A 72,089-nucleotide genomic window follows, 5' to 3' on the forward strand; every position below is an offset into this window, starting at 1 on the left:
AGGAAGCTTTTGCAACTGCAGAAGTCTGCAAAAGCTATAATCAAAGCCAGGAGTGGATTCCTTACACTTTTCTCCAGGTCTCTAGTTTGAATGGGTCACACCCTTAACATTTAAGCACACTTGCCAGTTCAGAGTTTTTACAATGAAAAAAAAAAAGCATATTAAAGATAAAAATGTTAAAATACATAAATTAAACAAATAAATAAATAAAATATCATACCCCTGCTTTGGTGCCGCTGCTGTTACTTATGGTTCGGCAAATCCAGGTATCATTTACATCAGTGTAATTTCACATAACTAGGAACTCTACATAGACAACAGAAAGATACAATGTAGTTACATGGTCTAGCAGAGGGGAGCGCAATCTTTTCCCCCTGCGCCCCCCTGCCGACTGTCCCCTCTCCCCCCCCATACCTTGGTTCCCGGCGTCTGGGCGTCATGATGCCACGTTGCAATAGCGACGCGTCTCCAGAAGACGGCTGAACCAAGGTAACTAAGGTTTGCAGAGGCCTTCGCCGCTTCCCCGGCATTTAATTTATGTGCCATCGGGAAGCGCGCGGGCCTCTGTAAATCCCGCACTTCCCGCAGATAATCACCCCCCAGTTTGCGCACCCCAGGTCTAGCAGCAGCATAGATATTTCAAACATTGTGGACACAACTCTGCTGGAATTAAATATTTACAAACTCCTGCTGTTACCAAACGTACCCCAGTCACGGGCAGAACCTTGCATGACAGCCTGGGAGGTGACAGTTGGGCAGCAGAGAGACGCAGAACATTAAACGTGGCAGCACAGAGGTGACCAGGAAGTCAATTACTTGTATTTTTTAGCCTAATTATTTTAATTACATTTAGTTAATTCTTGGCATATTAAACACGAGTCCTTCTTGAACTGCAGCTGTTACTGTGACTCGAACTGTTTAAACATTGGCAAAGTGTTTTTTCTTGATCCCTCACTCAAACGTTTTGGCCAATTTGATTAACGCTGAAAAGTTCATGTGCATTTAATTTCCGATTTCTTTCACTTCTGAAATTCAATCGAACTTGCAACATTTTTTTATTTATTTTTTAAGCCACAACGCTGCTATTTTAGCACTTTAAAAAGGCAAAATAGGAGATTTGTAACAATTTGTTCAATTCAGTAGAATTTTTGGCATCAAAAGCTCAATCACGTTTTTCTGGATTTTCCAAAGTTTTGAAACTTGCAGTAAATCGAATCTCAGCAGCTTCACACATCAGAGGGGGGTGTAGGAATATTACTGGAGACACAGCAGTACAAGGACAGTTCCAGGATTATAACACTGTCAGAGGAAATGATGTTACAATGCTGACACCGTCTGGACACTATTTGCGTTACTGATTCCCAGGGAGTATTTGCAATTACTTGAAACATTTTATGTCATTTTCTGGTTGTTTGTTCCATGTAATGAGGTCCAGAAAATACTTCAAATATATTTAAATATTTTACAAATTAAATCATAAAGTATGATGTTTCTAAACAAAAAATGAAACAGTTTTTGTTAAAGAATAATATGGTGCAGAAACAAAGGGAAGAATTTAGTAAGATTGTATTTCCAATGTAGACTTTAGATCCCAAATTAAACTTGAAGCTTTGTTTTGAGACAGTTTCAAAGACAAATAAATATACTGTAAATTGATGTTATTTCTTAGCTTGGTGAGTGTATTCTGCTGACAGCTGCCTGGGAAACACAAGACTTGTTAACAATAGATGAGTTCTCTATCAGCTCCTTGAGTGCTCTACCGCACTGTACCCCGGCGCCAGGGCCGGCCCTATGACGTACAGTGCATGTTATGCATTTTTGGTAATTTTTTAGGGGAGATCGCATTCAGAACGTACTCTTCTTCCATTCACATCCCCGCGGGGATATTGCGAAAATGTGGTCCCTCAGAAACGATCCCGACTCACCGGAGAGGTGTGGCCCTTAGGGTGTTCTGGACCACCAGCAACCAAGTGCCGGGCCAAGACTATTGTGCACCAGGCAGACACAAAATGTGGCGCCCCTACTCACGCCGCAAGTCACCTCAGAGTCGCCACCATCGCTGCAGGTCACCTTGCCGTCTTCTTTAAATGCCCTCAGTCTCCCCAAATGCAGGGGATCTCGCCATTTGTTTGTGTGTTAGCGAGAGGAGCATGGGAAGTGTAAAAATGTGCCCTGACTGCTGACGGCCAAGCTTGTCCTGTGTGTGTGTGCACACTCACAAGTGGAGGAGGCAGGGGTTGCTGAAGACGCGCTCCTCCATCTCCACTTCCCCGCCGAATTACATCTTAGCCTCTTGGACAAGCTGAACATGAACTGAGGAGGTCCAGGAGGCTGAGGATGATGCAGCTAAGAGGGGAAGTGGAGATGGAGGAGTGCACCTTCAGGAACACCGCCTCCTCCACTTGTGAGTGTGCACACACAGAAGACACTCCGCTTGGCTGTCAGCATCAGGACACATTTTTACCCTTCCCATGCACGTGTCCTGGCTGCTGACGGCCATGCTAAGTGTTCTGTGTGTCATGCTCTCTCCCATCTCCATCCAGGCCAGCGCACTCTTATACGAGTGGTGTCACCCCCACCTAGTAGTGTCCCGCAGTGCCTGGCCAGCCCGTCACTTAATCCCACACTGCAAGGGGCTAACACATCAAATGAGACGGAGCTGCCAGCATTGCCCATGACCCACATTATTGCCCTGAGAAGCAATTCAGAAATCCCATTGCAAGGCTCCCCACCACTTTGGGGTGTTACAGCTGCAGGAAAGGGGTGCAAGAAAGGGGATGAGGAGTAGGGGTGCAAGAGGAGCAGGAGGAGGGGTGCAGGAGGGGGATGTAGGAGAGGGGTGGTGTAGGAGGATAGGTGTAGAAGGGGGTGCAGAATGTTGCAAAACTGTAAAACTGAGAATGTTAGTTTATGTTAATAAAAGAACAAAATAAAAATGTTTGCACAATCTTTTTGCCTTTTGATGAATATATCAAACCATTCACTTGCACAACTTATTGAGGATTTAAGAATGAACCCCTGGAAACACAGCATGTATTAAAGAACATTTGAACAGTCAGTGCCTGAGGGACGTGACATGACACAGACAATTTGTTTTAGTTTAAAGATATAATGTTCCACATCTAGTCTCACCACATTCCAGTCTCACCACATTCCAGATCTCACCTGAGAACCTGAATGACCCTCCCCTAAAAACTTCAGACCTATTAGAAAATAGAGGCCTCTCCGGCATCAGGGGAAAAAAAGATCAGAAGTTTAGGCAAACGCTATGAAGCCTTATAAACAACCACTATTTTACTCTTACTCAGCACCTGAAATTATACAATGACTTCTATGAATACCCTTAGGATAGGACACATGAAGATCTTCTACATCTGAAGGAGTAACACGAATAATACAAGCACACCTGTGTATTATTATATTTACTGTGAAAGGTAAGCTATGTGACTTTCGACATGAGTTCAAATTGATTATGATGTATAAGCCACGGATTGTTTGTGTTATTTAGGATATGAGTGATTTCGGACCGTAAAATTGAAGTTTTTGGTATAGTAGTAATTGGTAGAAGATAGACGATAGGCTGAGACTCGTGGCAGTTTCTTGCAAAAAATAAATGATTTAGATTAGATTGTCAGTTCCTTGGGATAGGGATTTGTTTGTTTATATTTTACTCTATGCATAGATTCCTACCCTGCTAGTGCTTCAGTCTGTAACAATTGGTGTTATTGGGTCCGTGTTATATAAATTATGGGTAAGAATAGAGTGTATTTTAGGATTTTCTTACTACAATAAATAGTTTTAAATAGAGCTGGTGTTCTGATGCTGTGTGAGGGTTAGGGTATATTTTTTTAGGTCTGTGTATGTAAAACATGTCTATTTGGGGCTCTGTGTAAGAATTTGGTGTATTAAATAGGGACTGTGTTAACAAGTGTTGGCTAAGATGGGTTTTACTGAGAGTAAAGAAACATTTTAAGATCTGTGTTATTTAGAAGTTTTGAGTTGGAATAATATTATTTGGACTGACTAGACTGCACATTTTTTTATTGAGATATGGTACTGTATGTTATGTTATTTAAGGTTGGAGTATCTATGATTATTTACTGTATATGCCGGCCTGTGTTAGAGTAGTTTGTTCTGGGGTGAGGGTTGGCTGGTGTGTCTGTTCTGGAGTGAGGGTTTGCTGGTATGTCTGCTCTGGAGTGAGGGATGGCTGGTGTGTCTTTTCTGGGGTGAGGGTTGGCTGGTGTGTCTGTTCTGGGATGAGGGTTGGCTGGTGTGTCTTTTCTGGGATGAGGGTTGGCTGGTGTGTCTGTTCTAGAGTGAGGGTTGGCTGGTGTATCTGTTCTGGAATGAGGGTTGGCTGGTGTGTCTTTTCTGGGATGAGGGTTGGCTGGTGTGTCTGTTCTGGAGTGAGGGTTGGCTGGTGTATCTGTTCTGGAATGAGGGTTGGCTGGTGTGTCTGTTCTGGGGTGAGGGTTGGCTGGTGTGTCTTTTCTGGGATGAGGGTTGGCTGGTGTGTCTGTTCTGGAGTGAGGGTTGGCTGGTGTATCTGTTCTGGAATGAGGGTTGGCTGGTGTGTCTGTTCTGGGGTGAGTGTTGGCTGGTGTGTCTGTTCTGGGGTGAGGTTTGGCTGTTGTATTTATAACTCTGATTTGGGATGTCCAGCTGTAAAGCATTTTGGATTATTTAGTATTGAATGATAATTTTAGACTCCTTGGGATTTTCAGATCTTCTCCCATGTGTTTTCAGTGATGACATATTGTATAACAGATAAGGATGAGGATTTTCCAGAAAAGAGTTCATGAGATTTGGTATTGTGGTGGCTCAGGATGGCAAGAGGCAGAGGCCAAGACAAACCAGTTACAGCAAAGAAGGTATCATTCTTATTCAAATACGCTGTAGTGGCTATTCATTTCACCTTTCCATCAGGTTACCATTAACCCGAGGGGCAAGAGACGGGTTTCTGTGTCAACCCTATTTAACCCCAAGAATTTCTGTTTTTCTCTAGGTGGGTCAAGTCCATTCCTGAGATCATTCAGATAACAATAATATTCATAGTTCATTTGAACGAAGCATTCACTAAACATTGCTTCTGATTACTTAACAGTAACAGTTACTATTAGGCAAATCAGAAATCAGTCAGTGAGTTATACCCTAGTAAGTATTAAATGGGCAAAAGCTGAAAAACGTATTCATACGAGAAGGTATGGTCTATACTCCCTGTGTCAAACGCTTTCATTTTTCAAAGCCCCAGTTCTCCGAGAAGTGAATGGCAAACAGATGAAAACAAATTTTTCCTCTTGTTCTATTTGACTCTCTTGTTCTCCTCTCTCTTCCTCCTTTTTGGGATAATAATTAGTAAGGAGCTGCCAGTCCCATGTGCAGTAATGGGTAAAATCGTGATGATAAATTAATTAAGACAGCGCTCGGTATGAGGCCGCCACTCTTAGCCCGGTTCTAGACCACTCATATTGTCTTTGAAAAATGTAATATGTCAACTACAGAAAGACTGTAATAGGACAAACTTTTTCAGAATTCTTCAAACGCCAAAGTCTTACTCGAGTTAAGCATTACAATTACATTTTACCCCTAAAGCTGTAAGACCTTTTGTCGACTTCCTTGAAATATAGCTGCTTTCGTAGGGAGCTTAGCAACACTTGCAGGAACTTTTGTGAAGCTCGGAGATATTTGTTTATGTTAAACAAAGGGGATGGGAAAGAGAATGGGCAAAATATTGCACAAACATCTAGCCATTTTTTAAATGTATTAAAGCATTCACTCAAACACTTGCCAAACTAATTTGTAGCTTAAGACAGAAGAATAAAGCCGTTGTTTTTTTAGGGTTCAGGAGCTGCCGCTGCTTCTAGCTGCCAAAGAAAATCATGTTGAACATCTGAGGGAGCTCCTAGCATCTGAAAACTGTGACACCTTCCAGACAGGTGAGTACAGCAAGGCATTGGTGATCCAACAATCATTGAACCCATACCTCTTGCAGAGAGATACAGAAGTACTCACATTTTCGGTGTTGTCGCTATTAGCCCTTCTCATATGTCTACAAAATATTGCGCCCTAGTGCATCTCTGAGGTGAGCAATAGGAGAGCAAAAGCAATGAGAGAAGCCGAAATAAAAAGAACAGAGCACAAGATACTGTAGCAATGCATGTTATATTGAGAGTTCATGTGATACTACGTTATAACAGAGTAACCTTATGTAGTTTAACTGTGAGGAAATCTATGCTCATCACATTGTTTGTCACGGTGTGTCACTAGGTGCTTTCGGAGAGACGGCTCTTCACATGGCAGCTATGCATGATAACTTGGAGGCAGCAGAAATTCTGCTAATGGAAGCTCCCTACCTTGTCAATCTACCCATGACCTCCCACCTCTACCAAGGTCAGAAATGATTACGCATCTTTATTATTTTCCATCTTTTCTACCTTCTTCCTCTCTTCCTCCAGGACACTCTCTACACAGGCGGAAAAATCCGTTCCTCAAAATGACCACATCTCTGATAAAGACAGTGTTTTACACCAGCGGTGCGCAAACTGGGAGGCGCGACCCCCAGGGGGGGGCGCGAGACTGCCTGCGGGGGGCACGCGGTTTGCAGAAGCCCCGCGTGCTTCTTGAAGGCACTTAAATTAAGCTGCAGAGCCTCTGTAAACCTTTACTTACCTTGGCTGCACACGCGTCACCATGGTAACGTGGCGTCAAATGACACCGCGAGATCATGTGATATCACGTTGCTATGGCAACATGATGCCATGACGCTGGAGCCGAGGTAAGTAGGGGTGATGGGGGGGGGGGGGCTGCACGGGGGTGAGATGACCGCCGGCAGGTTACATTAAAATAACAGGGTTATACAGTCAATTCCTAGACATTTCATGGACAGATAGAGTTGGAAAATTGGGTACAGGGGATAAAGGGCTTGTGAGTTTCAGATTGAAATATAGCAGCTTTAACATCACCAAACATCAGCAAATGGCTCACACCCTTTGGCTGCCCTTCCGCTGTGCCAAAGGCTGTCCACCTTTGGGGCAACGCAGGTGTACACTGGGATGGATGAGATTCAATGCAGCTGTGAACAGAAAGTTCTTTGTGTCCTCTTGGCTCATTAAAGATTCCTGTGGGGGGGGGGGGATGACGTTCCACAAAGTACAAGCAAATGTTAACCCTTAGCACGCTGGTCCTGTGTAGAGGGGGGCAACTCTTGGGAGCCCCATCAGGCTGCCCGCCTTTGGAGTAACGCAGATATTAACACCATGTACGAATTGATAATTACGTGAAAGAATACAAATGAAGGAATTGTATAGAGTACTGTATCTTCATCATACTGTTACACTGTATTTCCTGAACACCAACATAAGTTATAGAGAGTTTACATTTTCTATGAGTGCTATGTAATATGCACTTGTCCATGAGTTATTGACTTGAATGTACTTTAAGGTGTCTTCCAGCACCAGATATGACCAGTTATCTCCATTCTTTTTTCATTATTAATCAGTGTCAGCACCCGTTACTTTCCATGCTCTATCTAAACCACTCCACCTTACCCCTCCTCCCTTTCTTTCCTTCCCCTCTTCTACCCTACTTCTTTCTTACAGGACAGACCGCTCTGCACATTGCAGCTGTCAATCAGAACATGAATCTAGTTCGAATGCTGATACAGAAAGGAGCTGATATCTTGTTACCTCGTGCCACTGGCAACTTCTTTACTCTCAAGCCCCCAAATCTATTCTACTTTGGTGAGATGGCGACGACAGTCCATTTCTCAGGAACACATTTCCTTTAGTAACTCATCATATATGTGTCTCAATCTCTCAGCCAACTTGTCTCGCGTCTCGTTGTGCACCACAGGCTGCCACCAATCTTTTTAGTATCAAGCTGTATACTGGTGATATCAAGATTTGTTAAATGAAAATGCAAATAAGCCCAACTATTTGTTACTTTTTAGCTTCCGTTTCCAGATGCTTGAAATCCACATGTTAGTAATTTGAGGACCTTGAAAGGACTTTACAAACTTGTGTGAAGTATGTGGATTAACGTAAGGTTTTTTCTGTGTTTGCTATTTCCTGCTGTTTCATTTTGTATATGTTTATCCATCATGTATTTTATTTATTCCTATTCTTAATTTCCCTTCAACATTTTTTTATATCTCTATTAGCATCAGCTGAATAACAGTTTTCCCTATATGAAAGGGGATCTATTAATTTAGCTCCGATTAGTATATTAGAATGGAATTGATTAATTTAATATTTTTTTTAACAGTAAACTAATATAATGTTCTGAATACTAATCTCCAATTTGTGCTCAATTTAAGGGTACAACTGGGAGATATATAGTGTTTCGACAACACATGAAGTGAATGATATTAAAACAAATAATACATCCATATTTAAGACATGTAGACACAAATAATATATAGTCAAACCCTAAAGTAGTTCACATAAATGTCCGGCTTCATTTGGAGAACTGTAGATACAGTACAATGAAGTCCTGGTGCTGTTTCCTCAGAGAGATATCCCCAGCTTTCTGTGTGTCCACTTCAACTAAAAATAGATGAGCACACAGAGACAACTCTCATACTGTATGCAGTTTATGCCACATGAATATAAAAGAATAAAGTAAAGAAGACATGCACTCACATTTGTGCTTATTACCAGAAACAGATAAAACCCGATCAGGTATACTCTGAGAAACCTCGTGGACCGCTGGTATCCAACCGCACCCGCTGTGCTGTGCGTCTGTGTCTCTCTCGGTTGCCTGCGCTCTCTCCTCCGATCTTTCGCATCTCAAATTCCAAGGTGGCCATTTTGGAAGTGACGTCATCTCAAAGGGGAGGCACTGAGATGCGGAAGATCGGAGGAGTGAGCGCAGGCACAGAGAGAGACGCCAAAACGTGGCACAGGGTGTGCAGCGAGATCCTAGAGGTTTCTTAGGGTATACCTGATCGGGTTGCATCTGTTTTTGGTAGTAAGCACAAATGTGAGTGCATTTGTTCTTTACTTTATCCTTTTATATTCATGTGGAATAAACTGTATACATTATGAGAGTTGTCTTGGGGTGCTCTTCTATTTTTAGTTAATATAACAGATAGTACTCTTTGCTTAATTTAATTATAATTAGTACAGTATGATATTGATTCTTTGTAAATGTACCTGAACCAGAGCTTATCTGTGGCCCATGACCTCTGTGGACCCTTAGAGCTTATCTGTAGCCCCCGACCTTGGGGGACCGCCCTGATTTCCAAGATATTTGAACTTTTTTTGTGCCAGTGTTTGACACACAAATATACTAATGTGGCCACGGGGTCACCAACAGGAACTTGCATAGTTATCTCCCCATGATGTTGCAACTTTTTATTGGCCACTGTAGCAAAGCGGACACCGGCAGCCATATTGTGTCTACCAGGCAAGTATTATTTGGAATCGTAGGGTCCATGGAGCACTTGCTGATTTAAAATGTAGCTTTTTATAGTGCATTATACACTAGTGTATAAAGTATCTAGTACTATTATCATAAGATGTTGGCAGTGAGAATAGTACCGAATCTGTGCCTAGTCACAAAGCCACCCATTACCTGAATCTATATAACCTTTTCCTTGACAATAATTTCTCTATCACCCCACTTATCTTACAAGTTCTCATTCTTCTTTTCCCCTCCCAACTGTCTCTCCCCAGGGGAACACATCCTGACCTTTGCTGTGTGTGTGGGGAACACTGATATTGTGAAGTTACTTGTAGAGCATGGAGCAGACCTGCGGGCTCGTGACTGTTGGGGTGAGAGTATATAAGGGAATGCTACCTACTGTGACCACAGAAAAGAGTCACAGTGCTTGAAAGGCTGATGCCACAGTTGTGTAATATTTTTTATGTTGCTTAAACACGTCTGAGTGTACAGCGTGTGGTACAAAGTTAGTAAGTATCCCAAATAAGACCTCTGCTTACATTGTTTTCTGTCCACTTTGTCTCTGCTCCCAGGCAACACCATCCTCCACATTCTGGTTCTGCAGCCCAACAAGACCATCTCCTGCCAAATGTTTGACCTCCTCCTGTCTCTTGACAATGATCAATTGTGGCCCCGCCTGGACCAGATTCCCAATAACCAGGGTCTCACACCATTAAAGATGTCTGCAGCAGAGGGGAATGTTACTGTAAGTTTTTAACCGTAAGAGAGTCAGGTCACAGAGTACAGAAGGGTATTTTGGATATGTATGAAGTTTCTGCGTTTCAAAGGTCCATGAGAAATGTCCAAAATAAATTGGCTTTTTAACCCTGATTAATATTTTGCATTGAGTAGTGAATATGTCGGTCTTTCAGAAATCTCTTTCAGGTTATATATGTGGCTCTCTGTATGTGGTCACACAGAATTGGGGTATATTGTTTTCCCACTAGTACAGCACACTATATGCTTCTTTAACCTATTTTAAAGATTCCAGATTCTGAATTTAAATTCTCTATAGAAATCACCCTTCAGATGTTAGTGCTTCAGATGATATGTGCTTCTGGAGAATACTCCAACGGCTCTGTATATTCCACTGCTACACACAAAAAACACCCACTCTACCTGGTGTTTTCACTCATCTTCAAAAAGTATAATTTTAATAGTATTGATGTATAGATCTCTGAGGACATGTTAAACGTTACTGAAAGCTTCTGCTTAGGTGTTATCAGAATCTGTACAGATGTGGAGAATTGAGGGCCACTTGCAAGTTTTGAATAATCTCGTTCAGATATTCCAGCACCTGCTGCAGAAAGGAGTGAGAACGGTGTCTTCGATGGGTCCCACCTCTTACACTTTCTATGATTTGACTGAGATCGACTCTTGGGGGTCTCCATGCTCTGTTCTCCACCTGCTCGTCTCCTCTAGCAAGGCAGAGGTACACTGGCAGTGGGGTAGTTGTTGTGCAATGGTTTGAAGCAGAACACCCATTTCTTTCTACTTTATCTCACTCTCTTGCAACCTATCATTCTCTATTACTTGTTGTTTCCTTTTCCCACTATTCTCTTTTCAATTTCTTACCACGTTTTCCATCTCTTTCCCTTCTTCACTCACTGCCTTTCCCACACTCTCTGCTCACTCTATTGTTTTGGTATCCCAGGCACGGCGGATCTTGGACCTCTCCCCAGTTAAAGAGTTGATCAATAAGAAGTGGCAGAGATTTGGACGCCCATATTTCTGGTTCTTGGCTGCTGTCTATGTGCTATACATGATCTGTGTGTCTCTGTGCTGTGCCAACCGACCTCTCAAACCCATAGAGAAAAACTCAACTAACCCCCGGGACATCACTCTGCTTGTGCAAAATACACTCCAGGTAGGAAAACTATTATTGTTAATACTACCAGTGTGTAGTATACAGATTAAAGGGGCTATAGAGTTAGCCATTCTTAAACAGAAATAATTGTTTTTAATTAAACTGTTTTCTTATTAATCTTTTTACAGGAATCATACAAAACTCCAATGGATGAGTTGAGATTAGTCGGGGAGCTGATCACTGTTATTGGAGCAATGGCTATTCTACTTCTGGAGGTAAATCCCAATGACTTCTCACCTAACTTTAATTATATCTGTAATTCTTGCAATGTACCACTTATACTGTAAGCTTTTCAGTGAAAATACTCTGTTCTCATTGTTTACCTTTTGATGCAGTTACCCATGTATCATATCATAACCTCCTTGGTGTATGTATGTGTGTATCATTTATTTATATAGCACTAACAATGTATGCAGCACTTTACAAAATTACAATACAAGGTAAATAAATAACAAACAATGCAGATAAGTGCAACAAAAGTCAAAGGGAGACCCTGTCCCAAAGAGCTTACACTCAAAGTGTTATGTTGGGAGGCTTACAGACACAGTATAAGTAAGAGTGCATTATTAGACGTGCCGACAGGAGAGGTCACTGTGCATAGGGAGCTCATAGCACACGCGTAAAACATTTAATGAGCTGATTCTTTAGGAGTTTAATTTTCAGTTAGGATTTGAATATTGAAAAGGGGAAGGCGTTTGATGAATATTGAGTGGAAAAGTGTTCTATAAGTAGGGAGAGATTAGTGAGAAAGGTTTAAGACGTAACGGGGAACGGCTATAGAGGTCAAAGGTGCAAAGATGAGACAACCTTGTGTTTAGCGTAAGAGACAAAGGAGTGTAACGAGAAATTAGAGTTAAGATATATTTCGGTGCGGAGGATTGAAGAGCCTTAACAGAAAGGAGAGTTTGGTAATTGGTACGATAATTAATAGGAAGCCAGCAGAGACAGTTCAGGTCAGCAGCAGACACACGCCTAGAAGATCAGGAGATGATTCATGCAGCTGTATTTTGAATGGAGTGTAAAGGAGAGAGGTGTGAGGCAGGGAGGCCAGATAAAATAATGTTATAGTAATCAATACGGGAGAGAACAAGGGCATGCACTAGTGTTTAGGTGATAGTGGAACATAGGAACAGGCCATACTTGAAAAAGAAAGGTAACTCTCAATGTATTACTTCCTGGTAAAACATTTGATAAATATCGTAGCAGTGTTGCAAAGGATGAAACTTCAATACTTAGTAACAGCGTTTATATGTGGGGAGAAGGAAAGGGAGGAGTTGTAATGGAGTATAAAGAGTTATTGACTGTAATGGAGGCCTGGTTTTGGAGGGAATATGAGAAGCTTTGTCATAGCCATATTAAGCTTGAGGCGACAAAGGGCTGTCTAGGTAGAGACTGCTGATAGGCCACTCTGTCATTAGTGACTGGACAGCAGGTGTAAGGTCAGGTGTAGATAAATATAGTTGTGTATCATTAGCATAGAGATGATAACAAACATCCTTTAGATTCACCTATGTATCACCTATGTATCACAAAGGGATGTAGATAAATTGCTGTTCTCATGTTCACAAAGCACATAAGCAGCGCAGCTGATGTCTGTATTATTTCTGTTCCATTCTTTAGATTCCAGTGTTAATGAGTGCTCATAACATTTCCTTCTTCAAGGATACAGTTTCTGGGGGACTCTTCCACCTCATCCTGTAAGTGTTCCTGCTCTAACTTCCTCCGAGTCCTCTATCGATAGTCTAACGCCACATTTATATTTTACTCCTGTGCTCTAAATCAAATATGCTCCCTCTATTACATAATAACTCGCTCTGTCCTGTCCCTGCAGTGTCTGCTTCTCCTGCCTGATCCTACTGACCCTGGCTCTGAGAGTAACTAACACAGATGGAGAGGTGATCCCCATGTCTATGGCTCTAGTACTTGGCTGGTGCTATGTCATGTATTTTGCTCGTGGTTTTCAAATGCTCGGACCGTTCACTGTCATGATATACAAGGTAAGTGGGAGTGGAATACAGAATGATAAATTGTTGGGAAAAGTCAATATATTTATAAAATTATATAAAAAATGCAAGTTTTATATCTAATCGGGTTCCTTCCTAAGAAATATTGAACATAGTTGTTAATTAACCTTAATGCCTTTCGCACTTCATTGAACAGACACCTATTGTTTAAAAGGTCACCACCGCCTGTTTTACTATTTCCAATAAACGTATTTGTATTAAAAAAAAACTGAAGAGGCGCATGCGCGATGGGAACGGTGTGGAGGCATAATACCAGAGCTCCGCCGATACCCGGTGCACTAAAGAGCACAAAAGCCTGAAGTAGATTAGCACAAAAAGCTAAACCTGACTCAAACAGTAGAAGATGACAACTTGGCTGCAGGAGAAGTGGCAAACTCTTGATCTCAAAGCTTATTTTGCGAGCGCTGATATGGCACGGGAGGGGGAAGAACATGTTGTGCGGAGCCGGCTCTGACACAGACTCCATAGAGGAGAAGTGCGATAATCCGGAATTACAGCCATTAATTAGGAAAGACATTACTAAACTTTTCAGGGATTTGAAATCTTTCTTCCATGGTGAGATGCAAAGCCTAAGGAAGGATATCAGTAGCACTGGAGAGCTCACTGATGATTTGGAGCAGAGGGCACAAAAAGACACTGACAAAGAGCTGTCCCATCTAAAGAAAACAATCGATGAGGTCGCAGAAAGGCAGGAAGATACCGAGAACCGGGACAGCCGAAAAAATATTAGAATACGATGTATTCCCGAGTCAGTTGTGGACACAGAGGAGATGGTGGGAAGATGGCCGATATCACTTTTGTCCAGAAAATGGAGGCAGATTTACTGTTGGACTGGTGCCATAGAGCGTTACGAGGGGAGCCACTTCCAAATAATCCTCCAAGGAGATGTGATCTTACGATTCTATTTTTTCAAAATAAAAGAAGAAATATGCCGAATCACAAGAACATCCCCTGTCTCCATGTTTGAAGGAGTGAAAATGCTAATTTTCCAAGCTATTTCCCCTGTCACACAGGGCCTGAGAAAGCATTGCAGCCAGTTACTAGTATCCTCAGGGAAAGGGGAATAAAATATAGGTGGGTTTTCCCCTTCAGCTTGTTAGTTATAAAAAATGGAGGGGCCCATACACTTAAGGATATCTCTGAGGGGATTCTGAAGAGCATTGGAATAAAAGATGCATTTACTCACCGAGTGCAGAGACGACCCTCCCTTGACAAAAACTGGAAGAAAGTGGGCAGCCCTGCGAGACGAGGAAGGGAAAGTGTCACTGATTGATTTTTTGGATAATTGGAGACATTCAATTAAAGACTTAAAGGGGCATGACCAGGAGGAGAATGTACAAAGTTTCGGCAGTTAAAAGGGCAATACCAGATGCTAGGTTTTTGTTTTGGTTTCGAAGGCTTTCAGACCTGAAAAGTACTCCGGTCCTGTCCTATTGGGCCCTATGGGACCATTAAGGAAAAACTTAATAAAAAGTGGCAGACATCTTGCTTGGCATTAAATCTCAAGAAGGAGGCGGGATCATCTGGTCCAAAATGGCAGAGCCGTGGCAGACAAACAGAGGCAAAGCAAGGAGTTGAAGGAGCTGGACCTGAGCTTACCGAAAACGTTGACTGGCACAATGGGAGTAGGATTCCGCAGACAAGATCGAGGCGTCGCAAGCAAGAGGAAGAATCACTGCTCCTGAAGTGACAGGCAGCACGTGAGAACTGGTGGGGGAGAGACAGGTAGACTCTTACCATAGGCAACCGGCTGTGGTTCGCGCATTCCACTGCCGAGATAGAGGGAAAGGTGGAGACAGAAAGAGAGAGGGGGGGGGGGGGGTAGGACTGCACAGACAATGGATTTCATCAGACAAAGGACTCTAAGGGTATATTTGGGAGGGACTTTACATACTAACGGGGGGTGACGTGGGGAGAGATAGCAATGGTCTGGGGCTGCTGAAGACATAGAGGGTTCAGGATATAGCAGGTAGGAGTAGAGAGGGGATCAATAAGCTGAAGCAGAGGGAGAAGAGGAGGGGACCCCACCAGAAGAGATAGATAATTAATATACTAGAGGGAACTAGGAGGGTAGGTCAGGGAACACTTAGGTAGCACCCCGCAAGTTGGAAGAACCTAGATTGAGAGAAGGGGCAAATGTAGGTCTAGGTAGGAGCTGCTTAGAAAGAGAGAAGGCTAGAAATTAACCAGATAGTTCAGAGCAGGTACTAGAGAGGAAAAAAGTGAAGGCTTGTTAGGGTCAGTTAAGTAGTTTAGTGTGTTATTGCTCGGTCACAATATAGTTTATAGGTAAGAGGTGTGCCAGAGTAAGGCGGAGAGGTAGCCACCCCGGCAGTCAGCATGTGCTGGAACCCCATGGATCTGGGTCTAACCAAGGTTGGGGGTAAAGTCCTGAGGGAGTATGGGTACGTCGGTAACCCATGGCTCTGGGTCCGTAGTTGGAGGGGCCCAGAGAAGACCTATAACCCAAGGGCAGATGAGCATAGGTCCGGCAGGACCGAAACAGGCTAAGTTTCTTTAGTTCATTTGCTGTATGTATTTTCTCCCATGTCTACCCTCTTGTGTGTCCCTTCCCCTATCCCACTTCCTGGGTAGGAGAGTGAAGAAGCTGATCCATGAATTGAGTTAAGACTCCAAAGGTGGAATCTTTGACGGCATCGGTGGGGCACTGGTATGGGGTAAGAAATTTACACCATAGACACAAATGGCGGTAAACTTTATTTCCCATAATGTAAAAGGTTTTAATAGTCCACATAAGATAAGAACTGCTTTCGCGCAGTATAAAAAAAGGAAAGCGGATGTCTTGATGTTACAGGAGACCCACTTTGGTAAATCAAGTTATCCCAAGTTCCTAGATAAACAGTTTAAAGACGTCCACTTGTCTTCAGCCAAAGAGAAAAAGTGAGGAGTTGCTATTTTGATACACAATAAGCCACCCTTTTCATTAGAAAAAGTTAAATGGAACAAAGAAGGGAGATTCTTAATAATAGTAGGCACTATTCAAGGTTGCTATTTAACATTGGCAAACATCTATGGCCCATGCGAAAACAACCCCCAATTTTTTAATACATTCTTTAGCATTCTGAATAACATTGCAGAGGGAAATATCATCCTAGCCGGGGACTTCAATAAGACAATAGACCCGATATTAGACAAATCATCGCCAGCAAAGAAGAGTAGGAATGGGGGCACTGTGGCGTTTCTCACAGGAATAAAAGATATACAGTTAGTAGATATATGGAGGGAGCAGCACCTGGGCGAGATGGGGTTTACATTTTATTCTCACCCTCAAAACAGTTATAGTGGAATTGATTACTTCTTCGTATCTAATAGACTGGTTCCAAAGATCGCCTTTTCTAGGATCCATGATATTTTATGATCGGATCATGCACCCATTGAGCTACTGTGAGCACAAATTAGGCTAGAGAGCCCAGGAGCAAACTGGAAGCTTAACAAATCAATTATCAAGATTCCAGAGATAATCCAAACCCTCAAAGAGGAGATAAAACAATTTTTCAGGATTAATAGTGGAAGTGTTGAATCACCCACCACACTGTGGGAGGCTCACAAGGCTACCCTTAGAGGTACAGTACCTTGATCAGCGGGCAGGAAAAAGAAGAGACGCAAAACTAAATCAACTAAAAACGAAGCTGCATGAGCTCTATATTCAATTGTATTGTATTGTATGTCTTTATTTATATAGCGCCATTAATGTACATAGCGCTTCACAGTAGTAATACATGTGGTAATCAATTCAATATAGCAAAAATGGTAGAGATGACACGTTGAAGGAGTTAAAGGACGTGAAAATTGAGCTCAACATGCTCCTTGCCTCCCAGGCTGAGATGGTCAAAGAGGAAATTTTATGAAAAAGCAAACAAGCCAGATACCTTACTAGCTAACAAAATCCGCAGCGGACAACCAAATTATAATATTCACGCCATTAGGAAACATACAGGAGACCAGACACCTAACCCTAAACTAATAGTGGAAGAGTTTAAAACATACTATGAAAAACTTTACAACGGGGACTTGGTGATACATAATGAAAACACGAGAGGGGTGCTTCAGAACTTCTTTGCAGAAGCATCCCTGCCTAGGTTGGATGGAGCGGAGAGGGAGTTTCTGCAACAGGATTTTACATTAGAAGAGTTGTTACAGTTACAGGTAAATAAAAATCTTAAGGCTTCTAAAGCGCAAGGGCTGGATGGGTTCTCCAACCTCTATTATAAGAAGTTTGGTCCGATCCTGGCACCCTACATGCTACGGATGTTCAACTCCGTCCTGGCAGGGGCTCCATTCCCGGAACAGATGCTCGAGGCATCAACTCGCTAATTAACAAACAGGGTAAATAGCCTACAATTTGCCAAAGTTATAGGACGATATAATTCATAAATTCAGATATCAAAAACTACTCAACATTTTTGGCCAACAGATTGAGCTCTATCTTTCCCAGGCTGAATCACCCGGATAAAGTTGGTTTTATTTGAGATAGACAAGCGGCCGACAACACGAGAAGAATCATAGTCATGATTGAATTTATAAATACCATCAACATCCCGGCAGTAGTGTTAATCTTAGATGCAGAAAAAGCCTTTGACATGACAGATTGGCCATATCCAGATGCCACACTTGGAGCCTTTGGTTTCGGGGGGAAAATTCTAAGGGCAATCAAAACATTATACACTAAGCCGGCAGCGAAGGTCATACACTAAGGCTTTCCCTCTCAGCTATTCTTGATCAAGAGTGGCACAAGACAGGGCTGCCCACTCTCGCTCTATGCATGGAGCCATTGGCCGCCCAAATTAGAAGCAACTCAGATATAAAAGGTATCCAAATACGATCGCAAACTCATAAAGTAGCATTATACGTGGACGATGTCATCTTGACATTGTTGCAGCCTCTCACTTCTCTACCCAACCCATTCAGCTAATTGGGCAGATTCAATAGAATATCTGGATTTAAAAATCAACCAAGCCAAATCAGAGGGCCTAAATCTAAACTTGCCAAGACTTAGAAAAACTAATAGCATTGAATTTCAATTGGCAGCCCAAGACAATTAAATATCTAGGGATAAATATCATGAAAAATTATAAGTCACTATACAGGGCCAACTTCCCCAAGCTCCTACAGACCTTGAGAAGGGAAATGGGAGAGTGGTCTTCATATAATATCTCCTGGATTGTCAGGATTTACTGCATTAAAATGAACCTATTGCCCCGTATTTTATACTTGTTCCAGACTCTTCCGATCCCAGTAGTTTAATCAGACATTTAGTACATTCAATCCCAGATATCAAAATGTATCTGGAAAAATAAGAAACCACGCATGAAGGCAAAAATTCTCCACAGATCTACTGCAGATGGGGGACTGGCGGTACCTTGTTTGTTCTCGTATTACAAAGCAGCTCAACTATGTCAAATTGTGCGATGGCACACAGACCCTGAATTACAGAGATGGGTGGCACAAGAGAGCGAACTATGCGCACCTCTGGAACTCCGTCACCTGATTTGGTACCTCAAAATTAGGCTCAAAACCATAACCAAACCGCTCTCCTCAATGCTCAGCTCACTTGCAGTCTGGGAGGCCACTAAGTTTAGATGCTTTCTGACTTCTAGGCACTCCCTGATTACTCCTCTTTATAGAAACCCAGATTTTGCTCCAGGCCTGGATAGTAGAAACTTTGGGATTTGGAAACAACATGGAGTAGGGAGATTAAAGGATCTGGAGGGTAGAATCACCACTAAAACATTTGATCAGATTAAGTCAGAAAAGGACATCCCGAACACAGAATATTTTAGGTACCTCCACATCAAGGCATTCTACACCAACTCACACACGATATGTCCACCGCTGACAAATTTTGAAATGCTCTGTGTGTTGGGTAGTGACATACGGCGACTAACATCTAAGATGTACGGAGAGATGATCAGTTCAGGAAGGGACTACTCCCAGAAATTAAGTTTTGTGGACCAGTGGGTGTCAGATTTGAACACAACGCTAGAGGAAGAGTGGAGTGAAATATTTAGAGCGGCGGCCTAAAGCTCCATATGTACAAACATTAAAGAAGAATGCATATAAAGTACTAATGAGGTGGTACCTCACCCCAGTAAAACTGTCTAAATTTGTCCCGGGTTATTCCCCATTGTGCCCTAAACAATGCAAAAAGCCAGCAGACCTGTTACACATGCTGTGGTCCTGCCCTCAAATAGTCCCACTGTGGGAGCAAATATGCAATTGGCTACAGAGGATTTTGGGCCTTGAAATACCGATGAACCCCTGGCTCTGTTAAACAAACCTGAACAAGAACTAGCCAGAGTGGAAAACAAATTAGTTGCTCATTTTGCAACAGCTATGACGTGCGAGATCGCAGCAGTGTGGAAACAAAATACAATCCCATCTATCGACAAAATTCCGAACAGAATTTGGTTTGTCTGCCAGATGGAAAAGTTAACAAGTCTGGTTAACGACCCTAGCACAAATTTCCAAAAGGTCTGGCTGCCATGGCAGACCCAAACAAATATCCAGGGGGTTAGCAACTAATAGAATTAGGTGCATTCTCCTTTGATCAATCAATATTATTTAAAATCAGAGACAGAACATAAAACACAGACAGAGCTCAGTTTTTAGCACATCCAGTGAAACTCATACACGGTACAGTGCCTAAATATATATGTATAAATATCTAGTAAATGGTCTTTTAGTTTAACATTTTTGGCCAAAATTGTTGTAAGCCCCTGAGCCAACTGCATGGCAGACCACAATTCAGGGGTCCCTAACACTAATATAAATTCTTAATAACCTGTGTAGTAACAGGAAGAATGATTTATAGTAAATCTGTCAATATTAGTTGCAAAGTTCTAAGCCTGATTGAAGCTTTTATTAACCTGTACCAGGAAAAGCACTCTGTATTAGAGTTGTCACAACCAAACTGCAAGCAAGCAAGTTCCCCTGAGTGGAAGATGCTATGGAGTGAGCCCTTAACCATTTAAATGTGGGAGGGGGTGAGCTACAATTAGGTAGGAGGTTTTACAATCAATCAATCAATATTAGATAGAATAGTAGCGGGTGGTCCCTTCTAGGGTACATGTAGGGACAGAGGAGGGACCCAGGGATGCGCCGCGGGACCTCTGAGAAATGGCTGGACGGTCAAAAGCTTATCCGTGGTTGAAGAACAGGAAGATTCGCATCTCGCCATGCCCCCCCCCTCCCTCCTCCACCCTCCCTGTTTAAATGTGTTATATGTGTGTCATGTTATGAGGCTTGTTTCAGACAGCTATGTGAGGGTGCTCATGTGATAAACTGTACAAATGTCTGTGATGCCTTGTATACAAAGGAAAAAAAACAATAACATTTGAAGTTGAAACAAAAAAAAAATGAAAACATTAATTTAAAATAGTAGTAAAGTATATAATGGTCACACAATAGGTTAAACCTTGCAATGTCTTTGTTGTTCAGATGATGTTTGGGGATCTCCTGCGCTTCTTCTGGCTCATGATGGTTGTCATTGTTGGATTTGGAACAGGTAGGAAGAAACCCGTTCTGTAAAGGAGCGATACAGCATGTTAACCGTCCCAGAAAAATCCAGTGTATGTATAATTTTATTTATATAGCGCCAGCAATGTATGCAGCACTTTAAATAACATTACAGGTAAGTAAATGACAAACAATGGGGTTACAACAGGTAAATTACAGCATAAGGCAAAGTTTGACACAGAGTTTTAGTGAGGTCAGTTTATGCCATCTCAGACCTAGCAATGTTACAGCAATTGACCCTAAGAAAATGGAAAAAATAATGCTAGACAGATGAAGAATTTTATACATCCATTTATAATAATGTATGTGAGTCATTTAGTTTCTTCCCTATCCCAGCCTATTGAAAATACCCACATAAATTGACTCACAAATGGATGAAACAAGTGTAAACAATGCTGCACATCTGGATGGGAAGGGATTAATTATATTACTTACTCTGTGACCCCAACAGTTAAACCCAGTATTTATCTACTTATTTTTTTCTACCCTATGTATACACAAATCATTTGCTCTTTCTCCCTCTCCCTAATAGCATTTTATGTGGTATTCCAAACAGAAGATCCCAAGAAGATGGGGATATTTTACAGTTACCCCATTGCTCTCTACAGCACATATCAACTGTTCATCAATGTCATCAACTCCCCAGCAAACTACAGTGTAGACCTTCCTTTCATGTTCAGTATCCTCTATTTCCCCTTCACACTGATAGCGAACCTCTTGATGCTGAACCTGCTTATTGCCATGATGGGGGACACCCACTGGAGGGTGTCTCAGGAGCGGGACGAGCTGTGGAGAGCTCAGGTCAGTGAAGTTAAATGATCCATTATCCCTTTCTCAGTGACTCGATCGGTAGGTTCCTGCAACCTGAAAATGTGTTATTGGTTTAGTTCTACACACACTTTTGAGACGTCACATGTCTACTTTGGATACACTATCACAACAAAGTAGAAAGATAAGAGGAAAGCTAATAAATGAAAGTAGTATAGTAAGAAGTGATACTCTGCAAGGGATCGTCATTTAGAGAGATGTCTGGATCGCGATAAATTAGCTTAGTATTAAAATGAATTTAATGTTGGGCTGACATACTGTACCCGATGATAAGGAACAGGATACTGAAGTCTGCCATAATGACAACTCACAAGACAAATGTCATGATTCCATTATGTCGAGACCAAAAGAGGAATGTTCTATATTTGTGTATTTGTGTTACTCTCTTTCGTGTGTGTAAACACACTCATGCTTAATCTGTGAACTGGATATACAGTATCAAGTCAGAAAAAAATGGAAATTGGTAAAAGGATTCTAGGAGATAAATATAAAAAGTGAGGGCTCTGTATATACTACCAAACTATTCATTGAGATTGCCTGGTTCCTATTTTCTTGCCCTTTCCAGCTTGTTGCCATTACAGTAATGCTTGAGAGCAAGCTCCCCCGATTCTTCTGGCCCCGGCTAGGTGTCTGGGGGTCAAAGTATGGGCTTGGCAACCGCTGGTATTTGTGGTAAGTACGTCCCTAATGTTGTTTGGACTGCTAAATCTGTGTTGTGTGCCTTTTCATATCGTTTTTCTTATTACACGGGCATGTTAGTGGGGCAGCAGAAACTGTGTAGTTGTATCATTCTGCTGCTTTTACTACTTTGCTCTCTGATGAGAATCCTTATGAGTGGACGAACATGTCTTGGAGATCTTAATATAGGTGTGTATATTGTGCAATTTCCTTGGTCAGTTTGTTGTGTCCGTCTTTTTTTTTTTATCTAGTCCCTCTTCCTCCCTGTTACCATTGCTTCGTGATTAATTATTTATTTAGAGTTGTCAGTGAACAATTAGAAAACTTCTACACAATTCGTACCCCTTCCAAAAGTTTGCAATATAAAATCAATTTATGAAATGCAAACCGGCAGATTGCATCATCTCTTTCTTCTACATTTCTTTTTGTCTCTCCATACGATATTTAAGATGAGATTTATGACCTGCAGTGATATCCTATCCCTCATGTTCTTGATGCCATTTTATGACTTGATGTCTGTCTCTTTTAGTGTGGAAAAAAACGATGCTGCCCAGAAGGTGATGGCAATGTCCCCACAGAAGCATCTGTTCCAAGATTTTCAGAGGATGTCTGAAGATGAGAAGCATAAAATAACAGTCTCACCTCCCAATGGCAGCATGGGAGCTCTGGAACCTCCAGCCCAGAGGAGATCAATGCGGGGTTGGCAGATTGTCCGTAGGGCCACCATAGACCAGCTCCAGGGGACAACCATGCTGCCCCGAGAGATAGTGCAGGAAGTCTACTATATATAATCCACTACATTGTGTTACCACATAATGCTCTCGTTTGTGCCGAGCACAACTCACCACACCACGCATCTGTTGAAGTTTGTAAATATGTACTGGTCCCGATACACTTGGAATGGCCACCAGCTTCTTTGTAAAGGACATCAACTGCAATTATTCATTTGTAAAATATTCTAATGCCTTTTAATTTTCCTCTCTGGCCTAGTTAAAGTGTCAATTAGGATGTTTTCAGTGTGTTTTTAGCGCTTTTTACTTGCTCACAGATCATTGGAAGGTGCATGCAGGTCCCCCACTAATGATATGGCATTTTGTGAGTGACTGCAAAACATTATTTTTTTTAATTCTGATTAAAAACAAAATAAGAAAAAGAACTGTGAAATGTTTGGCTAGAGTTGAAATTTCAAGGAGCTGAAAGTACTGTACTGTAAGACCAATCACTAGATCCACAAAGCTCTATTAAATCAGGGCTCATAACGACCTAAAAGAGGAACAGACATTATTTTGAGGTTAACGTATATTTTCAAAGCTAATTGTTTGCAAAACCAACGTCCGGAATACATTTGATTTCCATAGACCTATGTATGTTTAGCACAAAAGTTACACACATTTGTGCTAAACATACATATTAATAAATCCGAAGCACATAAGTGTTAACTGAAGGTTACACACGTGCACAATGAGAAATTTGTCACGCATGCCCCTTATAAAAACAGGTCGCACATGCGCGTTCACTATACATAAATCTCATGTGCGCTACTTAATTATAAACAATTAAGCCTTTCCAAAAAGTATAAATGTCCATTAGCCAAAGCACACAGCTACGATGAGGGAGCAATATGGTCTCTGAGAGAAGGTTCTATGCATCAGGATGACCAGGTTCATAGATAAGGAGCTGGAACTCTTAATAAATGGGATGGTCATAGATTATTTCCCTAAACCGTTTAGTGAGCTGTGCTATGATGCAGGAGCAGCAGAGAAAAAATGGCATCTGGAAGTACAACCTATATGCCTTTTCCGAGATAATGAAAAAGGTGGGCTGACACTGAGAGGAAGCTCAAGAAGAAGCGGTCAGATCATGCTAAGGAAGTAAGCAAGACCAGAGGTGGCACACAGCGCCTGGTACCATACGAGGAGAGGATGATGGAAGTAATTTCCCCATCCCAGGGGGTTACAATTCCATTCCTCAGGGTTACTTAAAACCTGCATAAGAAGGAAGCTGGTAAGTGCTGTAAAGGAATACAGAGTAATAACTGCATGTTCGCACTGTCATACTAATGCACTCCACATTTGTTTCACATAATACTCCATTACACTATCCCAGGGGTGGGCAACTTCAGTCCTCAAGGGCCACCAACAGGTCAGGTTTTGGGGATATCTCTGCTTCAGTACAGGTGGCTCGCTGATTGACCCCCTGTGCTGAAGTATGGATATTCTGAAAACCTGACCTGTTGGTGGCCCTTGAGGACTGGAGTTGGCCGCCCCTGTACTATCCTGTACCTGAACTGGGTCATTTCGTAGTTTTTTTTCTTTTGTAGTACAGTTGAAGCTTTATCATTTGTTACTTGTTTCTTAAAAACACACAGGCCATGAGCGTGAAGTAACACTCCTGTATATAAAAGATATGAAGCTATCAGCACATTTGTGATTTTAAGAAAACCATTTAGAACAAGAAACAAAAAGGGACTATACATTTTATTCACCCCACCCCCACGATATATACACTAGAATTGATTATATATTTGTCTCTGCTAATCTTTTGGATCGTGTCGCCCACACAAATATAGGCCCTCTAACATGGTCTGATCACGCTCCAGTCCAGCGATGCTAAAAAACCCTTTTACCAGGCCTAGGTGTTTCAGTGGCGTCTAAATGGGTCACTCTTGAACCAGACAGGGATTGAAGAACAGATGGGAAATATTCTGGTAGATTATTTCAAATTAAATAAAGGATAAGTCGAAAGTCCGTCCATTCTCTGGGAGGCCCATAAAGCCTCTATTAGGGGTCAATTTATTTCAATAGCCTCCTTTAGGAAAAAGGCAAAAAAGCTCAAACAGGGTAAACTTATACAGTATCTAAAATATCTGAACTAGAACAGGAAATAAATCACGCCCTTGCAGGAAAATATACAAGTTGCTTTGCCAAACCAGAGAGGAACTACATAAATTAAGATGGGAAGTCACAGAGAAAGCATTAAAATGGACCAGTCAGACATATTATGATAAAGGCAATAAAGCACATTAGCTTCTCGCTAGCAAACTAAGAGATGTTAAAACTAAATCGCAAGTTTCAGCAATAAGAAGGGGTAACGGGGAAATCACATACAGTACAACCCTTTTCAAATCGTTGAGGAATTCTCTAAAATATTATAATAATATGTATAAACTCGACTCATAAGACCCAAACTTTAATAAAACATCCATCGAACAAATAGATAGCAATCTACAGGCATGCGAACTCCCAAAGCTATCAGCAGAAAAATCGGCAGGTCTTAACGCTAAAATAAATATTACAGAATTAAAAGAGGCTATTAAAGGTCTGAAAGAATGAAAAGCCCCAGGTCCAGATGGTTTTTCAAATGTATATTATAACGAATATTGAGGAATTTTAGCACCATTTCTTTTGGATATGTTTAATAGTTTTCTATCAGGTTCCCAGATCCCCTCGCAAATGTCAATAGCAAATTTAGTTGTAATACCTAATGAAGGAAAAGACCCAATGAGCTGCGCAAGTTATAGGCCAATCTCATTTCTCACTACAGATCTAAAAATATACAGCAACATTCTGGTGAGTAGATTAAACACAATTTTGCCCTGTCTAATCCACAATGACCAGGTAGGTTATATAAGTAAGCATCAAGCCTCAGACAACACGCGTAAGATTATTAATATAACTGATTATGTTCAGTTCTCTAAACCCAAAGTGATGCTATTGAGCTTAGACGCCGAAAAAGCATTTGATAGAATTAAGTGGGATTTTTTAGTTAGAACTATGCTGGGATTTGGCTTCTCTGGACCATTTTTAAAAGGGGTCCAAGCCTTATATGACACTCCTACAGCCACCATGAAAATGCCATGGGGGGGGGGGAGCTAAATCAAATTAAGATCAGTAATGGGACAAGGCAGGGTTGCCCACTCTCTCCTCTACTTTTTGCGCTGACAATCAATCCGCTTGCAATCAAAATCAGGGAAAACTCTAATATTCAAGGTATCAAGATCAGCTAGGAAAATGTTAAATTATCTCTATTTGCTGACGATATTATTTTGACAATCTCCAAACCTCTGATGTCCCTTCCCAACCTACAAGATGAGCTCTAGGTTTGGTCTGTGCTCAGGTTATAAAATTAATTCGGCCAAGTCAGAGGCCCTAAATTAAACTATCAGATATTGAAGTAAAATTAATCAAATTAAATTTCAATTATCACTGGAACAATGTAAAATTGAAATACCCAGGGATTTTCTTACAAAAAACGATCATCCGCTTTATAAATATAATTATCCAGAGCTTTTCACTAGACTAAAACAGGATCTTTTACTCTGGAATGGTCACCAAATTTCCTGGATAGGCCGTATCATATCAGTTAAGATGAATATCCTCCCGAAGCTGCTCTACTGTTTCCAGACATTACTAGTTGATATTCAGATAAAATATTTGAGGTACCTGCAGAATAAAATTATGCAGTTTATATGGGGTAACAAACGACCAAGAGTACCGAGATCAGTCATGCTCCCACCCAGGGAAAGAGGAGGTCTGGCAGTCCCTTATATAAGGAAATATTATCTAGCCTCCAACTTGAAACAGATAGATGTTTGGCACTCTAAAGAAAATCAGTATCGGTGGGTAGATCTAGAGAATATATTTAATAGCTCTGCAGCCCTCCCGGCCCTTATGTGGAATATTAGGTCAATAAAGAGTTCCAACCCGGATCTTTTCGATTCGGCAGTAATAAAATTGTCTTTTAAAATTTGGCATAAGGTTAAAAACTACTACCAATTATCTTCATCCCCTTCGAGATGTACCCCTATTTTTGATAACCCTGATTTTGGACTGGGGTGGTTTTCTAGCATGTATGATGAATGGAAGGTCAGGGAGGTCAGAGATATGCTTCTAAATGGCAAAATATAATTTTTCAGGATTTCTGTCAGAGGTGCTCTTTCACGGGAGCTGGGGTATTCATATTTTTACAGGTCTCCCATTATCTTAGGCAATAGTCAATGGGTGGGTCCTTCCCAGAATGCACTGTATTTGAACAATTATGTAGAAAAAGAAGCTATCAGAGGGGTCTTATCTCAACACTATACCAAGTACTTATTTCTTGGGAATATAAGGCCCCCTACACACACCTCTATATGGCAAATGGGCCCAGGATATTCAGGTAGAGATTCCTTGGGAAGACTGGCAAGCTATATGGGTCAATGCAACGAACACATCACTATACATAGCAAAAACAGAGCTCCTTATACTTCCTCCCAAACCTGGCCCTACTACCCCCTTCCACATTACTGTTGGAAATACGATCATTCACCCTGTAGCCCAAGCATGCTGCCTGGGGTCACACTCTATTCATCTCTCACATTCTCCTCCCACATTCAAAACGTTTCTTAAACTTGTTGCTTTTTACTCTGCAATATTACAAAGATACGCCCTTTCCTCTGTTACTCGACTGCTAAAACTCTGACTCAGGTCCTCATTCTCTCCCGTCTCGATTACTGCAACCTCCTGCTGTCCGGCCTTCCTGCCTCTCACCTGTCTCCCCAATAATCTATCCTAAACGCTGCTGCCAGAATCACTCTACTCTTTCCTAAATCTGTCTCCGCGTCCCCCCTCCTGAAATCCCTCTCCTGGCTTCCGATCAAATCCCACATCTCACACTCAATTCTCCTCACTTTTAAAGCTTTACACTCTTCTGCCCCTCCTTACATCTCAGCCCTAATTTCTCATTATGCACCATCCCGACTCTTGCGTTCTTCTCAAGGATGTCTTCTTTCTACCCCCTTTGTATCTAAAGCTCTCTCCCGTCTTAAACCTTTCTCACTGACTGCCCCGCACCTCTGGAATGCCCTTCCCCTCAATACCCTAGTAGCACCCTCTCTATCCACCTTTAAGACCCACCATAAGGCCTGGGACATAGTAGGATGAGCCTTGCTGAGCCGTGCATCTGTCATCAGCTCGGCTTTAGCAGCCGCTTCCGCATGGGTGCGGAGGCGCAGGTATTTGAGAGAGACAGGCAAATTTCAAATTTGCCACTCAGGGAAGCGGAGGAGCGGTCACGTGACCGCTCACATCCAATGGGAGCGAGGAACTAGTCCCGCCTCCCGCCCCGTCTCCGATCCGCCCTCCGGCCTGCCTCCGCCCGCCCCAAAAGCGCGCTCACTGCCTCGCCTGCCAGGACAGAAAAAGCTCCATTTTGAGCAGGCGAGGCAGAGCAGGAGCGGTGATCAGCACGGCCCGAGGCACCATGCCCGAGGCCTAAGACACATTTGCTTAAAGAAGCATATGAATAGCACTGTGGATAATCCTGGACACAATACATAAAGCTTGGCCCCCTGCAGATGCACTTACCAGAATTCCCTCCTACTGTCTCTATACGTTCCCCTACCTACCAATTAGATTGTAAGCTCCTCGGAGCAGGGGCTCCTCTTCCTTAATGTTACTTTTATGTCTGAAGCACTTATTCCCATGACCTGTTATTTATATGATTACCACAAGTGTATTACTACTGTGAAGTGCTATGTACATTTATGGCGCTATATAAATAAAGACATACAATACAACACTATGCATAAAAGGGGACGATAGACAGCACTCTGATAGTGTTAAATATATGCAATTGCAGGGTGCACGGAACAAAAGGGGACCCTTATTCCCCTATATAGTACTAACAAATCTACGTAAGTACCAGCACTCACTGTCTAATAGCTAAATGATGAAAACAGTTGTAATGCAGAATAAACATTTAATAATAAAATGAACCAGAAATAAATCAAATGTGTTTGCAGAAACCAGTATCATAAATGGGCATGTCACAAAGTGAGGGGTGTGGGGGGGGGGAAAGTAAAAGGGGAAAAAACATGAAACACAAGGAATATACACAAAAAACGGAGAACGGAAAGTATGCTAGGGGGGCGACGTTTCGAGGGACTACCTCTTCATCTGGCCCATTCCCCCTGGTCCAAAAGGACCGAGAGGTACTTAACTAAAAGCCTCCCTTCCCCTATACCTGGTCAAATCAGACACCCCTGAAAATAGATAGCAAACATATAGTGTAGGCTAAATACAGCTAAACAGCTAATAGCAGGGCAGCAAGAATCCACTAATGGTACAGTAAAAGCTGAACACAGCTTGCAACAAAGCAGCTTGCAAATGAGTACCAGGAGTCCATTAGTGGATTCTTGCTGCCCTGCTATTAGCTGGTTCATTTTATTATTAAATGTTTATTCTGCATTACAACTGTTTTCATCATTTAGCTATTAGACAGTGAGTGCTGGTACTTACGTAGATTTGTTAGTACAACACTATGCATAATCTCAAAAGTGAATATTTACAAGGTTATGTTCAGGTGGTACTTTGTTGAGGCAGATCTACCCCGAGTCCACAAATCTTTGTTCGAGGGGCTGTGGTGGTATCGGAGATATGGCCAATATTTGGTGGGTTTGCCCTAAAATACAGAGATCCTGGGGAAGAGGCGTTTGGATCCCTTTTCAGGACGTGGAGGATCCCCTCTGTAGAAGGACTTTGAAATCACTGGAGATGGACATGGGAGCAGCACTGACAAAAATAGCAAAGGAGGTCGGGGGCGGCAGAATTGCAGGGCTAATTTCCTCTCCCTGCTACCGGGTTGAGAGTTTCTCAGTTGGGGGAGGTCCCTAAGAAGAAGCCGGGTTAATTCCGTCCCTTACATCACCTGTCATACCCAGAAGGGTTGTCAGTGAATGATGGGATTAACAAAGAATTTTTTAGTGTGCAGTATGCATCTTTTGGCAGGCCCGGGATCTGGTAAGGGAGACAGCACTGGGGGAGAGGATGGTGAAGGCTGAAATAAAGTCGACTCTCTGCTTCCACCTGTTGGGGTTCAGGCTTGGGGAGGAACTCTTTGTAGATCTATGCCTCCCAATGGGGTGTTTTGATCTCATGTTTATACTTTTGAGACGTTCAGCTCCTTCTTGGATTGACCCTTTGGAGATGTAGGCAGATTTTGGGGTATCCTGCACTATTTGGATGACATTCTATTCATAGGAAGGCATGGGTCTGGCTCCCACCAGGTGTGGGAGGTTATTGTTGGAATTTCAGAAACTCATTGCACGGATTGAGGTTCTTTTGGCTAAGAACAAGACAGAGGGCCCAGCAGTATACAGCTTTCTGGGGATTGAAATTGATGAGGTGAAGATGGAGTACTGTTTCCCACCCAGGTTGCTGGTGGAGCCAAGGTCTTTATTGGGCTCAAGAAAGCCACGCTGAGATGGTTCCAGTCCCTGATGGGCAATCTCAAGTTCGAACCAGAATCCTACCGATGGGAAGGGTGTTTGGGAGGTGACTGGCACTTACAATGTAAGGGGTGAAATCGCAACACCACTTAGGGTGTTAAAGGAGGTAAAGGGGGACGTGCAACTGTGGGACACCTTCCTAGGGTGGTACAATGGGTCTGTTCTGACTTTGCAAGGAGTGGTGGTGAGCGGGCAGGTAGAACTATTTACAGATGTAGTGGGAACTTAATGTTCTTGGAGCTCTTTTCGCTGGTAGTGGCGATGAAACTACGGGATTCAGAGCTGGCCAACAGGGGAGGTAATTTTTCTGATGGACAACACGGGTGTGGTGTAAGCCGTGAACAGGTTATCAGCGCCTTCTCAAATGGCGGTCGGCTTCTCTGGTTGCTGGTACGTAAGTGCCTGAATCATAATACTGTATATGGTTCAAGATGAAGCACGTGCCAGGTTTGGTTAACAAGATAGCGGATGCCCTTTCTCATTTTCAGTTCACGGCATTCTGGGAGCTACAACGGGAGAACCATGCCTGCAGCAGCTGTGGCAGGAAGCAGTGCGAGAGTGCCCTTAAGTGACCGTGGCACTGTGCGAGTCGACGCTGCTACATTTTGCCACAACTCAAATTGAGATTTCGGGCTGCAGTCGCGTGATGTCAGCGTCACATGAGCTGGTTCAGCCAATGAGGGCGAACCAGCTCTGTGATGCGTTCACCCCCCCTCCCCCCACCCCTCCCAATCTCCTGCAGCTAGCGCACACATAGCTAGGGCTGCAGGAGTGTGCGCACAGTAGCGTGCGCCCGTGCCACAACCATGAGCTCGGCCTAAAGGGGTAGCGCTACCTTCAACACTACCTTGGATATAGCGGGTACCCAATTGTGTTCATCCATATCAGGGTTCTTGCCTAGAAGGGGGGTAAGGGTGCTTATCCCTCTATCTTCAGCCCTGGAGAGGATTATATTGTGTTGGGTGTTATGCTAAGACTGTTTTATATATGGTATGCAATGTGTATTGTACCCATGGTTATGTTCTGATGGGTCAAGTAACATGTTTATTTACACTACTGCTTGCGAGTGGTTATTCCTTGGTTATAAGTTCCTGTGAGGAGTTACCCTGCCTCTGGCTGGGTCGTCGAAGGTGGAGGTGCTGCGCACCACACCCCAAGCTCCCTATATCTGGAGACTCAGGCTCCATATATACCAACAGATGAGCACCTAGACCAGGGGTGGGCAACTCCAGTCCTCACAGACCACAAACAGGTCTGGTATTCAGGATATCCCTGCTTCAGAACAGGTGGCTCAGTCATAATATCCAAAATCCATGCTTCTTGCCGAAATCCGCCCCACTAATCCGCCCGCTTAACAAATCCGCACTAAACCGTAGAATCCACGCAAATGTCCCAACCTGATCGCCGAAAAAATCCGCTAAAAAATACCGGAACCCGTCCACCATACCAACTATGCCTAAATGCGCTACCCCTCCTAATACCAACCCAAAAATCCGCAGAGCACAAAAAAAATGCCCAATCCGCAGTGGTTTGCAAAAATCCACAAGATGATTCCCCTTTTTCTACCTTCTGTGGTCCACCTCTGCTGCTGCTTCTCCGCTCGGCGATCCCTCCAGCTGAAGTCCCCGCCTCACCGCCGAGCGAGAGCCAGCATCCACTCAGGACCGCACTTCATCCTGCAGTTCCCTCATCCACGCTTCACCATCTCCGACCGCAGCCACCATCCTCTCTGTTGGGCCCTCCAACCGTATCTTTCTTCCTCCTCACCGTGCAACCGTCTCTCAGACTCAAGCTACTAGGAAAATCTGACTGCTCCTGTAGATCCTAGAAGAAAGCTGAAGCTAGGATGCCTTCCCTTGCCCTAGGGACCCCTTCCTAAACCCCTGGCCTGACATCACAGCACATTAAGGGGAGGGGTCCCCCAGCCTTATGTCATGCCGCCCCTTTCTTATTTATATCAGTATTTTTTTTTTTCTAAAAAACAAAAGCAAATTATATTTAAAATAAAAAATGTGTGCAATATTGTATTTCTTAAATCATATAAATGTCACAAACCATGATCTTGGAGCATGGGAAGAGATCGCAACCGCAGACCCTTTTTATGATCATGGAACCATAACGAAACCGAGCTTGGATTTCTTGGTGCACACTACTCAAAATGCTCATCATGGGATTAGACAGCAGGCAGGTGCACGCACATACGTACACACACACTCACAATCTCTTGTAGCAATAAAAAAAGTGAATGGTTTATTCACTAAAGTCTACGGCCTGGAAAAAAAAAACTGCACCAGATTTATCAAAACCCTATTCCTTTCCAATAAACGTAATCTTCTGCATGATCTGCGCCACACTTTTGCAGTCGGAGACTTTAGTAAGTAGACCCAAGAGATAACAATAAGGAGAAAAGATGTTGCGGTGGTAGGAGTATAAATTGAGACATTATAATAGAAGAGGTGAGAACACGGGGTTATTTACTAATGTTCCCTAGCTGCAAAACTGGGGCTAAACCATTGCGAACAAAACGGTAACAGATTTATCAAAGGAAAGACTTATTCATTTCAGTATTACTTTTAATCATAAACTGATGCTGGTTTTTTTAACCGGTTTGTCCAACTTTTGCAGACATGAGACTTTAGACTCTTAAGTGTAAAGCTAAATACATTTTTATTCCTAACAATATAGTGGCTGAATACATAAAAATGCCCCCATATTCCTGAGCATATATTTTTTTCCAGAGATTGTGTTAAAGGGAACGCCCAGCAGATCACATGATGAATTTCCAAATGGTGTGTGTTGGGAGGTATTACATTAAGGTTCTCTTGGAAAATAAATTGTACCCTTATATTAACAGGAAGTGGGCATGTGTCAAATATATGCACCCAAAACTGGTAAGAACAGTCTATTTACAGTACATGCTTTTATAGGTCCTGACTCATGACATTGTGGATATGTTTATCATGTATAAACCAATAACTAGATTTTTAAAGAAAGGGTATATGATTTTAAAAAATACACCCGATGGGTAGTTGGAATTGGATGTGGATTAACCAAACAAAATGTAGATATATAAACACTCATTACTGTAATACATAAATATATAATTTTTCATTATAACAATGATTTCTTGACTGTTTAGCCACATATATTGCCTTCCTCTGGATCAATAAGTAAGTATAGATATAGGATAAAGTATCTGTTGTCTAAATTTAGCATAGGTTGAACTTGATGGACGTACGTCTTTTTTCAACCTCATCTACTATGTAACTATGTAACATGGTGGCCCCACAAAACAAAATCTAATTTTCAAAATTTTATTGACAAAAATATGAACATTTCTAAAAACCATGGGATTAACACATGCAACTCTTCACAACAATCGGACATTGTATTGTTCTTTGTCTGATTTAAAACCTACTCTTTATAAGTCATGAAAAACAAACAATATAATTTCTCACGTCGGTTTCAATTCCAATAACAAAATAGCTTTAACTGGTCCATTGTTGGGAAAGTAGAAGGTTATGCCACATGGTTATAAACTTTAATTTAACTGGTTGAGCTGCAATGTCATTTAGAACTGTACACAGTGAATATCTCTCTTTATTTCTCCCGTTGTAAGCAAATGTTTACAGATCTAAATCACCATGTTGGTCCCATACAAAACTGCAGGATTCTATACTTTTGATAGAATCCAAAAGATATAAAAAATAAACTTTTATGACACCAAAGCCTCAAAGAGTCAAACATGATGGATCACCTCCTCCATTTCCTCAGTCCTGTTTCTCGGTTCTCTTCCATGTAGTTGCTCTATGGTTGTTGACCTGAGAATCTGCCAGCCACGACCATTAGTTGTCCTTCGTGTGCATTCCCCGGTCTGTGAAGATTCAAGGGCTGTCCTTTGTGTTGAAATATATATCTCTGGTAGCTCAAGATTTTCCTTGTGTGTAATATTTAGTAAGGAAGCAGTGTCCATCCTCAAATCTCTTGGTTGTGTTTGTGGATTCTGTGAGGACTCATTTGTTTCCATGTCTGTGGTCTTGTTGGAGTTTTTTAGTTGTGGTCTATACATGCAAGTCTGTGAGGATGGTAGGTCTTCTTTGGGAGTTATTTTTTGTAGTTCTTCGTGTTCCTCTGAAGACTTGATACACTCTCTGTTCCCTGAATTACAAGATGTGGCAGATTGAGTCACTGAAGTCAGGTTGTGTATCTTTTCAGGGATTGCCATTCCACTTATGTGAACAAGAGGCGATATATATATTTCTGGGGGCCTCAGATATGTCAACTGTGTTAAGTTGCTCAGTGGCTGTGTGTGTGCATTATGTGCTGAGCTTTGATCTGGAGTGGATAGGTTCCCAGAGAGGCTTCGCTTTAGCCTCATAGAGGGATCAAAGGGCCCTTCTTCATACGACTTTCTCAACTTCTGTGTCTGCTTCTCCACATTGTCTCCTTCTGGCCCGTGGAATGCCTCAATATAACGCCGTATCTTCTGCTGAGAGAGATCCTTCCGGGCCACCACACTACAATGCACCCAGATATTATAAACACAAATATACCACAATGCCATTTTTATTTTAAAATAATCTATTTATTTTTTACATGCATCTTTGTTACGAAACTTTGACACAATGGGCCTTATTCTATGAAGTGCAATAGCGTCAATTTGGTACTATGGCCACATTGACATTAATGGTTCTCTTGGTGTGGTAGCATCAGATTAGCAACATCACATTTAATATTATAGACCACTATGTTGTTTGAGTCACTTTTTCACCCATTCCTTGTATGGTATAATTTGGGGGCTCTTGTGCACTGTTTCTTCAAGTTAAGTGTGATTTGTTTCTATTCATTTCTTTCTTATATGTCTTACTTCTCCATAGCTTATTTTATCAACATAGTGATATATTCATGTTGGAGAGATGGAGAAATGGATCAAAAGGAAGCGATCCAATGTACAAGCACAGTAATTGAAAAAAGTGGACATTTATTGGTCCATAATGCAAACAAAAAGGGGGGGGGGTGTAGTGTTGCTAAGCAACACCAAGTAAGTGACAGTCCAAGTGAAAAGTAGTGAGGGGTGTATTGGGGGCAGACGGCATCTTAGCAGCAGGACTGGCTTATTATTTTTTTTCTATCTTATACACTTCAGCTCGCTTTTATTACATTAACCAGTCCTGCTGCTAAGTCCCCGTCCATTCCCAATACCCTCCTCACTACCTTTCACTTGGACTGTCACCCCCGATTTTTAGATATAACCTGTGTGGTTCTTAATGGTAATGTCGGAATTTTTGCCTGCATTATGGACCAATAAAATACAAAAAAAAAATCAATTGTTGGGGTGGTACATTGGATCACTCCAGTGATTTACGTTTCACTTATACCGCTCTCCTTTTACCGTGCCCCACAAACGCCACTTTTTTGGCATATCACGGTGTGTGCCCAGACATATATTTAACATGAATATATGGCTTTCACTATCCTTGTGTGCTATTTGATTGTTTTAACATATGTTTGAGTTCAAGCTGTGGTTAAACTCACCGAAGATACCAGTGTCCTCCCAGTCCATATTCTGTCCCACAGACACCTGATCGAGGCCAGAGGCATTGTGGAAGCTTCCGCTCTAGCATCACAGTGGTAGCTGCAACCTGGATAGTGAAGATGAGAAACTTTTAAGCAAGGATTGATATTGGATGGGGAAATGGTTGATTAATATATTACACGTTCTTCTTCTGAATGTCCATCCACTGTGACTTCTGAATGTATCTTATACTGTGTCACTTATTTTTGTTGCCTGAATTAGGTTGTACAACATTGTATTGCAGGTTGACAGTGACAGGAATAGTATAAACATACAGCCTGTAATGTAACTCATACTACAGGCAGACATAGTGACAGGAGAAGTATAAACAAACAACCTGTAATGTCACTCCTACTACAGGCAGACATAGTGACAGGAGAAGTCTAAACATACAGCCTGTAATGTCACTCCTACTACAGTGAAATAGTTACATAGTTACATAGTAGATGAGGTTGAAAAAAGACATATATCCATCAAGTTCAACCTATGCTAAATTTAGACAACAGATACTTTATCCTATATCTATACTTACTTATTGATCCAGAAGAACAATACAGATACAGTGACAGGAGAAGTATATACATACAGCCTGTAATGTCTATAGACATATAGAGACATAAAAAACAAATGTCAAAATTATGGAATTGTTTGTCAAACTCTTCTGACAGGGAGTCACGTTGACAGAAATAAGGGGATTTGGCAAAATTTACAGAGAGGAATAGCTACCCAGAGAAACATATAGGGACTACATGTAGTTCATATTTCAAACTGCAGGGTGGCCTAATGACAAAGACAATAGAGAATATATCCAATACCTGAGCCCTCCAGAGCTCATCTCGCTCTTGTGCTACCCTCCAATGGGTGTCTCCCATCATGGCAATCAGTAGGTTCAGCATCAGAAGGTTAGCAATGATGGTGAAGGTGAAATAGATGATGTTGAACATGTAGGGAAGATCCACATCATAGTTCGTGGGAGAGTTGATCACATTTAGAAATAGTTCAAAGGTGCTCAACAGGGACATGGGGTAGTTGTAAAAGTGCCCCAACTGGGAATGGTCCTCGGTCTGGAATATGGTATAAAATGCTGTAGGAAGGGATTAGCAGACAGTAGAGAAAGTAAGAGAATAAGAGAGATAAGGTGTTACTATCTATGTATCATCTCATGACAAAAGCATTATCTTATGGTTTTCAACTAAAAGGGGCATTATGTGGAAATCTCGAAATTGTGGACCTACAAGGAGTTACAGTTATCCTAACAAGCTCAGTATGTGTTTCCAACACTGAAGCAAATGGTTTCAAAGCTTCTGAAAAAAATATGTTCTTTGTAACATGAAGCCAAAAGAAATATTGGGACCACATGGATATGAACAAATGACAGCACAAAATCCATGCAGATATATTGAGACCAATGATAAGGAAAGATCCAGCGCTCCACGGATTTTGCAAAAAAGTTCACTTTTATTGCGCCATACACAACGACCGTTTCAACCTTAGTAGGTCTTTCTCAAGTGAAAAGGCCTTTTCACTTGAGAAAGACTTACTAAGGTCGAAATGGTCATTGTGTATGGCGCAATAAATTTGAACTTTTTTGCAAAATCCGCGGAGCGCTGGATCTTTCCTGATCATTGTTCATGCTTGGATAATCACTACAGGTATCCCTTTTGAACCAGCAGCGCCGGTAATACCGTTTGTATATTTATTTAATGGTGTGCAGCATATCACTATTTCTTTGACTACTGATATATTGAGACCAGTATGTATTGTAGAGCCTACACTTGTGAATCTTTGGGACCAGAGCATATTACGGTAGTGTACACATTAGGACAGCTGTACCTGTCCTTCTATACGCCTCCACTGTGCTAGTTGAGGATGAGTATCCATGACCTACCTGTAGCAAACCCAAATATGACCACAGCCATCAGCCAGCAGAATCGCAGCAGATCCCCAAAAATCATCTGGAGAGGAAAAGCTATAGTTTAGGAACTATAAGAGGAGTGGGGTAAGTGGCGTAAGCATTGGTGTTTAGAGTAAACTGAAGAACCATTGTTATATATGCACAATTCATTTTAAATCCATGTGCTTATTGCATAAAAAATTAGATTGTAAGCCCTTAAAACAAGGTCTCGCTAGATTACTTCACATTATATTTTTCTTCCTTCTAACTTCTAACATCCTATTCATATTCTCCTCCTTTTTTTTCCCTACAGTAAAATCAAGAAAAAAGTCCAGAGAGAATAAAGGAGTTGTAACCCAGTACAACTATTAAGAAACAAATATATACTAAAGACAAATCAAAGATTTAAAAAAAAAAAAAAAATTATATCATCACTGTGTTAATTTACAGTTATCCTAACTTTATAGCAAAGTACTATGATTACCAAAGTCAGGAATATCTGTTCTAACCAAGTTTAATCTTTTATTTCCAGCTGTTTGTAAAACTGTGAATATAGCTGGAAGTACATGAATGATTATTTCAGCCATGTGGTTTTAGAAGGCTATAATTAAAATATCAAAAAGTAACCAACTGTCAATCAGCCTTCAAGCAATGGATTCTGATGGCTGTGTTTTGGAATTGCGTTCAACTGTGAACTCCGCATATTTCACCCCAACGCTAGACTCCTCCTCACTTTGTGAATCATGATGGTGAAGGGACCGAGCATCTGGAATCCTCGTGCAAAATACATGACATAGCACCAGCCAAGAACTAGAGCCATAGACATGGGGACAACTTCTCCATCTGTGTTAGTGACTCGCAAAGCCAGGGTCAGCAGGATCAGGCAGGAGAAGCAGACACTGCAGGGACAGAACAGGTTACACAGTGGTTCATCCATGTGGACTTGCAATTATTTTGTTTATTTGCAAGCTGGAGACATTAACAGGCAATTGAGACATAACATTGCACTTGGTTTTAATTTATTGAAAAATAAATAAGATGCTGTCGTGATTGGCAGCCTTTTAATAATTAAGCTACGTAGGATCTTTGATGGGGTAAAAGGATGTAAACGTTTTCGTCCCAAATATGTAACAAATTAGTCCCTCTTTTGAATTAGGAAATTAAAAATGGTTACTGATATTACTAAACTGATTGACAAAAATATGTTATGAAGAATCTAGAAATACCAAAGAACTCATTAAAAATGATTGCAGGTTTAATGCAGAATTAACAGGTTAAGTAGTTATATGGTGGTACTCGATTTTGTTATCTTTGATATTTATTCTTCTCGTTTTTCTTACATGATGATGGCGAAAGGTCCTCCTTGTACAGCTCGAGTAAGGAATCTCACATTTCTTATATGCAGCATGTCAGGAATCTAGGAGGAGAGATCGGAGAGGAATTCATTGGTGGAGGAACCACATTGTAGCAGGATAATCAGTAGTGAAGAAGTGTCAAATATTTGCTAGAGAACACCAGCCAGGCCGGTTGTGCTTTTGGTCATCAGAGCACCAGAGCCCAGTTAGTCATTAAAATGGGTGTGGCAACCAGAAGTAAAAAAGGCTGAAGATCCCCTTTATAATCAGGTGTACATTTCCTAGCTATTAAACATTTAGATCTCCTCTTACTAATTGGTGCAAGTTTGGAGGTCCAAAAAAAAAACAAACAAACAAAGTCTTCGACTGGAATTCCCCTTAAATGTAAATGTAAAAGTCCAAAAGTATTACAGTCTGCATGTAAATCACTCAGTTACACACAGACTAGATTATTACTGTCGCCTTTACCCCGATTAGTCACTTTTGTGTTGTTTTTTAACCTTCTCCCTTTGTAATTAATGTTGTTGTATCTGGTTTGTGACAGTGAGCTGATATTACAGTAGGCTGCTGACATGATACTGAGCGTTCCTAATAGAATGCTCCCGGTGAGAACATTAGTTGTACAGACTTCTGTGCTAATGTGTTGCAACAATCCCAGACATATACTAGAGAGGGGCAAACCTGAATAAATGAAATAAGAACCTACCAGAACCTTCTGTTCCAAACCCCTTAAGATTTTAAAACTAAAACACCAGGACAGGTGTCAATTACTACTGTAGAGTTCAAAATATTTATTTATATAATTTACTACTGTAGATTTCCATATTTTTCGTAAATTATTTTACGTTTTTCAGTTATATTATATTTGTTTCCATATTAATTTATGATTTATTGTAAGCATTTTTAATGTTTTATTATGCTATTTTAGAATGTTACTGTTTATTTTAACATTTCAAAAATGTGTTCAAAATCCAAAAACTAAACAAAATAAATCTAAATTTTGTGAAAACCCAGAACCAAAAGCTAGAACATGTCAACCCTCAATATTTACCTTAAGGAGAAAAATAATGATTGCCCCTATAACACTAATTATTTCTCCTGCCAGACGGACGTGATCCACAAACGTGAGATATGATTCCTGGAAAGAAAGATCAAGAGAAAGGTAAAGATCAAGAGAAAGGTCAGCAAAATGAAAGACACCCATGGCAGCAGCATTTTTCAGAGTCTCACCATAAACATATGGTATAGCCACTTCTTTTTTGTAACTTATTTTTTTATTTAGATTTTGAGGAAAAAAAACATAGGGAAAGGGATACAGAAAGAGGAAAAAAAGGGCGGGGGAGTGGTTACCACCACTTAACCATTGGGTCCAAAAATACCAAATTACATAACAGCAGCCACACCATACATCTTAGCTCCACATATTACAGGGACATGTTAGTGGTATAGCCACTTCTATGGTGTGTTTAGGAATCTCACATAAGACAAAAAATTCTTCTTCCACATAAAATTCACATTGCATTGTATCCCCATGTGGTCTTCATATAAAACATGAATAGCAGTTTTAATTCTGCTGACTATATTGGAACAATACATTGGATAGATTTGGAATATATAATAATTGTACAAGGTTTCTCTAGAAATCACATACTGGTTAACACTCCCTTAACTATTAGGAATAACATTGTGTAACACCTCCATTTGGAATGTTTCTAAACCTCCCACTGTACGTTTCCTATATATCAATATAAATACACAATATACATGTCCTAGTATACATCATGATCATGCATTTACTGTTCCCCCTTTGCTCTTCATGTCGATCTCACACACAGAATAACCAGCTCTTTGGACTGTACAGGAATTACACACAGTTTAGCGCTCACCTGTAGGGATTTCTGCACAGATATGGTGATGTCACGGGGGTTAGTGGACTGATTTGTCCTCGGTTTAAGAGGTCGGTTGGCACAGCACAGAGACACACAGATCATGTACAGCACATAGACAGCAGCCAGGAACCAGAAATATGGGCGTCCAAACCTCTGCCACTTCTTATTCACCAGCTCTTTAACTGGGGAGAGGTCCAAGATCCGCCGTGCCTGGGACGCACGAGAAACAGAGAGTTTTACTTATCAATGGTTGCAAAGAGCTTTTGCATGTTATTTAGTATTTATAAAAGGTGTACATGCAGTGTTACATTGTAAAGCAGAAATAATTTTATTATATCCACATGTCTAATGTATTCACATTAAATGTAGCTAGTTGTATTTAAATATCTTCCCCTCACAAATAAACATTATATTTATAAAGATTATTAAAATGAGTCAAGGCATACTTCTACTTGGCACATATGGTATAAGGTTCTGCTTTTAGTATGCATACCCCTGTAAGAGATCCTTTCATTGTAACTTGCTAAACAAGTTGGAGGCATCATACTGTGTACCTCTCTCTTTTCCGCTGAGACCACCAAATGCAGCACAGATTGGAGGTCTCCCCATGTGTCAATCTCTGTAAGGTCATAAAGATAGGAGCTAACAGGGCCAAATGTCCACTGGATCTGTCTTCTCTTCTGTACCAAGTGATGAAACATCTGGGACAGGAGGGAAGTAATAATAGTGAAGGCAAATCAATAAGATATCTAGGGAAAGAGAGACAGAGAAGGACAGAGAAAGCGCCAGACAGCAGTAGTATAGAGTCAACGAGAAAAGAAAACTGAAAGAGAGAAGAGCAGAAAAATATTCCAAAGGAAAGAAGGATACAGATCTAAGAAACAGTTTAATGGAAAGCAACATTACGAGATATAAAGGCTTATATTTATTAAGTAAGCAATGTTATTCCAGAAGAGACACCTTCTGGCGCGGTCTTATGCAATAGCACAAAATGGGCCACAATCTGCTAAAGGACAAATATAAAGCATGATGGAATGGTAGAGGGAAATAGAGGACTCTCTGTCACTCAGCACATTACTCTTCATTAAAAATAGCTTTTCTTTCACTTATATCCTTCATAAAAAAAACAAGTCCCCCAGTTTCCATAGTGTGCCCTGTTAAAATGTAACTAGCAAATGCCTCTGCTTACTCCAAAAACGGTCATGTAGGTCATCTGTAATTTCCAAAAGTACAGTACAATCCATCATCAGCAACATTTCCTTTCCTCTGTCTTCTAAAGTTCCACTATATCCTATACTTTGGTGGCAATGGCTTCAGCTACCATACATACCACAGTGTTCCCCTCCACAGCCGCCATCTTGAATGGGGTAAGACCAAAATGATTGCAGGTATCCTCCAGTCCAGGTCCCACTTTATCCTTGTGGAAGGATAGGATAAGGTCATACATCTGACAGGCAGACATCTTGTTTGGCTGTAAGGCCAGGATATGAAGGACTGTGTTTCCTGTGAGAGAAAAGAAATAGATATAATTTGGATCCTGCTCCAGTTGGTGGTGAGGTGTGTTCTCAGGGGACACATACAGGAGAGAGATCAGTGAGATTATCTTGCTGTATAAGTGAACAAGCAGTGCAGGCACTCTCTCCGTATATATATATATATATATCTATATATATATATATCTATATATATATAGATATATATATATATATGATTTCTTTATAATGCTATATAGCAGGATGTCTGAACGGTGCATTTTATTCATTATAAAAATCAGCTTGAAGCCTAAATTAATATGGCTGCTAAGCCCCTTTCCCTGTGGTGACATTAGTAGACAAAGATAGGGTTGCCGGGTGGCTTGTCCTAGAATACTGTACACAATGGTTAAAGGTGCGATGCACGCAAGAATCGCTGGTGGGAAGTATGTTATTTATAAAGGACCTGACTGTTACGTAATTGTTTCTAAATTACACTCCAAGTATTCACCAATTTGCACCAATTTATATTCTATTTTGCAAAAAATCTTGGGAGGGAGCACACTTCCGAGGATTTTTTTAGGAAATACAATATGAAATAGTGCAAATTGGTGCATGCTTTGAGTGAAATTTAGAACAAATGACGTAATGGTCAAATCCTTTATAAATAACTGATCTGCAGTCATACTGTACATAGCGATCAATACTAATCTTAATGCTCCTCCCATAAATTCCAAGATTGTTGCACCCCTATTCACCCTTTCCCTCTCCCCCTTATCCTCTCCCTTCGTCCTCTCACCCCCTCTCTCCACCCACCTCTCTTCATCCCCTCTCCACCCACCTCTCTTCATCCCCTCTCCACCCACCTCTCTTCATCCCCTCTCCACCCACCTCTCTTCATCCCCTCTCCACCCACCTCTCTTCATCCCCTCTCCACCCACCTCTCTTCATCCCCTCTCCACCCACCTCTCTTCATCCCCTCTCCACCCACCTCTCTTCATCCCCTCTCCACCCACCTCTCTTCATCCCCTCTCCACCCACCTCTCTTCATCCCCTCTCCACCCACCTCTCTTCATCCCCTCTCCACCCACCTCTCTTCATCCCCTCTCCACCCACCTCTCTTCATCCCCTCTCCACCCACCTCTCTTCATCCCCTCTCCACCCACCTCTCTTCATCCCCTCTCCACCCACCTCTCTTCATCCCCTCTCCACCCACCTCTCTTCATCCCCTCTCCACCCACCTCTTCATCCCCTCTCCACCCACCTCTCTTCATCCCCTCTCCACCCACCTCTCATCATCCCCTCTCCACCCACCTCTCTTCATCCCCTCTTCACCCACCTCTCATCATCCCCTCTCTCCACCCACCTCTCTTCATCCCCTCTCTACCCACCTCTCTTCATCCTCTCTCCACCCACCTCTCTTCATCCCCTCTCCACCCACCTCTCTTCATCCTCTCTCCATCCTCTCTCCACCCACCTTTCTTCATCCTTTCTCCACCCACCTCTCTTCATCCTCTCTCCATCCACCTCTCTTCATCCTCTCTCCACCCACCTCCCTTCATCCTCGCTCACCCCCCCTCCCTTCATCCTCTCTCACCCCCCCTCCCTTCATCCTCTCTCAACCCCCCTCCCTTCATCCTCTCACACCCCCCCCCCCTTATCCTAGCTTTGACTGATACAGAGTTTGAAGCAGGGGAGCCTGGTTCATTTCCCTGTGTAAGCTCCTTGAGGCCTTGAGCAAGTCACTTTATCTCCCTGTGCCTCAGGCACCAAAAACATAGATTGTAAGCACTACGCGGCAGGAACTGTGTCTGCAAAAAGTCTCTGTAAAGTGCTACATAAAATAGTAGCGCTATAGAAGAACAAACAATGAATATATATGTGTGTGTCAAAAGGAGTGCTACTGAGCGTGGTCAAATATATACAACAAAAGACAGAAAAGCCCAATGCTACATCCAATGTGACAAAAATACACAGGGAAATACTTATATATTCTCTTGAATAAGGGTACTTTAGTTAAACCCTTTGGTCAAAGCGTTATAAGCCTGCAAGTATCAACATTTTTTTTTCATGTTCTTGTGTAGTACAGGTCCATTGTGGTCATTCTCCCTCCAGCAGAGGTAAATGAGATTTTAACAGGTAGTGTTAGGACCTGCATACTGGGCATACCTTGATGTGGCTGCAGGCTTATAACGCTTTGGCCAAAGGGTTTAACTAAATGACCCTTAGTCAAGAGAATATATAAGTATTTCACTGTGTATTTTTGTCACATTGGATGTAGCATTGGGCTTTTCTGTCTTTTGTTTTATTTAAATCTTCTGCAGCACAGGTAGAACGTATTTACAGAGTATGGAATATGGGCTTCACAGGTAAAATATATTACTGGAGAAGTTCTCTTACCTTGCGTGTCCCTGGACTCAGGATCTGCTCCATGTTGCAATAGTAACTTAACCAGTTCTGCGTTCCCCACACAGGCAGCAAAGGAAAGAATGTGCTCCCCTACAGGAAGAGAAATACAAGGGAGAGAAACAGATGGGTGAAGGAGAGGACGGAAATATAGGGACAAAGTTGGCAGATGGCAGGGGACAAAGAGATATAGAATCATTATTATAAGGAGAGGGGGAAAAAAGAAGACATTTGGGAGACAGTAGAAGATTCATTAAACAGCAATAGTGCCTATCATGGCGCTATCACACTGAAACTGGGATAGCACATCCCGCAGCCCTATTTAATGATAATATGTAATGCATATTTCATGAACAACCAACAGAGTCTGTGTATCAAATTCCTGAAATAATCGTGATATACATTTTTACATTTATTTTTTTATATTCCGTACAACTGCATTAAAATGTGAGAAACATACTCAACACGTTGTTTTTTTTTTTTTGTTTTTTTTTACATCTCTAAGATATTTTAGAGAGAAATGTATGCACCCTCAGACAGAGTATTTGAAGCTATGAAAGGGAAAGAAAATGACACCGTATCTGCAACTGTAATGTGTGCGACAGCAAGAAACAAGAGCTTGTAGTATTTAACATTCATGTATGGACATACTGTATGGGTACATCATGTGAACAATGGTCAGATTACATTACAAATCCATCTAATTCATACTCACTGAAACCTACAGGGGAAAAAAAACAACAACAATTGTCGTCATTATGGTCATTTTCTATTAAATTGCGTAATATATATATATATATATATCCCTTGCTGCAGTGGGTTCGCTGTATGCTGGGCGATAATGGGGGAAGACAGGGTTGCAGACCTGCCTAAGACATGCAAATGAACATGCAGTAATATTTACAGTTGCTATATATCTGTCCTGACCACTGCAATATATAAACAAAGACAATTTGACAATTGATGAGAACCACCTAGCCCACTTTCCTATTGGTTGCACAGCGTCAGATCACATTACATCGTTTGCCTTCTCTCTTATACAGCCTTGTGTCTATCCCATGCAGCTTTGAATTCCTGCACCACCTCTGTAACCTATCCTGAATAACAAATTCCTTCCTCACATTTATCCGGGTCTTCCACTCCCCCGCACGGCCTAGTCTTCTAGTGCCGTGAAATATGATTCACACCTGCACCTTATTGACACCCTTGCCAGTGTAGCCCCCTGTAAACAGCACAGGCTATACCCATCTTCCTTCTGCTGTGGTATGTCCTGTTAAGATCAGGCACCAGTAATCATCCTGGGTTTTCCCCCTTAATAGCCCTATCCTGAATGATAGACGCAGGCCTGGACTCTGCTGCAGGCGTGAGCACGAGGGGAGGTCCTGTTGACATCACGAGGGGCGGGGCTAGCTCTATTTTTAGCAGCCAACTCCGGTGAGTAGTAAGTTCTTCGTTCGAGAGTAGTCAGAGTCTGGAGTTGCCGGTTAGTTATGCCAGGAGTATGCAGTGCCGCTAACGGGCCATGAGTCAAGAAATCCTGCGGATCGGTCCAAGGATTTGGAGGGGCCTACAGTTTCCCCTGCGCAGAGTGTAGGCAAAAACAGAGTGGAAAGAATCAGCGTCCTTTAGTAGAGCTGATAGAGTTATAGACTTGGTGGACCAATGCCCTCACCCCACTGCCAGGGGTGATGGGGAGAATCCAAGACCCACCGCGAGGCTAACCTCAGGGGTGGGCCATGGGGTATTGAAGCCCTAGCTCAGACCATCCTGCCAGAAGAGTGACTTGGAGGGAAGGAGAGGAGGAATTATCTGGGCGAAGGCGAGCGGCGTATAACCCGTCCTGGCTATTGTGTTGCGGCTGTTGGAAGCCCTTATCGTTGGGATATTGTTGCTTTGTCAAATAAAGAGACTATTCTTCATCCGTAAAGACTGTGTGTGACTTGGAAAGTATTACCCTGGGACCCAAGGGGTTCTTCTATACCGGTCCTGTCCCATATTCCTGGGAGTATAGAAGATGGAGGCGCTGCACCACTAAGAGATCATGGAGGCTACCACCCAGAAGCCAGGTCCTGGATCCCCCACAACATCGCGGGAAGCTCAGGCCCTCCTGTTCCTCACAGGTACGCACCACACCGCATGTAATCTGCCCTCATGCACCCTAGACACCACCGTAGAGTCTGGGGGAGGGGGGAAGCAGGGTTACACTAGATTGAAAGGTCTCTCTCACATCCCCCTGTCCCTTCTCTCGTCCAAGCTGGGCATGTTGATGTCCTTTAGCATTCTATCCTTAGTTTATTATAAGTGCCCAAATATCCCCTAATGAAAGCAATACTGCATATCTTTTATATTTCATGCTGTTTGCTACTATACATTTTGACCAGGAATGTACAGACCTATTAAAACATGTTTATAAATATCCTTTTATGGCGGAATGCCAGACTGCACTTTAAGGAATGTGTGAAAACAATAAATTGACTGACAGCTACAATATGTATTGTTTGCATTCTGTGGTATGTACTTTCTTTAAACATTCATCAAAGTATATTAAAAAAAAAAAAAGAAGAACTGCGTTCAACCCACCACAGGGAAACCGCCGCGACACTAAAACACAGTGAAAATCATAAAATATGCTGGAAACGGGACACTTAATTAAATCAATAGTCCTAATGGGTTGTTGACCAACCAGTCTAGGACAATGTCACACAGTCCAGGATCCAAAAAGTGTTAAATCCAAAACAGCAGAACCAATGTCAATTTGGAAATCAATCCTAAAGTACAATAAAGTGTTATCTCGTGCAGCCGCTACAGGGAAACAACCTCCTGCTCGGCAAACACAGAGAGAGAGAGAGACAGAGAGAGAGAGAGAGACAGAGAGAGAGACAGAGAGCGAGACAGAGAGAGAGAGAGAGAGAGAGAGAGAGACAGAGTGAGAGAGACAGAGACAGAGACAGAGACTCACATATGTAATAAAGGAATATAAACTAGATAAGTGACACTAAAGAAAACAGCATAAGAAGAAAAATAACAAAATAACAATGCAAAAACAGTAAAAAAAAATACAGAAACTAATGCTTATCTGTAGGAATATGCTTAAGATAAGCAATAAGATCCTATGTGCAGATACGCACAGGCCGGGAAGCGGTGGTGAGCAGAACTGGGGATAATGTTCAAATGTTTCTGTAACAGAAGCTACTGGCTTGGAATGGCCCCTGTGTTGCAAAGCCTTATACCAGGGCATAGGCGCCCCGCAGAGTGCACGGGAGTGATAGTGTGGAGACACGGAGGGGCCTCCATTACACCCGCATGGGGTGGGACCTCCGTCACACCAGCAAGGGGGGGGACCATTACGCCCGCAGGGGGGGCACCTCCATCACACCCGGGGAAGGGATGCCTTTGTCACTGGGTGGGGGGGGCCTCCATTAAAACTACAGGGGGGGGGGTGGACGTCCATCACATCCACAGGGGGGGACAGACGGACGTCCATCACATCCGCAGGGGAGGGAAGAGCTCCGTTACACCCGGAAATGGAATCTTTATTTAAAAAAAAGCTAGAAATGGCTATACTACGCGCTTTGTGACGCTCAGGTCACTACAAGGAATAATATCCGACTGATCGTATATTGATTAAACAGGTCTGAGACAGACCAGAGAAACGGATCACATATCTAACATGGCATTAGGTGATATACAAAACAACAACATCGATTCCCACCCTCTTAAAGAGATTCCAGAAGGTATCAAAGTAGTGAGGATTAAATATGAATTAGTATATTTAAATAATAGACACATTTGGATTAATACAGTCAGACATCTCAGTAGGCAATATAAACTGCATGGGGGAGGTGAGGGGATGTGGAAATATGAATGCGTGACTCAACAGGGACATCAAAGAATGCTGCAATGCTGGTATCACATCGGAAAAAGCGACACATTGTAGCAGACCAAACAATATATTTTTTAAAAAATACCCTGCATGCCCACAGTATGAAGCAACAGAGCAATATCTGGTCAGCATAACAATAAACAAGAGATAGACAGCACTCGAGAGAGATAACGAATATGCGTGCAGGGTGCAATGGGACCTAGGGGACACTAAATCCCCTTAAATCACATATAAAATACAAAGGTGTCCCAGCACTCACTGTCTATAAAGAAAAGCTCTACTACAAGAGTATCTCTGAAATATGCATTAAGTTTAAATGAGAACACACGGTAAAAAATGACATGGAGTCGCACATAACATTGGAAACAGAGTCTCAGGGAAGGATAGTGGGAAAGGGAGACAAGGTGAGAACACACTACAAAAACAAGGGTGAAAAAAAACACACTAAAAGGAAGAGGGTATGTAAGGGGGGCAACGACCGTTTCGAGGTACTAACCTCTTTCTCAAGCCCGTTCCCTCTGATCCAAAAGGGACCCAGAAGTACTTCCCTATAGCCTCACTTCCCTATATACAACGTGCCCTGTCCTACAATAAGGAACAACTGAATATCTGATCAGGTAAGGCTATTGGTAATACAGATACAGCAATCGAGGACCAGCAATAAAGCAATCAAGATCCAGTAAAGACCCCCCTGTATACACTTAAATGTCCTTCAATAAGGATCAAAAGTAGCAACACAGAAGTAGCAATCCAGCAATAATGGAGAAACAGCAAAAGGAGTCCAAGATAAACAAATATGTGCAAGTCAAGAAAGCAAACCGTCCTTTGCCAAGTCACTGCTCCTCTGTGTCTCTGTTACGGACCAGCGCTTGTCAGAAGCAGAGACACAGAGGGGCAGTGACTCAGCAAAGGACGGTTTGCTTTCTTGACTTGCACATATTGCTTTATCTTGGACTCCTTTTGCCGTTTCTCCATTATTGCTGGATTGCTACTTCTGTTTTGCTAATAACCTTGCCTGATCTCATATACTGTTGATCCTTTATTGAAGGACATTTAAGTGTATACAGGGGGTCTTTACTGGATCTTGATTGCTTTATTGCTGGTCCTCGATTGCTGTATCTGTATTACCAATAGCCTTACCTGATCAGATATTCAGTTGTTCCTTATTGTAGGACAGGGCACATTGTATATAGGGGAGTGATCCCTTTGGATCAGAGGGAACGAACTTGAGAAAGAGGTTAGTAGTGAGAATAAGATGGGAGGTTTTAGAGAAAGACCAATGGTACAGCAGGATTGCAATTAGAGAAGCCATAGAGGTTAAGCCGATATTTTGTTTATGAAGACACAGGCTTATTGGTTTCATTCCATTGTCCGCAAATAAAAATACCACTTATGAGCACATTCATGTCTCAGACAGGTCCACAACACTGCCTTTCTCCATTATCTCTTGACAAACAAAGCTTCCACTGCAGCCAGGTATTCTGGGTAATGACATGCAAATGAGCTCTCATAAGGTGTCTGTAATGAGAATTGCGTTTTGTTGCATTTCTCTGATGGCCTAGGTGTGTATTGTGTTAACTTGTTGCCTCTTATTAAAATGTCTGAAATCAAGTTACTTTTGCTATGAACAGCTGTTGCTGTAAGATGCTTGTCAGGAGAAGCGCGAGTTTTGCTGGACTCCCCTGTTTTCTCTAGCTTAGCTGTTGGCTGTTGGCTGTTGGCTGTTGGCTCCTGAATGTGTTTCCTGATAAACTTGTCCAGCACAGAAAATGAACAGACCTTCAACTGTGGCTGAGCTGGAGGTGTATTCAGCGATTCGCACAGTACAAAGCTGATCACAGGAATATATTTACCAGACAGTTCATCTTAAGTGATTGTGGGGGTCCCCTGGTTGAGATTGTGCGGTATCCGGAGAGCCATAAGATCCTGAATATACCCAAAGCTAAGAGACCAATAAATTGTATTTACTAATAAACTCTGGTTTTGATGTTACTCGTGTGTACTCGTGGCTGAAATTGACAATCCGAATCAATCTCTTGAATAAGTATTTTCATCTCTGTACATTTGGCGCCCCGAGCAGGGGTGTCTCTCACCTCAAGTGCATGTGATTAATATCATTGGTTTTGGGTTTGGGATTGCTATAATTGTTGTAGTAGTGTGCTATTGTATCATATGTTTAGCAAGATGTGTATTTTTGCTAGAAAGGTGAGGGGGGCGGGGGGATGAACCTGTGAAATTGCCTGGCAGGATATTGGTCCATGGATATTTGTATCTCAAGAACTGAGCAAACACAGGCTTCCTATACATCCTAAGAGCAGGTGTTCCTTGAGTGATATGGCAAAGAGATTAGATCTATCAGTGTACGGAAGGAATTAATAGAAAGCTGCAAGCCAAATGGGTTGGATCATGCTACAGGCATTGTGTGATTTGCAATGTGAAGTGGATGAAAGACGGTTCGAGGTGCAGAAAATATAACAAAACAAAAGCCCTGTTCAGCTAAAAGTTAAATTGTAGTAGAAAGAGGGGTGCAGAAAAGGGATATTTAAATCTAAAAACAAAAACAGAAAGACCTTATGATACGCAATCAGAGAAACTCCCTTAAAAATATATCAAATGTTAATTTTAATATTGTATAAATAAAATGTTAACAAAGAACCCCTCATTTATAAACAAAATAGTAAACACACGAGCATGATCTCTGAGGCTCATAAGCAGCAATGTTATGTTGTGATCAATTAAAATCTTCCACCAGATCCTATCCTATATCTCTATTGATATTGCAAAAATAAAAAGGAGTTATCCATTTTCAGTGCTGAAGATCACTGAGGTGGTATGCAAAATTGTGCCGTCTTAGGCGGAGTCCCCTGTGCCGCTGACCGCTCATGATTGGAGAGCGGTGATGTCACCAACTGAACAAGCATGAGCGAAGGGTGTCCGCGCTATTTCGCAAGTGCGTGCGTGGGGCGTTGCAGTCAAGCTGAGCACGGCTCAAAGACAGGTTAGCGTCAGTGCATGCGTGCGCTCCGCATGAGCGGGGACATCCAAATTTAAATAGCGAGTATTTAAGTATTTACCTTGTCAAGTACCGCGCGGTCAGCGTAGAGGGATAGAGATATATATATGTACCGTGTTAGCCGAACTTAATAATCAAAAACGAATACACGATACAGTTCTGCGGCTAACAAAATCTTTTATTTGTGGGAGCTTATAAGATACACTGATCTCTTCTTCCAGCGGTGTTACAATGGATAAAGCAAGAGAGGTTTTTTTTGTATTGAAGTGTGTGTGTGTGTGTGTGTGTGTATATATATATATATACAGTGGTCTACAAATCACAAAAAAATCTACTCGCCACCTAGTACCAAACGTGTGATGCCTGGGCCAATAGGAGCTTGCCACGATATTAAATCCACTCGCCCGGGGCGTGCAAATGTATAGGTCTGTCGAACACTGTATATATATATATATATATACATACATACATACATACATACATACACATATATATATATATATATATATATATATATATATACACACACACATACAGGTAAACACCGTTATAGCGCGACCCGTTATAACACGGTTTTCACGTGGCTCCCGTTTAAAAAAAAAAAAAAAACATTTTTCATTTCAAAATTTTTTTTTTTGCACACTGCACTCACTGCACACACTCTCACTGCACACACTCTCACTGCACACACTCTCACTGCACACACTCTCACTGCACACACTCTCACTGCACACACTCTCACTGCACACAGCACTCACAGCACACAGCACTCACAGCACACAGCACTCACAGCACTCACAGCACACAGCACACAGCACTCACAGCACACAGCACACTCACAGCACACAGCTCTCACAGCACACTCTAACAGCACACAGCTCTCACAGCACACTCTCTGCACCTGTATGGAAGTCTTGCCGCTCTCCGTATCTGTTTGGTTACCTCTTCCGGAACACGATGTTTCACAGCAGTCGCGCACTCCAACTCTCCCCAAGATCTCCTATCCTCCAGTCGGTAGCCCACACCACATCCACGACAAACTCTGCCTGCAGCTGTTCTCCGCGTCTAAATCCAATACACCTCAGCCACACAGACTCACCGCGTGTCTCCTCCGCCACTTCAACTTTGGTGCCAAAATCAGGAGGGGGGGGGGTGTCGGGAGGAGGGGGGGGGGTGTTGGGAGGAGAGGGGGGGGGTGTCGGGAGGAGGGGGGTGAGTGAGGAACAGGCTGGGACTTGGATGGCCGCGTGGGATATGCCAAAGAGGGGGGCTGAGTTAGGAGCAGGGTGGGACTCGGAGGGCCGCGGGGGCTATGCCGAGGAGGGGGGTAGGTGTGGGGGCCTGGGGGGGAGGAAATGGATGCCGGTGGTGGGAGGTAAGGAGCAGGTTGCAGCTGGACTCGCCGTTGCGATATATATAGGCAATACGATATATATAGGCAATACTATATATATAGGCAATACGATACCGCACGTGGACGAATATCAGAGGCAGCACTCCAAATGAATATCAAAAATCATGTATTTGTTCAACAAAACATCATATCCAACGTTTCGGTCCTCAAACGGGACCTTGACAAAGGTCCCATTTGAGGACCGAAACGTTGGATATAATGTTTTGTTGAAGGAGGGTGGTCCCGGGGGTCCAAAAGCGGTGCACTGCCAGACAAACACGGGGGGCTGCAGCCAGTTGAAATAAAAACAGTAATTTAATAGGTGGTCATAAAGAAGTATAAGGTAGCTTTGACGCGTTTCAGGACATAGCGTCCCTTTATCAAAAAGTAAATTCGCGTCTGCATGCTCATCCATTACATAGGGCATTCTCCGCCCCCGGCGATGACGTCACCGAGCTCGAAAACTCGCGAGAGTCAGTCCTGTGGAGCCGTCCATTGGCTGACATAGCTACCAATGAGAGGCCCCACCACAAACTCACTCCCTATGAACCGTGGGATCGGGAGATGCCTGTGAGAGAATGGCATGCAGTAACATTACAAAACACAATGTGAATGAACTTAAAAACGAGTAGATACTAAATCAATATTACTTAAAAGCACGAATTAAAAACCAATATAGAAATGGTGAAACTGTCTATTAAATCAGGGAAATAGCAAAATAGTGGACATAATGCAATATATGAATAGATAAACGGACAAAGCAGCATAATATAGTATACATAAATATAATGCATCTTGAACATCAATTATATCTAAAATATATACACTAAAAATTTGATAGAGATTGGGGACATATATGATGAGTAAATCTATATTAATGCATTAGAATTAGTTATAATAATTGATTTAATCAAGAATCTCATAAAAACCTACAGCATGAAGATAAAACATATTCTGCTTAGATATTCTATATAAACTTAATAAAGATGATATATGAACTAATAAAGATGAAAAAATAAGTCCATTGAAATATGTTTATCAATCAAATAATAAGGTGTAGAGTCATTTCTCTAAATATAGATGTTCAATCCGTGTATCCTTCTGAATAATGAATAATCAAATTGGCACATGTCTAAAGGAGTATTTTATATGTAGGGAGATAAATGGGTATAATAGGTAAATCTATGTTAATCATTTTAGGAAATGTTTAAGTTCCCAGTCTAGATTCATGCCCCTGGGGGCCATGGCCCCAAGGGCATAAATCCAGAACATCTCTCATTGATTCAAGAGAGATTCCCTATCTCGTCCTCTAGCATTTAAGTGTATGTGTTCAATTGCACTAAAACTAAAGTTCTCTATGGAGCCAGACTGACATGTTAAAAAGTGGCGTGCTACAGGATATTTATCATCTTTATTAAGAATGGTTCTAACATGTTCTGTGATCCTCTCTTTGAGTGGACGAATCGTCCTGCCCACATAGGAGCTACCACATATGCATCTAAGTGTGTACACTACAAATTTGGTGTTACACGTCATGAAAGATAATAGATTGTATTTTTTCTTTGTGCATGTATTGTTAACGTATTTTAGAGGGGAAGCATATTTGCACATTTTGTAGTAACCACACTTGAAGAAGCCTTTCATCTTGGATTTTCTACTGTTTCTTTCAGGATCAAACAAACTGGGGGAAACTCTATTACCAATGGTTTGGGCTTTTCTAAAGACCATCTTTGGCCGGTCTTGTATGTAATGTTCTAGATCTTTATCTATTTTTAATACATCCCAGTGTTTTCTCAGGATTGCTCTAATCTGTTGTGCCTGCCTGGAGAAAGTAGTGATGAATAAGGGTACATCTTCAGTGGTTCTATAATCTCGTGTTTTATTTCGTCTGTTTGATTTATTCTGTTTGAGAAGTGTTGTTCTTTCCTGTTTTAGTGCAAGTGTATACATGAACAAATACATGATTTTTGATATTCATTTGGAGTGCTGCCTCTGATATTCGTCCACGTGCGGTATCGTATTGCCTATTTATTTGTACAGGATTTGCACCCATTCTTTCTATTCAGACGGAGTGCCTATGGTTCTTTATTACCTGATATATATATATATATATATATATATATATATATATATATAGACCATACGATACCGGTTGCAACACGACATCAAGGGACAGCACGCAGGTAAGTAAATCAAAAATGTTCTATATTTGATAGAAGACACAAAAACCGACGTTTCGGTCCCCCAGTGAGAAAGGTCCCACTGGGGGACCGAAACGTCGGTTTTTGTGTCTTCTACCAAATATAGAACATTTTTGATTTACTTACCTGCGTGCTGTCCCTTGATGTCGTGTTGCAACCGGTATCGTATGGTCTGTTATTGCTTTATGGGATAAGCACCAAAACGTATTTACTTGCATATGGTGTGCCGGCTGTGCATTGGATTATATATATATATATATATATATATATATATATATATATATATATATATATATATATATATATATATATATATATATATATATATATACATATATATATATATATATACACAAAAAAGTGTGTGTGTGTGTGTGTGTGTGTATGTATATATCTATACATATATCTATATAGATATATATATATATACACATACATACACACACACACACACACACTTTTTTTTGTGTGTATATATATATATATATTTATTTTGTGTATATATATGTATGTGTGTATACACACACATATACACACACACACATATATACACATACACACACACACACACACAAAAAAAGGTACCCCTGATGAAGTTGTACGGTCACGATGAAATGTGTAGGGACATTGCCAATATGCACCACATCGGAAGTCAGGACTGTCGAGGAGGAGGAACCATACACCTACCCTTTGGATGTGACACGGTCCGCCCAAGGTTCCGGATTGCGGCTAGCGTCTGACTGTGCGGTGGACTACCATCATCTCACCGGCCTGCTTTTTACGGAGCATGAGATTTACTCAGACAATGCCTGCATTTATTCAGCGTTTGTGAGTGCAATTCTTTTTACCTGTTCGGATGATTACATTTTCTCGCAGATTTTACACAAGGATCGTGCTCTTGATAGAGATAGAGAGATATAGATATATACACACACACTACTTAGTTCAAACATCACCGCCTAAATAATAACCTTATTGGCTTTGGTAGGCCTCTGTAACACCTTAATAACTCAGAGAAAGAACATTCTCAGATTCTATATCCGCCCGAGTTCAAATAGTAATGATGTTTTGAGGCTAAATCCTCAGTGATCCTCAGTGCTGGAAATGGATAACTCCTTTTCCCTCTTGCAATATCAATAGATGTATAGGATAGGATCTGGAAGATGTTAAATTGATCACAACATTAAAACTTTGCTGCTTATTAGCCTCATGTTTTTGCCATTTCGTTTTTAAATAAGGTGTTTTTTATTCTTTGTTTTCCATAACATTTACATTATACAACAGTAACACCCTCCCCCCCACACCCTCCACGGGAGATCTACCACGTTATGTGTACTCTGGTGCCGAGTAGCTCATCTGTTGTAGACTAGGCAGCCTGAGTCTCCGCGATGTTAGTGGGAATAGCAACGGGACATATCGGTACTTCGGTGCAGCGTCTCCATTCTGTAGGGTAGCTGCCAGAGGCAGATAATATCCCTTCAGGAAGCTCTTTTTCCAGTAATGGACACAGAGACGTGGAATCGTTCACCTTTTATTTGGCAGGCCAGGACCTGATTCCATCTCTTGCGAAAGGTACTTCTTACACGACCATCATAGAATATCTTCCCTCGCATCACCGTCATTCCCTGACTACGCCCCCCAAGGGCTTGAGGCCCTTGAGGCTAATTACCACCCCCTTACCTCCTGATGGGGTAAGGCAGAACCCCGTCTAACTCACTGTGGAGCAGGCTATCCTGGAATCATTCTCCATAAAATTTGGGTTAGGAGCCTCTTATATACCTGGGGAGGGGTTAGTGAGCCTGCCCCAAACTGGGCAGGTGTTAGAGGAGGTCCCGATGTCACACCATACCACATGTGACTGCTTAACACTCCCCCCGTCCCACCCCCCAGACATGACGCTCCCAACTGCCATCCAGCCTGCACATGGCTATTGCAACAATCTTGCTAGTGTGCTAACATACTCACATCTTGGCCATGTGAAAGGGATTTAACCCCGACACTGCCTGCACTTACATGCCAGGGCCAGGAAACACAACATTAAAAGTTACAGTTAAAATGATTTCCGGGAGGTTCTCCAAGTAGGTATTATAAGGGCATTCTGTTCTTTTTGTTGGGACAATAAAATGCATAAAGACGAGAAATATTTCATGCTCTTTAGGACCAACACAGTTAGTATACTTGCACTTGGGTGAGATAAGAAAGGGGACTGACGAAGATTAATGTGAAACCGTTTTAGGAAATACTGAGGACAGCCAATGTAGCTAAATGTTGTTACACAGAATAATAGCAACGGCAATAGGATGCAATACCATCGGTTTCTTCCAGGATATGTGCAATGAAAAGCAGGCCATGCCTCTTTCTCACCATAGTAGAAGGAGTTGGTGGGTTTGAGCTGGAAGAAGGACCCCACAGCCCGTGACATGGACACATCAGCTCCTTTTTTGATCAGTTCCCGAGCAATGATAATATTCTGACGCATGGCAGCGATATGCAGAGCGGTCTGCCCTGTCACAGAGAGAGCAGAATGTTAGCTCAATGTTTTTACTGGGGAAATATTTAGCAGTAATGAGGTGCTACAGAAGAATTATATAGATCAGTGGGTCAGAAATTAAATAGGAGAATACAGAAGTGATGTGGCCAAATTAAGTGTGTGACACTGCCAGTTTTTTTTGGAGAGGGGCATAGGGTAAGGTTCAGATGGCAGAGCTGGATGAGAGTGTTCATACTGATCTAACATTGAACAAGTAGAACTAGAGCATGACTGAGGTCATGTATCAATCTGACAAACAGGAGTTCTGTTACTGTCCATGATGGTACCATAAGACCACATTTTAATTTACTATATAACACATTTTAAATAGAATTGAAATATAAGGCTTATGTAGAGTAAATAATAATACATGCCAACTGGACAATTATACAGCTTAGAGATGTACAAACTTTTCACCCACATTAGCTTTTTTTCGCAAGCAGTTCAACTAGTAAGCTAATTTAAATAGCAAACAAGATCACTTAAATATACAAATAGGCTTATTTGCCAAGTATCTCATGTGTACTCGCATATATCTCTGTGTGTGTTAAATACCGGGGTTAGATCAGTGATTTTGGAGGTATTTAAGTCAATGGGAAAAGTAAACAAGACTCGTCTCTCAAATGCTTTGTGAATTTTCAGACTTTTCACACATCTCTATTACAGTTACTATCTGCGTGTGGGAGTTTAAAGTGTTAGAATAGCAGGCAATACTATACGACATGAACAAAGTATATCTGCTTACCTTTGTAGAGATCCGAGGTCATGGGCTGATTGACCAGGTGAGGCGCTTCTTCCAGCAGTAACATCACTGCCTCCACGTTATCATACAACACCGCAAGGTGCAAAGCGGTCTCCCCAACAGCTCCTAGTATCGGACGCAGCATCATGAGACACAACAACAAATGTTGGGAAAAGGATACACAGTAACGGCGCAGGTTTTGCTTATGCAGGGAAGCAGAAGAGGTGTACATGATATTCACGAGTTTGTGGGTGTGGTAGCACATAAATCTGGGGGAGGAACCTGTGACTTGATGGGAATAAGGACGAGAAAACCCATATTTGTCACCATGGTAAAGCTCATATCAGTGATATGTAGGAGGGGAATCTTCTATTCGTTTGCACTTGTTTCATGGAAAATGTATAAAGTAGCACAAATTAACCCTTTCAACTTCAAATCATTGAGACTCCCTGATAATAACCAGAGGGTTGGTAAGTACGGCGGTGCCTTAGGGGTCCCTCTTGCAACACGGCGTGGAGTCCTGGCAGTAGGAAGTAATCCGGTTAAACCCAATCCTGTTTTTTTACTCCTGCCTAGAAGAACTCTGAGATTTGTAGCCTTTTTCAATATAGTGCTGCAAATCTCACCATGCCAACAAGGCAGGGAGTTTAAAAACCATGATTGTGCCGATCTGTTCTGAAAATGTCAAATGACTTGGTGTGGAGCAGGCCTGCACAACTCCAGTCCTCAAGGGCCGCAAACAGGCCAGGTTTTCAGGATATCCCTACTTCAGCACTGCTTGCTCAATTAGTGGCTCAGTCATACTGAGTTTGCAGCCCTCGAGGACTGGAGTTGTGCAGGCCTGGTGTAGAGGTTCATGATATACATACATACATACATGGGACGGGGGGGGGGGGGGGAGGGGGAGGGGAGGAGATCTTCCTTGATGACTGCAACTTACCTCTCTGGAGAGGGTCCATAGATTTGCATGCCAGCAGCTTTTTAATAGCTCCCACCCTATTATTTTGTGCAGCGTGTAGAAGGGGCAGCTCCCGGATTCTGCAGAAATAACCGGTGTTATTAGTCCACATAGAGTAGATCACACTTCCACTGATACATTATATACTGTACACACAGAGAGTCAAAGAAAAACAGGATTGCAAAGAAAACAGTATATTTCGTCAAGTCTCACAAAGTATATACTGTAACCTCTTTCCAAGTTGCAAAAATATTATGCAAGATAATACTTTTGGCCACCATTGCTCGATTGCCCAAGTACAGTTATTACTGTACACTGTTATCAGTGTGAAACTTTGTAAGTGTCTCAGTTTGGTATGACCATCTAACAAGCCATTATCTATTACCTCTTCTGTGAAATAAGTGGTTGTAATGGTAATGTACAGTAGGGTAACTAAAGCCACTATTTGTATGCTGTATGGTTAGCAAAAGGTTAAGTCAATAGGTGTAACCTTACTGAAACCACCACTGACTACAATAACCTAATAATCAACAATCAATCAATTCCCAATCCTATGTAAATAACAAGTATTTGTTGGTTTCTACAATATTTGGGCCTATGTGGGTGTTGATTGTATACAATTATATTCTAAAAAGAAAAGTGCATTTTGCATGGGTATTATTAGTATAATTAATACTACTATTTATTAGTATATAGCACTGGTGCTAAACTCTGCTATACAAGTAAATTACCCGCAGTATTGATTAAATAGCAGGGTTATAAAGTGAAAACAAAGATCACCACTACAGCCAGATATAATAAATACACACAATATGATACAGTCCCTGCCCTGCAGAACTTACAATCTTAGTACTGTACATTGGTTACCTTTTTCATCTTTAACGTATAATAAAAAATATATTATTTTCTTGTGCTTGGTGTAAAGTTCCACTCAATACAGTTTCCTCCAAAGAGGCATTCATAAAATTCTCAGGAATGATGAGCAATATAACACATCAATAATAAATGCTTAATCTTTTGATGATCTTGGGAGGCTCACAGTATGTTCATGTGAATTAAATAATTCTCACCCTACTACTGGAACATCTAGGTGTGCTGTTTAGAAATCTTTATGTCCAGTGCAATGTAAAAGAAAGACCTATGATGTCCTTGTCTAGGGTTTCAATTGGAGGCAGTCGTGCTGAAATCAAAGAGTCCAACTTACCTACGAGTATATTTTGTGAAAGTACCCAGTCAGGTAACACCTTGTCTTGCATTATATCAGTGCTTTACAAGTGCACGATTTTTAATTTTAAGTCCAAAAACTATAGCTATATTACATTAATATGACTCTGATTTTGGCTGCGTCATTAGAATTAAGAAGGAACATTATTTGTAATACTTTGTAGAACCTTCCAGCACTGAAGGAGTTAAAGTTATCACATGGCAATGTGTTTCAAACATAGCAGGTTTCTTTGAGCCAGCAAAATGTTTCAGTTTGAGTAGGGGGCTGCACTAAAAATGTAATCTGCAATACTTCATCTAAGAGAAAACAGTGGTGATGATTTAAGCAAGCCTTTTATGTTTTGTACAGTTATTACTGACCTGCACAAACGGGGACTGTCTCAAGTAAATCAGGACATATAATAGCTTTAGATTAAGACCTTGGTGAGGGCATGGGTCCCTGATATCTGTTATGGCCAATAATTTGCCAGCATCCCTGAAAATCAGGGCCTCACACAGCATTCCTAATGTGCGTTACGAGAAAAGCGCAAATGTTTCACTTAAGTTTGCGAATCATGCAAAATTGGCCCAGTTTTTTAACCTGAAACATTTCTCATACTTTTTTATTTTAACCAAAATTTGCAAAGCCTCATTTGGTTATTTAATCCAACCCCAGTGATTCTTTGTGAAATGTTTTGGGATATAGAAAAAAGTTGCAAACACATTTGGGATACTTTGACAAATCTCCCTTACCACATATTCACTTTCACTGAGATGAGAACTTTTAGAAAGAAAGTAAAGTCTAAAGACAATAGGAAAATAACATTTTACCACTGTTCCCCACAGTCTTCCTTATAAAATTGTGAGTGAAACATAGAAGGAAAGGAGGGCGCTCACCTTTTCTGCTGCAGTAAGTTGGTTTCACAGACACTTTCCTCCTGCTTCCTTCTGCACCAAGGGACCATGTTGAAGTCTGATACCAGGACGGTGGGTGACGCCTCCTCAGATCTTCACATTTATTCTAGGTGTCGGTCAATGCAATGGGAGATTGGGAAGCAGCCTTTCCATGCGGCCTCTTGTACAATACACAGCATTATAGGAGGTGAGGACAAGAAGTGAAGAAACCTCTGGGAAAGATCTTGGGGGAAAAAACACCTTTTAGATCTACACATAGGGTCTTGAGAGGTTGTGATAAATGTTCATATCTCAGTGTGATGACAGGTCATTTGTAATAAAGCTTATACCCCTGTGAGGGCGTTATTGGTTTAGATTGTCAGCTGTGTGCATCAATTGGTCTCCCTTCCATGTGCCTGAGGCTCCTGGCACAGAGCACACTGCCAATGCTATAAACACAGGTGTCTTTATAGAAAACACTGCTAGTGATTTACACACAAATACTACACCAACTGTATACTTAAGTAATTTACAACATACAGTACAAACTCCATATACTCACTAATATTGAGCTACGTACACAGTCAGCATTAGGTGCACAGAAATCCTGCCCTGCTTACACAAGCCTGTGGGGAGAGGGAGAGACGAATAACATGCAGCACATTATACACACAGTTGTATGTATGTACATCTTTATTTACTGTATATAGAGCCATGCATGTACATAGCGCTTCACAGCAGTAATACACGTGATAATCATATAACAAATAAAAACATAATGGGAAAATGTGTTTCAGATTTCAAAGTGACATTTAGGAAAAGGAGTCCCGCCCCGAAGAGCTTACAATCTAATTGGAAAGTAGGAGGAACATACAGAGACAGTAGGAAGGTTATAGTGCCATGCAGACAGCTACCTTTACATATAGTATGAGTGTCACTTATACTGACTGCTAATGAAGACATACCGTAATACAGTGACAAACTCCATGTGCAATATAAATATAAGAGTTATACACACCTCTCTCCTGGCCCTAGCTCTGTATTTGTTTCATTCTTAGCATCTTTTGGTTTGTTTCATTATCCCACCATTTAACTTCCTCTGAGCTTGTTTCTTTCTTGTTTTCTAAACCTCTCTCGGAGGGATCCTTCCCTCGGTCTTATTCCTCTCTCAGTCTTGCTCTCCCTCACACCTTTTGCCTGTAGAGAAGCCTGAAACCTGCTGGACAGGTTGAGCCCAACAATACCTCTAGGACACTCAGCAGGGGTTTTTCCTCAGACAGAAGCGTTCACTTAGCCCTCATCCGAGATGTTATCAACAAGCTCTGTTCTTCTACAGATCTACAGAATTACTTCATTAGCCCCTCACTGCCAACTGGACCTAAACCCTTCATTCATTACAGTACAACAGTCTCTGCTCATGTTACCGCATGTAACTTACTTACCTGCGAGTGTCTCTTTCCTGTAACATGCAGAAGTTAACTAGGAAGTTGTGGGAAGTGGATAACATGCTTTATTAACAAATATTTTACATATGCATTTCTTAAGTATCTAGATAGAATTGTACTATTACGTGTGCTTCTAAATGATTTATACTTTCCTGGCATAGTGTGTTAAACATGTAAAAGTAACATACTTGATGTTAAGAGATACAGATTCTCTTGCAAACGCCTAAAAAAAAAGTATCTCTTATATTTTTACACTGAATTGCAGGACTGTTAGTAACTAACTCAACAGCAACGCATCATTAGACCCCAAAGTCGATCAGCACAATAATGAATATCTTTACATTTATAAAATATTTACCACGAAATCTTAATGGAGACATTTCTCATTATCAAGTATGTTCTGGGATGCAAAGCAAATATTCTATATAATGAACTAGAGCCACAAAAGGTACGAAGCTTGAACAGGCCTTTCTCCCATTCATACTGAATGTTTGTAAAAGTGCTAAAACTTAGCATCGTTTTGTAGATCGGGCCAGCATGATTTTTAGGCGATTTTGAGCTTTTTCCACTATTTTATTTTTTTCACAATAGTTTTAAATCCATATTTTCCCTAATTTTTAGGAGACTGCAAATTTATGTTTGTACATCATCATTCCACAAAACAGAAAATTGAGGGATTTCAGAATTAAATGTGTATCAAGACTACACATTGAATGGAAACGTAATTTTTTTTAGTTTTTTTTTAAAGTTACCTCAGACAGGTTAAGTGGAACTCACCTTTGAAAAATGACAGCAAAGTGTTTTTGTTAAAATTATAATTGATTGTACTTTTTAAAGAACAAATAGTTTTGTGCCTGCGGCCCTTACACAGTAGACTGTGCTGTATTCAAAGATGGGAAATTCTTGTGTGGACCAGTTCTGCCAGGATTCCTCTTCTCTGGCCCAGAGAGCGTCTGCTGGGAACTTCTCTCCTAACACAGAGACTGCAATGGAATAAATCATTTTTTAGAATGAATGTCACACATTAAGGAAGTGCTTCAATTATTACAGCTGATTTAGATTTCAAACACCTATAACCAAATGAATGAAGCGGTTTATAAACCATAAGATGGATCAGTAGTATTTCTAATCAGAAAGCCTGCATTATAACGTACTGTATGCTTTGTGCATTTGCAATAACGATATAATTCTCTATTACAATGTGTCCATCTTCAACGTCAATAAGGTATTCGTTTCTTAAAAAGTATGATGCAGGTAGAATTATAAAACGAGCCATTTTGAACATGTGTTAGTGAATGTAATAAAGCATTTTGCCTTAGCAGCATGTGGAACAGTGAGCGATTTGAGGAGAGTTTGTAGGCGCCATGGGGGAGTTTGCCGGCCTTGTTTGTGCTAACTCCCCCACTAATGATCATGGTCAAATCTAAGAGTCTCTGTGAGAATATCCTTCAGCTGCAGCTGGGGGGATTATTTGGGTGCAGGTGCTGTACATACAAAATCAGTAACATGATGTAAAAATCTATAAACGCTGTGTGGGCTGAAGCATCCCCCGCCAGTTTAAACACTAGGCAAACTCGGCGGTCGCCTAGAGCTGTAACATTTTTGGTGCAGCAAAAAACCTGGAGATTCCATGTAGCAATAGGGCATAAGGCTGAGATTATACCAAAAAGTGCCGTGGTGTCTCCCGTAGCGACACCACGCGGCACAAAAACACATTTTGAAAAAGCATCAACTATCTCCCGCTTTGCAGTAGCAAGCGGGAAGACAGTTGAATTTGGTATAAGCAGTTATCACGTTTGGATGACACTTGTTTTTTGCGCTGCGCGGTGTTGCTACGGGAGACACCACGGGTGTTTTTTTTGTATAATCCCCGCCTAACATGTGCCAGATCCATAGAGGTGCATCTGAGAGGGGACCTGCTGGTGGGACTGACAGGCACCTCTGTGGACACCCTCACCTCAATGGCTGCAGGTAAGCACACTCTGTTCCCCCCCAGTACAATGAGAATGAATAAACAGTGTTATATTAAACCTTTTTCACGGACTGCCCCGCACCTCTGGAATGCCCTTCCCCTCAACTAGCACCCATTCTATCCACCTTTAAGACCCACCTTAAGACACACTTGCTTAAACAAGCATATGAATAGCACTGTGGATATTCTGAACACGATACACAAAGCTTGGCCCCCTGCAGACGCACTTACCAGAACTCCCTCCTACTGTCTCTGTACGTTCTACCTACCTACCAATTAGACTGTAAGCTCCTCGGAGCAGGGACTCTTCCTCAATGTTACTTTTATGTCTGAAGCACTTATTCCCATGATCTGTTATTTATATTATCTGTTATTTATTTGATTACCACGTGTATTACTACTGTGAAGCGCTATGTACATTAATGACGCTGTATAAATAAAGACATACAATACAATATTCTCCTTTATAAAGTTAATTGGGGGGGACACTGCTGAAGGTTCGAATAGGACACCCACATTGCTGGGCCCTTTTCTATTAGGCACATATAATAATCAGTGAGACATTCCGTGCTAGACTGAGGGGAGGGGGATGTCAAGGTAATTTAAGGTATCTCAGAGGCTTAGACATGTGGCTAATCAAGTTTCACAGCTTTTTATTCTCATGCCCACATGCACCTCCCCAGGTGGGTCATTTAAAGATCACACCCAACAAACAAAAGATCTACATCTCAAAATACACAGAAACCCATGGGGGGAGCATTGGGACATTTACAAAACTAAGGGTTAACCCCCTCTGGAGAAGCATTGTGTCAATGGACTATTGTTTAGTGAATGGGTTAAAACTACCTGTGCTATAACAATCAACAATCAGTATGGTCCAAAAAGGTGCAAATGTTGCAGAATGGGCTGTTATATTATGATGCATATAATCCTCTCAAATCTTTAGTACAATAGCAATTACATGATATATAGATTTATTGAACAGGAAGTGCAGAAATTAAGTGATTGCATACTCTATTTATGGTCTTCACAAAGAAACTATTTACAAAACACTCCCTGGTTTCAAATATATGCAGAAACAGCAGCCAGTGGATCACTGATTTTCATAGAATTTTCTTCTTTGATAAACCTGTTTTTTGCAATGTCACATTATTGTGCCACTTTTGACATATATTTTAATTAATTGATTTCTTTCTGACCTTATTTGCCTGTGTTTTTTTCATTGTGAGTCTCTCTGACTCAACAGGTTCTATAAAGCAGGTGGAAGAAAGAGGTCACAGTCTGAAGAATTACATTAAATCCCCTTACTCAGCAGTTCTTGGAAGAAACTCTCTAACCTGCTGCCTGACCCGATCTGCACTAACCTCTTGTTGCTCTCAGACTTACTGCCAAATACCTCACTTAAACATTTCCTTGCTCAAGAAGTCTCGATTCACCTAAGCAAAGCATCCACTGTCACACCTTCCCTGAGAGACCTGCATAATGTTCCTCCATTAACCACTTACATGTTAGAAACCTGAAGCTTCACTCGGTTACCAGCTGACTTGCCAAGTTGCCAGACACCTGCACACCGTTATTAATCAGAGCCTCCAAGAGAAAGCTGCATTGGTTTATGCTTCTTTTCATGCCACAGGAGAGGGTAACATTGTTGCAGGCCCATCCGGCAGTGGGAGCGGTAAACACCATGCAAACTGGGGGCGCGCGCGGTGCTTACAGGGGTCCCGCGATCTTCCCCACAACATTTTAAGTAAATGCCGGGGGAGAGCATGAGGCCTCTGTAACTCCCTCTTACTTGCTTTCAGCCGGCCTCTGGAAACGCATTGCCATGGCAACGTGACGTCACATGACATTAAGCCAGAGAGAAGTAAGGCTGAGCTCAAACAGAAAGCTACCTTGCTGCGCGTCCGCGCCTCTGTCTGCTGGGGGATGTGTTCTCATCCCCAGCAGACAGAATGACACGATTGGGGGCGGGACTTTAAAAAATAAATAAAGTGTGCGTGTTTGTGATTGGCTGGTGAAGTACACGTGACGCGGCTGCCGCTTGAAATTACAACTTCAGCTGTCTCCAAGTGCAGCGGCGCCAACGCTGTACTTCACCGACGAGGGTCGTTTTCAATTTGTAAACTCCCATAGAACACAGCGAAAGTGGCGAACAAGCGCGCACGTCGCATCACAGCCTGTCTGAACGAGGCCTAAGAGGGGGGGGCCAGCAGGCAACGGTGCGCAAAGAGAAAGGTCTGCAAACCTCTGCTGTAGACAAAAGTAGTATTTCCTGAAGAAAACTATTACTAGCATAAATGGACAAAGACTTAACCCTTTAGCTGTCACTGTGGAATGCAATGTGTTGCAGAATCTCTGACGCAAAGTGGGATATGTCATAATATTCTGGGAAGTCCTTTTTTTTTTACTAAATGTTAGATGGAGTCAAGAATCGGCTTTCTCACAGAGGCAATGGAGCAAAAACACTTGGGTAACTAGCAGAAATATATTTGGGAAAGGCATAACATGTATACAACAAAAGACAGGGCTACAATCAATTGACAAAACATATAAAGTAATAAGTATAAAGTTTAAATACTTCAATAATAATAATAATAATAATAATAATATTTACTTGGTTATTTAGTTAAACCCTTTGGCCAAAGCGTCATAAGCTAGGTGTGTAAAGGCATAACATGACGCCAAAGTGTAATGATGATCAAAAGGTGGAATTTTCCTCCCCTGGAATTTTGAGCTTTAGAAAAATATGTATATTTTTGCACAAAAGGAATAGAGGGAGAGAATATGAAAGATGATACATATTCTCTAATACAAGCTTCCTAAATGTTAGGAAAAGATACAGATCAGGAGGGTGTAAGAATAATCAGTTACCTGAGAGACGGGGAAGATGCATCAAACTGTTAAAATATAAGTTACTGTGTCTATCTCAAATGTAAGTGTAACCCCTGCTGAAAGATTAAGACCCGCTTGGGCCCCCAGGAACCAAGACTTTGGGGTTCCTCCATGACAATGTGACGATTTCTAAATATGAGAGAACCTGCTTAAAATATTAAAAATATCACTTTCTTTTTGTAACCTTGGGGTATAAAGATATAATAAAAAAGGTATCACCGAATACTGAAGAACTCATTTATTCTGCACTATATATATATATATATATATATATATATAGTGCAGAATAAATGAGTTCTTCAGTATTCGGTGATACCTTTTTTATTGGACTAACATTTTATGTCATAGGACAAGCTTTCGAGAGTTATCCTCTCTTCTTCAGGTCAAGCAATACGGATATACAAAGGAATCTATGGCTAAAACAGTGTGGAGAGAGGAAAAAAAAAAAACAACAGATATTTACTGTAGATAAGGTAGGGTGTTAAGTGTTTATTCTACACTATCGCAACTGGACTAACACGGCTATTTTCTGCTTTATATATATATATATATATATATATACATATTAGAACACAGGGACTGCCGCATGCACGCCAAAAAATGGTTTGGTATCCCAAAACTGACATGTTATTCTAAACAAATCAAGAAAGTCAGCGGTGCTCCAGGGATATGAATAGCAACAGAAAGAATCCCAAAAGGGAGCACACGGGTATAGCCAAAAATATAACAAAGTTTATTGAAATATAAAAACAGGGGAGAATATTAAAAATAGGTGGGGGCTTCCTTCATACTATCACAGTGGACAACAGCACAAATGCAAATGTATTGCTAGTACACCTGGGATTACATCAACTCCAATTGAAGAAATAAGTAATGAACAGAGTAATGAAGGTAAGTACATCAGACAGCTAATTCAAATAATGGTGTCTCAAGCTGTATCAGAGATGCAAATATACCAAACATAACACACAGGTGAGTGGGCCCACTACACACTGAGTGAAGAAAATGAACATTCAATGCAAGTAAGTATATTGATGTAATGTGGCCTGCTTGGGAGTTTTAAGTGAAGAAACCAGTCCTGATGAAAAGTTCATATAAAAAGCGGCACAAAGTCAATACACGAACAATCCATGAAGAAGCAGATGAATGTCCAAAACATACAAAAGGAGTTATCCCATATATATCACCAAATGGAGATTAGTAGTGATGGTGCATGAAGTCCAAATCACTGGAAGACTGGGGTATCCCCCCCACCACCACGCTCCCACTCCTACGCATTTCGACGGGGTTGTCTTCTACTGGGAGTGGTGGATGGCTAGAGCAAATGTAGTAAATATATACCATAACATCCTTACCTCATTGGTTAGAGGTTTAAATCACGCTAAATTTTTTCACTGTTATAAAAACACAATTGGGAAATGATTCTCAAAGTTAATGTAATTTGTCTTATAGGTATTAAATTGATTTATTACAATTAACACATTAATTGAATACTATATTTAATTATTTTTTTAAATTATTCATAATATGGACACTCACACATAACTACACATATAATTGTCATCTAAATAATTTATACACTATATTATTACATACATCATTTGTCACTTTGTATATATACAGTCTATTGGATCGCTGACTCCTAGCTCTAACATTCCTATTATTAACTCTTTCTTATTGCTATATTAGATGCTAAAATTCCAGAAATTTATCATCCATGTTTGTGGATCATTATATAATTCATCACTGGATGTTTTTTCACATATTACACTTGCCGTCTAACCATCTAGGAGATTTTTGGGGATTTACAAGCACTGAGTCATAGAACACAGCAGTTTCTTTTTCCTTTTCCTTATTTTTGATTGAGTCACCTCTCTAAATCTGTTTGTATTATAAAAATGAATTGTCATTTACACATCATACTTATCACTCTCTCAAGGTTACACTTTAGTTATAAAAGTATACAATTTAGTATCAGATATGAGATCTCAATACTTTATTAAATCTAATAATTGTTCATTATTTCATCTCTTCCATTAAAATTTATATGGAGAATAGTATTTTTATCTTCCTCTCCAAACAAGCTTGTCCAAATTATAATATTAATTGACAAACCATTTATCAACAATATCAATTATGTGACACTAAGTATTTAAATTAAATGTCTGTACTTTTTAAATCAGTAATTACTATTATATTATCCATACAATGCTGTCCTCCAAATTATAATTGTTTATTAGTATATCTATTTGTCATCGCTCTTTATTATTTTTTCATTATTATTTTTTTTTACTTTTTAGTTTAAAACAAGGGTCTCTAATATACACACAATAATAAGTTTATTACCTACTATGTTTGTACAGAAAGGATAATTATATGATGTTATTTATTATTTATTAATTATGTCAATATGTTTTATCTAGAATTTACACTTAATCTTCGCTGTTATAGAATTATATAATTGAATATATATATATTGTGCAGTCTCCCATCTATGTTTAAGCTTAATGATTATACACATCTTCCCTTCTTTTCAATTGATTCAGCAATAGAAGAATATTTTGTAGCACCAGGTATTTATTAACTTAATGATACCAATCGAACTAAACACAGTTGTGGAAAACCGTTTTTATTGGTCAAAGGGACTATTTAACACCAGGCAGTTCTTTTGGTATCCATCCCCTGATGAAATCCGCTGAGACGGAAGAAACGCGTAGGGTCACGTGGCATTGAAACTACGGTGGTCGAGCAGTTCCTAGCACCAGCGTGAGGACGTGAGGACGTGAGGACGTGTGCTGAGATCCGTCTGGGTCACGGTGTTCCACAGGAAAGGTGAATGGCGGCCGCACGCTGCAAACAAGCGCTCCTACAATAAAGAACTTCTCTCCAGGAGATAGCGGCTTTTGCAGACACAATATCTGGAACCATTGTGGATACCTGTTTACCGTCAAGTCTTCAGTTGGTGCATGGGCTGGTCCCATAATATGCCTTATTTTATCGGACAAATTGTAAGTGTGCAATTGTCTTGTCCATGACATTAAATTTGTTCATCTGATTTTACACAAGGATCGGGCGCTTCTTTTCTTCTTTTTCTCTAATATATATATATATATATATATATATATATATATATATATATATATATATTATTATTTTTATTTTTTTAATTATTGTGTCTCCTGCACTGTAGAACTTACACTCTTCCTACAAAATTGTGTGTGCAAGAGAGTTAGATTGAGTGGCTGTGGGTTCAGGAGAGGGAGATGGACGGGGGGGGCAGTGGGTGCAGGTGGGAAGAGAGGCAGTGGGTACAGGAAGTAAGGAGAGTAAGGAAGTGAATACAGGCGGCTGTAAGGTGGGCACGAGAGAGAGGGAAGTAGTGAATGCAGGAGGAGGAGAGAAAGAGGTAGGGGGTGCAAGAGGCAAAGTTAAGAAACAAGGGGTATGGGTCCTACCTCCCTAAAGGAACTTGAACGTTCCTGGGGACTCTGTACTGACTGGTTGATGCCTGTCATGTGATCTCCTCCTCCTAGGGGTTATACAAAGTATTGTGGGATTTGTGGGCCTGCTGCCTTAAGCTATTCAATTATTGGATCTGGAGCTGGACTAGAACTCTAAGAAGCTCGGCACATGTAGCAATGAGGGGCGGGACCCTGACAGAGCGGAGCCTTGCATAAGGAAGCCATTGGAACAATGCTCCTGGACAGACCACTCTCTGTCTCCGACCAG

The 72,089-nt window shown here is 41.3% G+C and overlaps 2 protein-coding genes across 3 annotated transcripts; one reads left to right on the forward strand and one right to left on the reverse strand.

The window, feature by feature from the left end:
- The first annotated feature begins 3,212 nt into the window (after positions 1 to 3,212).
- LOC142501636 (transient receptor potential cation channel subfamily V member 6-like) lies at positions 3,213 to 23,533 on the forward strand. 2 transcript variants are annotated; one of them, XM_075611778.1, is made up of 16 exons: positions 3,213 to 3,434; positions 4,728 to 4,874; positions 5,842 to 5,939; positions 6,271 to 6,393; positions 7,602 to 7,742; positions 9,678 to 9,776; positions 9,978 to 10,150; positions 10,730 to 10,876; positions 11,099 to 11,311; positions 11,440 to 11,526; positions 12,932 to 13,008; positions 13,143 to 13,308; positions 20,794 to 20,860; positions 21,404 to 21,672; positions 22,265 to 22,371; positions 22,907 to 23,533. In XM_075611778.1, the coding sequence occupies exons 2-16, from the start codon at positions 4,777 to 4,779 to the stop codon at positions 23,166 to 23,168; spliced, it is 2,127 nt and encodes a 708-aa protein (XP_075467893.1). In that variant the 5' UTR covers positions 3,213 to 3,434; positions 4,728 to 4,776; the 3' UTR covers positions 23,169 to 23,533. The 2 variants fall into 2 exon arrangements, with proteins under 2 accessions (XP_075467893.1, XP_075467892.1); XM_075611777.1 differs by having other exon boundaries at positions 4,750 to 4,874.
- A 10,375-nt stretch (positions 23,534 to 33,908) lies between these two features.
- LOC142501637 (transient receptor potential cation channel subfamily V member 5-like) lies at positions 33,909 to 63,301 on the reverse strand. The gene is made up of 17 exons (XM_075611779.1): positions 63,070 to 63,301; positions 62,614 to 62,677; positions 62,055 to 62,295; positions 59,937 to 60,034; positions 59,000 to 59,122; positions 58,089 to 58,229; positions 45,229 to 45,327; positions 42,687 to 42,859; positions 41,911 to 42,057; positions 41,354 to 41,566; positions 40,519 to 40,605; positions 39,453 to 39,529; positions 38,846 to 39,011; positions 38,107 to 38,173; positions 37,034 to 37,302; positions 36,179 to 36,285; positions 33,909 to 35,160 (listed from the first exon to the last, which is right to left on the reverse strand). The coding sequence occupies exons 3-17, from the start codon at positions 62,120 to 62,122 to the stop codon at positions 34,383 to 34,385; spliced, it is 2,613 nt and encodes an 870-aa protein (XP_075467894.1). The 5' UTR covers positions 62,123 to 62,295; positions 62,614 to 62,677; positions 63,070 to 63,301; the 3' UTR covers positions 33,909 to 34,382.
- Positions 63,302 to 72,089: the final 8,788 nt, after the last annotated feature.

Source organism: Ascaphus truei, chromosome 8 (assembly GCF_040206685.1).
Source record: "Ascaphus truei isolate aAscTru1 chromosome 8, aAscTru1.hap1, whole genome shotgun sequence".
Classification (NCBI taxonomy): domain Eukaryota; kingdom Metazoa; phylum Chordata; class Amphibia; order Anura; family Ascaphidae; genus Ascaphus; species Ascaphus truei.

What these genes read in the sequence shown, in the direction of transcription:
- LOC142501636 (XM_075611778.1), top strand. Translation starts at nt 4,777, where the DNA reads ATGAGGATTTTCCAGAAAAGAGTTCATGAGATTTGGTATTGTGGTGGC. An exon ending in GACCTCCCACCTCTACCAAG is followed by an intron (nt 6,394 to 7,601) that starts GTCAGAAATGAT and finishes TCTTTCTTACAG; the next exon opens with GACAGACCGCTCTGCACATT. An exon ending in GCGGGCTCGTGACTGTTGGG is followed by an intron (nt 9,777 to 9,977) that starts GTGAGAGTATAT and finishes CTCTGCTCCCAG; the next exon opens with GCAACACCATCCTCCACATT.
- LOC142501637 (XM_075611779.1), bottom strand. Translation starts at nt 62,122, where the DNA reads ATGGTCCCTTGGTGCAGAAGGAAGCAGGAGGAAAGTGTCTGTGAAACC. An exon ending in GGACCTTTCGCCATCATCAT is followed by an intron (nt 39,012 to 39,452) that starts GTAAGAAAAACG and finishes CTGTCCCTGCAG; the next exon opens with TGTCTGCTTCTCCTGCCTGA. An exon ending in TCACCATCATGATTCACAAA is followed by an intron (nt 38,174 to 38,845) that starts GTGAGGAGGAGT and finishes TTTCCTCTCCAG; the next exon opens with ATGATTTTTGGGGATCTGCT.